The 72089-nt window shown below is 38.2% G+C and overlaps 1 protein-coding gene across 1 annotated transcript; it reads left to right on the top strand.

The window, feature by feature from the left end:
- Positions 1 to 16201: 16201 nt before the first annotated feature.
- LOC149302317 (testis development-related protein-like) lies at positions 16202 to 67011 on the top strand. Its single transcript, XM_089482417.1, has 6 exons — positions 16202 to 16249; positions 19498 to 19560; positions 20571 to 20669; positions 36758 to 36817; positions 64109 to 64212; positions 66666 to 67011. The coding sequence occupies exons 1-6, from the start codon at positions 16202 to 16204 to the stop codon at positions 67009 to 67011; spliced, it is 720 nt and encodes a 239-aa protein (XP_089338543.1).
- Positions 67012 to 72089: the final 5078 nt, after the last annotated feature.

Raw genomic sequence — 72089 nt, 5'->3', positions numbered from 1 at the left:
TGCTGCCAGCAGTATGGGGTCTGCACATCACTTACAGCCACCCTGTACCAGCATGTACTGGCTGACTTGGCATGATAGGAGTGTGATTGCTAACAGCAATCACAGCGAGCACAGTCCCATCATGCCTAGGTACCAGCATTTACTGGTTGCCTATCATGCCAAGTCATATTGCTAATTTTGTCCAATTGTGTGTTACCTACTTTTATTAAACATGTGAGTTTTTATTATTATTTTTAAAGGTGGGGGTCATTTTCGGTTTTGGCTAAGTGAACCCTGAATGTTTTGGTCCAGAATTTTCATTTTAGTTCATCCCTAGAATAAATCTAGGGAATCCTGAATTTGTAGTCGCAAAACTTTCAAGGCCCAGAAATCAGTGAGAGGAAGAGTAAAGGTTTTGTGTCATTTTACTTTATTTTAATCTGCATATTTTATTAAAGGCCATATTTTTTGTCACAGTGAAAAATGAGTGCGGCCCGCGCACGTATACAATTCTGATGAAGTGGCCCACTGCAGAAAAAACTTGGACACCCCTGGATTAGATGAACTAAATAGGTCTTAGCTGCTGTCAAATTCTTTTTTATGTTTCTCTACAAAAAAAGAAAAAAGAACAATTCCATGGGCACTTTGCCACCTGAAAGGCATTTCTTTCCATAATGGATCAAACATACTATTTATGGGGAATGAAACAAATGTTATAAAACCAAAAATCTTATAAAAACAGAGTATAATTAATATTCAAATGACAATTAACAATTTCAGTGCCTCTACGGCTTATAAAATAATTCAGCGAAGGCTCTGCGTGTACACTTTACAGTCCCTCCCAACTCTTGATCCCCCTTCCTCTTCTTAGTATCTCCTCTGCAGCTGCACCCTCTCACAAACACACATCCACCCCCTCTCTCGCCCCTTCCCTCTCTAGTGTGTTCTAAGAGATCCTAGAGGGATCAGAGGAGACCAGACAGCATCTGGAGCAGTGAGTGAGCAGGGAGACTGGGGACACAGGACTGGGGGAAGAATAAACATATCTAGTGAGAGAGCTGGTTGTACATAGAGACAAGACAGAGTTATAAGAATAGTATCACATGAAAACCACATGAATAAGTGTAATAAAATACATAACTATCAAAATATACACAAATGCTTTAAAGTCATTTGAACACACCTGAAACCAAATTTCAGTATGGGGAGCAAATAACAGAGAACTCAAGGCCTTCTTAAGAGACCGTTATAAATTACAGGCAAATAATTGAGTTATACATAGATAATTACCCTACCTGAGAAAAAATAGGACCGGTCTCTTAAGGGTAGAAGTGTCTATAGTGGATGTGTTAATGCAGAAGGTTGAAGTTGTGTACTGTCTGCACACTAAGTTGTATTGATAAAGCTTCAATAGAGGGGGAAACCGCAAGATGAGAAAAGAGAGTACTGAGGGGCACCATGACTGGGGACGTCAGGCAGTACACATGTTGTGTCAGTCAATCAAACGTTGAGCTTTAGCACAATTGGTGGTCGCCTGTTAGCAATACCTTTGTAGGGAGAGAAGTGTCATATAAACCCATCCCTCCTCCAGGGACATGTTAATTAGTCAAGCTTGGGACAACATTCCCTCTCTCCCATCCCCTTTTGTTCTATTTTTGTGAGGTTTCGGTTGTTTTGTCCTTGTGAATAAGGTGTTGAGGAGGGATACAGTTTTACGCCTCTGTCAGCCAGTTGTTGTAATTTATGGTTTAATAAGTGGTTAAGTAAACGTTGGTGATGTTTGTTTACAAACACTTCTGTTGGCCAACAAGGGGTTGGCTCAAAATATGGTCACGGGTACTATGTCAGGGTCCACTTTTCGCTGTCTGAACCATGGCTTAATCATACATGTGGTATATCCATCTGCTACCACAAGTGGCCACCCTCCTCCCTCTGGAGTGCTCAGAACCCAATTACCAGGTACAGCTGAGCCTTATTACCTGAGTGGAGCCCTGCCTTTAAAGACCTGCCATTCAGTCAGTGCCTTGGCATTAACACTGGAGGACTGCTTTGCTCTGGACATGTACCTGACCCTGTATTGTTCCTGCCTTCAGCCCTGCCAGCAGGCCTCCTACCCATCCGCCCTGCCACTGGGCCTCCTACCCGTCCGCCTCTGCCAGCGGGCTTACCTGCCGTCCGCCTCTGCCAGCGGGCTTACCTGCCTCAGCTCCCCTTTCTCTGCCTCGGCTCCCCTGTCTCTGCCTCGGCTCCCTTCTATTCTGTTTTCCAGTCCTGCTAATCCGTCTGTGTGCCTGTCTGTACCTACCTACCCATCAATATGCATAAAGGGGTACAGACAAACTCCCCAGTATCCCCTGCACATGGGTTCCTACCCGACCTGCTTGCCCTGGTCCTGACATACTATGACTTTTAAATAAAGAACTGATGTTAATGTTCCGGCGTGGAAGGCAAAGCTGACTGCTCTGTGGCCAAAAATATCCATTATAAGCTGACTTTTAATAAAGATTGTTTTAAAAAGAAATCTTTTGTTCCATGTGTAATTATTTTTTTTGGTGGGGGGGTGCCAGCATTGACGGTACCTCAGTCAAGTTTAAAACAGCATTAATTCTTCTAGGTACACATGCCCAATATCAGGGATTGTGTAGGCATATAGTTAAACAGGTGTTTGATCAGTCAGTTTAATACGTAGGTTGAAACACAATAATTAACTGAAACAGAAACAACTATTTAAGAGAAATGAAACTGGGTGAGGTGTAACTAACAAGGTGAGGTTACTGAAGACAGTATAATGTCAAGACTCATACCCCATGGCAAGACTGAGCACAGCTATCAGCAAGGTCTCTCCCAGGCAGAAATTTCAAGGCAGACAAAGGTTTCCAGATGTTCTGACCACCTTCTGTCCATGTTCTTTTTAAGAAGCACAAAGAGGCAGACAATGTTGAGGACAGTAGATGCAGTGGTCGGCCAAGGAAATGAAGTGCAACAGATGAAAGACACACCCTGCTTACTTCCTTTCACATTAGCTCAGCATTGGAAGAAAACAGAGGGCCCCTGGTACACCCATCTACTGTCCAGAGAACACAATAACTGGGGGACAGAACAATGGCTGCAGGTGCTTTGGACTGATGAGTTAAAATTTGAAATATATGGCTCTAGCATAGGGCAATACTTAATAGTACAAGCAGATACTTATCCATCATGCAATACTACCAGGGAGGCGTCTGATTGGTCCCTTATTTATTCTGCAGCATGGAAATGACTCCAAACATACAGTCAAAGTCATTAAGAACTACTTGCAGCTTAAAGAAGAACACAGAGTCCTGGAAATCATTGTATGGACACAGAGCCCTGAGCTCAACATCATTCAGTCTGTCTGGAATTAAAGACAAAGTAAGGCTGCCTAAATGCACATAAGAACGGAGGTCAGTTCTCCAAGATGTTTGGAACAACCTACCTGCTAGCAAGGCAAAGGGTGGTAACACCCAATATTGGTTTGATTTAGATTCTCTTATTTTCACTCACTTTGTATTTTGATAAATGCTAAAAATAAACTATTAGCATGTATTTTTAAAGCATTCTTACAGCATTTTTTCGCACATGACTACAACTTTTGCACAGTACTGTATTTTTTTGTGTGAATCCTATGAGAAACAGTTAAATGTATATGGTGTCTATACTCATAACTGGGACTCTAAATTTCACAATCTCCCGTCAATAAAGTATCTATAAATAGCATTTGTTTCCTATCCCCAGCTACACTGTAGCCAAATAATTCAGTGTAATAGAAATACAGAGTTGATAAAGGTCATATCACTGTTTGATGTTAAAATATAACAAAGTCTCTGGATGTGGTTTCCTTTATTTATTTTTTCTTTTTCAGTGGGATAGTTATTTTCTTCAACAAAGGTTTCCCTATCTTGCGAAGCTCTAACTCTGTTGTGTAAGATCATCAACAAAGTCTATAAGAGAGTTGCTAAAAACGGGTTGAGTGCATTGGTCCCCAATTTAAACGGTGTTTCATGATGTGTTTATGAAATTCTAATTTCATCTTGACAGACGTACGCTGTGCAGTGAGCTAATTTGTAGAAAATAATTAAAAATTTCAGTGAATCCACCTTACCGTAATTCTCTTTTCAATCAACCATCTCACATATCTAAATTTTGTATCTCCCTCTTCCTATTCATTTCCTCTTCTCTTGTCGTTTTAAGTACAATAAATGTAATTTCTTCTGGTGATTTTTTTAAAGGATTCTTTCATGCCCAGTTGTCTGTATAAATAGGAGTAATCAGGGCTAACTCCCAGAGAGTTTCATCTTGTAAAAATGTGAGATCTGGTCCTGTATAATATATATACATGGCCAACTCAGGCCTTCGGGAAAAGATCCACTCAGGGATTTCCCCTTGAAAATGGATAGTGATATAAGTTAGTGCAAACACCATTTTTAGTGAGTAGACCCTTTTATTTATTTACCAAAAAAACAGAATAACGAAGATCAACAAAGGTGTATTTCCTCATTTTAATTTATCAAAGTAATGAGTAATAAGGCAAATTAAGAGACATTTCTGAGAGGGCTCACTAAATTTAGCCTAAATGTTTGACTCAAGATAAGTTTAGTGGAAACCAGATGTAATTATTTAAAAGTAAAACCTTGGAATTTTCTCATCTCATGTACATTAAGGGGATCTTCAATTGCCCCACCATTGCTTAGATCTGAAATGGTAATTGGACCTATTAGTGTTTTTGGACTTTCATTACCAATTTAATGCAAACACTCTCAAAGCCTACTCATATTCGCTTAAAGAGTCTAATGCTTGACTGCTGAATGGAACTGTCAAGAAAGCTCTTGGTGGCAAAATATTGTAATGTGGAGGCTTCATTTATGAGACTTTGTGTGATTTAACACATTAATTTTATTTTGCTGAGACTATTTAACAAGATGAATTAGCCATTGCCCAGCCATCCATACGGATCACCTCTTGGAGAACTCTGTTGATTCCCAGTACCAACTGTATATTAGGCATAATAAAATGCCTAATAAAAAACTGGTTACATGCATATTGTATTTAATTGGATTGAATTACTAGTTCCAATAACTAAAAGAATATCAAATTCATCCCACCTCCTCACAATCTATATAAGATTTAAGAAAATTAAAAATGAATACTTTGAAGATATATAAATAGATAAATGTAATTTATAACAACAAAATCTAATTTAAAAACTTAAAAAAATACATATAGGTGTAAAACAATTCAAGCCAATGTAAGAACACAGCTATGAAAATGAATGTCTTTGTGCACCCCCCCCCAAAAAAATAATATTCTTGTATGTATGCTTGATAATTCTTGTTGTGCAAACCCAATCATCTAATGGAAACCTCATAGGCAGTCCAGTATTGGTTTATAAATAAATAACTTTAGCTGTGTCCCGCTGGTATTGAATGATGAATTCTCTAATAGCCTGATTGGTATAAGATTAAATTATTCAAAGACAGTAATTATATTCTCCAACACATCCTGGCTGCATTTACATTTGCCCATTACGCTAGAAAATTAATATCCAAGAGCTATTTTCCAATTTTGAACAGACTGTAGATCATTATTATGCTGGCTCATGATATAATACCAGTGATGGCTTCAGACGGCATGATTTTAATTAACAAAAAAAACTAATTAAAGAGAAATATTTAATAGCATTAGTTACAATCCTAGATAGTATTGCCTTTGTAATGGCACATGTGTTCTAAATGCAAAGTATGCAAAATAGGATTAACTATTATAATATGATAGTAAATGTAAGAAGCATATTTTTTATCTGCAATTCATCAACACTTCTTTCTAAGTTAGCATTAAACTAACTAAAGATAAAAAAATATAGATCTTTGTGTACTTTATAAATAACATGTTATTTTAAAAAAAAACAAATTGCATAAAATTATTGATAATGTTCTGTCGACTTATACTTGGGTAATATAATGTATTTATTATATGTGCTTCCATCAATAAAAGCCGAATTTTAGTTTTCAGCATAATTCTTTTTGTTAAGCTTAAACAATCATTTGAAGGAAGCTGAGATCGGTGGCAGCCTGTGGCACAGCTAGAATCATATTCTTTAATTATTTGTCATTTCCTTTCGGCTCAACCCACTGTTACAGGCTGCCTGAACAAATAAACAATAAATCGCAAGCTACCAACAGGGACAGATAAGGAAAGAATAATCATACAGACCATGGGAACAGGACATTACAAGACCTTTCTTCATGGTATACAATTAGGGTGGGTTTTTAAAAGGGATAGATTAGTTTTAGCTAATATATTAACACATTTACATAGGTTTATTTCATGTACAGAACTGTAGTGATGGACAATATATCTCCTTTCTGCATGTCAGGTTCAGCACTTTTTTCACACATATAACACTGGTTGCTTAATAGATTGTTGTCTGTTTACCGCAATGCACAAGAATTACTCTTTGGATAAAGTCCCATTGTATTTTATTAGCATTTTTTATTGATGCGCTGTCTTGAAATAATAGGATTGTTTTGAAGTAAATAAAATCACTGGTGCTGAAAGTACAATTGCTTACCATTGATGAAGAAGCGCTTCAAAGAAATAAAAGGTCATGGTCTACATAATCAGAATGATCTTTTCCAAACTCTGACTGTGCATCTAAAATGAACATTGAAGGAATGGTTATTAGTAATTACATAAAATACATTTTTTGGCAGAGGACAGTAATGTTAAATACAAATCCAGAATAAATGCATTGTCTGCTTCCTAGTATAAATAATTATTTCAATCAATTTTAAAGAAAAGTCTAGTCATTTTACATGACTGGCCATTTAAAAAAAAAAGTTTCCCCAGTCTTTCTTCTGATGGGAAGACAAAATGGGCCAAATGGTTCTTATCTGCTGTCAATTTCTATGTTTTATTTCTTTTTATTCTGCTCTAGACGCTGCATGAACTCTACCCTAATTCACGATTTTTTGAATGGTGCAAACAGCTCCATTTCCTAAAGCCTTTTTTTAAAAAATTTTTTTAATTATTTTTAGAAATATAAAAGGCTTATGGAGATTCTGATGAGGATACCAGCAAATACTAGGTTTGATTTTGAAACATTATTGTTCTTTGACCAGTACTTAAATGAATTTTCATTTATATTGGTTGAGCTATTTTGTAGCAACAAAAACAGCTGGTGTTAAATTGACTAGTGAGATTGCATCGATTCGATCCTGTAATTTATGATACACACAAAAAAAACCAGAAGTATAAATAAATACGAGCTTTTCAAATGTCACCATGGCTGATTTGGAGTGAATTCCTTTGACCCCTGAAAGGAATAAAATACACTGCTATTATACACACATACCCAAGCACTGCGATTTGTGCTTAGAACTGTAATAAGGAAATACTACATTGCACATGATTCCATATTTACAGGTGTCCTGAGGTCAATTCCAGATACAACATTATACTTCACAGAACGCTAGCATAAAAATAGAATTATATTCTATTGATTCCTTCATTATTCCTTCCCCTGTATTCGCTAAGAGTGCTCTTTTCCAAAATACTAAGAAATACGAATAGCAAGATGTTAACTTGACTTAATTCACACAATAAGTTGACAGTTGACTCTTAATTATGCATTTTTGAATATACACTCTGAAACCAAAACTAAGGCCGTAGTGCTTGATCTCTATATCTCTCCTGCTCCTTAAAGGAGGCAAAAACAGAGTGTGTATGGTTAAGGAGTCTACACTAGTCCCTCCGCACCCTTCGGCACAGATCTTTATGATGTTTGTCATCTGATCCCTCGCATTGGTAGACAATGGTGAGCTCTCCAAGCAGATGTATATTCCAGCTGCAAAGTGCAGGAAACCTATTGCCACTTTGCATCCAAACTGTGGACTGGAGTGAAATGTACTGTCTAATGCAGACCTGGGCAAAGCACGGCCCGCGGGCCACATCCGGCCCGCTGAATAGCTCGGACCGGCCCGCAAAGAGTGTCCTGGTGACTCACCAATGAGTCCGGTGTCCCCCCCCGCCCCGGTCACTTACCTTAAACTCCTGTGTTGGAAGCGTTTGTCTCGGGTGCCGGCGCTTAACGCCTCACGCTTCCAACACAGGAGTTTAAGGTAAGTGACCGGGGCGGGGGGGGGGTATCCTGAGAAGGGGGGGTTAGGGAGTTAGAGGGGAGATACTGAGAAGGGGGGGTTAGGGAGTTAGAGGGGAGATACTGAGAAGGGGGGTTAGGGAGGGAGGTCTTACTGTGTGTGTGTGTCTTACTGTGTTTGTGTGTGTGTGTCTTACTGTGTGTGTGTATCTTACTGTGTCTGTGTGTGTCTCACTGTGTCTGTGTGTGTCTTACTGTGTCTGTGTGTGTCTTACTGTGTCTGTGTGTGTCTCACTGTGTCTGTGTGTGTCTTACTGTGTCTGTGTGTGTCTTACTGTGTCTGTGTGTGTCTTACTGTGTCTGTGTGTGTCTCACTGTGTCTGTGTGTGTCTTACTGTGTCTGTGTGTGTCTTACTGTGTCTGTGTGTGTCTCACTGTGTCTGTGTGTGTCTTACTGTGTCTGTGTGTGTCTCACTGTGTCTGTGTGTATCTTACTGTGTCTGTGTGTGTCTCACTGTGTCTGTGTGTGTCTTACTGTGTCTGTGTGTGTCTTACTGTGTCTGTGTGTGTCTCACTGTGTCTGTGTGTGTCTTACTGTGTCTGTGTGTGTCTTACTGTGTCTGTGTGTGTCTTACTGTGTTCATAGCTTATTCAGTTATTGTAATAAATATTTTAGCCCATTTTTTAGCTCAAAATATTTTTTCCTTTTTTTTCTCCTCTAAAATCTAGGTGCGTCTTATCAGCAGGTGCGTCTTATAGAGCGAAAAATACGGTATGCACTCCGAAGCCTTGTTCATTTTGTTCACTTCTGTGCTGTGCTAATAGTTATTCAGGCCTTACTTATTCAAGCACCTCTACCAATGACGTAGGCTTGAATAACTTTATTAAACAGCACATAAGTTAACAAAATGGACAAGGCTTCGGAGTTTGTTGTTTGTAGAGGTCTGGCCCTCTAAAACCATTCCAATTTCTCATGTGGCCCCATGGGAAAATTAATTGCCCACCCCTGGTCTAATGCAATGTGAGAATGTCTGCCAACTGATTTTAAAACTCAGAATTTAAGTTCCCCTTCTAACGGGAAGACTAGATGGACCAAATAGTGCTTATCAGCTGTCAAATTATAAGTTTCACTCCTGGTATTAATGCTCTTGGACTCATGGACTCTACCCTAATTACCCATAGACCCTAATGGAAAGGTCCAGCTCTTTTTTAAATGGTTGAAACAGCTCTTTTACTCTTATGTGTTTTCATAAATATAAAATGCCTTTGTAGATTCTGATGAGGATACTAGCAAATACTTGGTTCGATTTTGAAACTAAACATTGATCATTGATATACCACATATATAATTGATGCAATCAGGAGTTTCATGTGAGCCACAGTAGCAATATGCATGTTGGATGAAATCAACCACCTTGGGACTACTGTACTTAATACATAGAGTGAAGAATATCATGTATAATACTTACAGTATTTCATTACTTAAAGCACACTCAGCACACAGTAACAAGATTTTTATATATATATATATATATATTCAATTGCTTTGGCTGTATTTACTATATTTTATATTTCAAAATTAATTTATAATCTGTGTTATTACTATTTCTATTTATAAATCTTAAATTATGATATGATTTAATATATATGGATATATATATATATATATATATATATATATATATATATATATATATATATACCGTATTCTAGATCGTGGATAATCTAGAATGTACTTTTCTCTTTAAGTCATTCTTAACATCAGTAACATATGTATTCTACACATGTCAGGATATGGCACTACAATCTAGTTCAGCAATATATAAAAACATGCTTAAATAGGTTCTCATTGATATCAGGACATTATATTAGTACTTGTGTCTTTTAATAATCATTGGCAACAACATTTAAAAAGATGCAACTTTCTAATTGGACACTAGATGGCGGCAGATACTAATATTTACTAATATACTATTTGCTAAACTATCTTTATGGAGTCTGTCCACATTTTTCAGCATCATGAGTTTGTATTATTATTCATTATGATTTTTATCTTTTATTTATAAAGTTTAAACCATTTTGCACAGTGCTTCTACATATCTCACTCACTCTTTCTCCCTACCTTCTCTGACAACCTCTTCTCTGGCTCTGCTTCTACTGCTCCTTTCTCTTCTAATCTATCTGCGGTATCCTCTCCTTATCCGAGTACTTTCACAACATGGCAGAGCCTCCGCACACCACAGGGATGACCTCTCTATTTTTATTGGGGGAGAGGTTGTCCCCATGGTGTCTGCGGAGGCTCCATGCGGTAAAATTCCTGTGAAAATCAGGCTTTTATGATTGATTCTGCTGTAACTAGCATGAAAGTTAGTGTAAAAATTGGAGGAAATAGGCTGTTTACACCCAGTAATGTTGTGCCACATGCAATATTTCTTGAAATGTGATTCACATGTACACGTCTGTGCAAGGTTTTTGCCACAAGAGAAGATAATAATGCCTAACTCTGCCCATTGCAAAAATGTTTCCAAATCAGTTTAGGTGTACATATCGAAACAAGGTAATCATAATTACTACTTACACACGGGATACATTAAGGGTAGGGAATGTCTGCAACAAAGTAGCCAGTGGCATAACAAAAAAAGTCCCGGTTGGGACTTTGACTTCTGTAACTTCTTTCGGTGACTTCCTCTTCCCCAATTGCAGAGAAAGGACTTCACCACAAACATTTTGACAGAAGTTCCCACCGGGTTATGTCCACAGAGATGTAGACAAAGATAGGAGATAGCAGATTAAAGATTGAAGATAGAATAAAAAGATGTGGAAGTGTTTGGCAGAGAAGGTAGGGAAACATTTGGAGAGCGTAAGAGAGAAGGTGAACGAGAGTGTGGGAGATTATATGACAGTGAATGTGGGCACTAGGCAAATAATTTTGTTCCCAAATAAAAATCCCTCCAAATTTTCGGCCAAACCAAACGTGCAAGGAATGAAATTTGTTGCCTTACAATGAATGGACCAAAAAAGAACTGCAAAATTTTTTTTGGTCCATTTGCACATATCTAGTACATAACTGGAAGCTTTCTGTCTCTGGCTACCCAGAGCTTCCCTTGCAGGATGCGGGTAGGAGGTCCCGCTGACAAGGGTGGGTGGTCCTGCTGACGCTGCAGGTGGTCACGTCGACGTCAGGACACACACTACTGTTAAGGGGAAATGAGCGCAAGAGAGCTGGCGTTTCCAGTGACCAAGAAAAGCAGTGATTCACCTGGAGTCTCCGGGTAAAATCTGGGGAGTTCCCTGGAATGATAGTAAATAATTAAATCTATGAGGTCTCCCCCTTCCCCGTAGAAGAAGCACTGTATCCTTTCTTAGCTAAAGAAGCTGTAGTGAGGTAGAAGGGGGTCTCCCCCTTCTCTGTGGTGGTAGGTATGTGACACTAAGATTAAATACGTGATATACAATATTTTCTCAAATATAAGACAAGGTTTTTTCAGACCAAACGTTTTGAAAAATACCCCTGGTCTTCAAGGTCATCTTACAATCAGACCTCAAATAGAGGTCTGACTTTAAGACTAAGACCCAGATCCCCCGCAGCACTGCAGGGGACCTAGATCAGTGGCGTCACTAGGGTTGGTGTCACCCGGTGCGATTACACATGGTGTCACCCCCTCAGGGGCCTGATATTGGGACAGAGCAATCTGTTCCAATACCTGGACTCCGGGTATTGGAACAGATTGCTCTGTCCCAATATAAGGCCCCAGGCACCACAACCACCTCTGGGAACCCACCATGTGCCCCCCTTTACCCCAACCCCCTACTTACCTAATACACGGTCAGCCGGCGTTCTTTCATTTCGGCATCTAACTACTTTATACCGGTGCCCCCTGGTGGATGGTGGTATAATGCAGAAGAACCAAAAAAGGGATGAAAAAAGAGAAAAGGGAACTATATTACATTATATTTATTTATACAGCGACGGCCGATTCCGCAGCGCTGTTACATTCATTAGAACCGTTTATAAACACATACAATAACAAACTGGTGCAAAAGAGAAGAGGACCCTGCTCTTGCGAGCTTACAATCTATATAATATATAGACTATATATATAGACTATATGCGTGGTGTGGTGTCACCCCCTGTAAGGTGTCACCCGGGTGCGGTGCACGCACCCCACACCCGGGGTTGTGACGCCACTGACCTGGATCCTCCTTTCTTGCATTGCGCAGACGTCCACCGGCTGCCCTCACTAGACATCAGGGAGTCTGGAGCACGGAGGACAAGTCTGGGATGCATTGGTAAGTCTGGGGGGCAGAATGTCATACCAGGGAGGGAGAGTGGCATATAGGGGGGGTTATAAGGCTTATCTGGGGGCAGAGAGGCATATAGGGCAATATAAGGCATACCTGGGGGGCAGAGTGGCAAGCCTGGGGCAGATGTGCATAACTGGGGGGCAGAGTGGCAAATAAAAGGAAATAAAAACAAAAAATAGTCTAAATGTGAAAAAATATTTACTAGTAAACTTTTTTCCTATAAGGTAGTCTTATATTCAGGCTCTTTCTTTTTTTTCTAAATTAATATTAAAATTTGGGGGGGGGTCGTCTTATAATCGAGGCAATCCGATAATAAAATAAACAAAATACAAACACAAAATCTTTATTGCCCCCACAATATACTATAAAATGAGACGAAATGTTAGTTAAAGAAAAATAACTTCTCTTTTCATGTTGTTGCATCGCACATTTCAACACTACCACAAAAAATAGTACAGAGATCAGAATGGCATTTTCTCGCCTTTATAGACATGTTGAAAGGAAGTGGTTTGACCATCGTTCACATCCTTTGGTGTGTTGAGCTTCACATGCTCGATATAACAGGCCTCTGCAGATCCTGAGCCGTGGAGACTCGTAATGCATGATACTGCAGTCTGATAACTGCAGGAGGAGCAGGGCTGTCACAGCACTCTCACCAGCCCCATATCCAACGATCTCCACACATGCCGTGCTTTTCTCGATATGAATTAATTATCATTATTACTGGCTTTATCGTGAACATGTCATCCCACTGAGACACAGGGTGGGAAAGCACTAAAGGGCTGGATTTACTTTTTCATATTACACATGCCAGAGACTGCATCACGGATTGTATCTGCTTGGAATAAGGTGCATGGTTGGCTGAAACAAGAAGCATTACCATTAAACTGAAGTAAGTTTTAATCCTTCTTTTTTGTTAACGTAAATCTTTATAGAGGTATCTTATTTCTTAGTGTAAATGTTAACGTTCTAGTATTCCATTACTTTAAAGCGAAATAGTACACATTATTTTATGTTTGCTTTCATAACATGTTTGGCACCTGATTAGATACATAACAATGTCTAAATGATTTGGAATGAGAAAAACATTATAATCCAGTCCTTAGAATCTATGCATGTAGGTTTGACCACATAATATGTTTTCTATAGTTAAAGTTACACCCAAGTCATCATAATCACTTTAATACTTATGATATGTGAGTGTCCCCTTTGAATTAATAGTCTTACCCAATACATCGTCATCGGTGCGTTGTCTTGCAGGAGATGTGTCTGGCAGAACACATCTCCTACTTTCCACTGCGCATGCGCTATATACTCACCATCAGTCAGTTCCAGCACTGGCTCATCTGGGAGTTCCAGAAGGCATATTAACCACTTAACGACCTATGACGGGCCAGGCACGTCCCGCAAAAATGGTTAATGATCACTTTCTATGCTTAAACGGTGTTGCTGTAATGTTTTCAAAAATATATGGTTTGATGGGGTAAATTGAATTAGCCGGCTTCAAAGATGGCCCAATTAGGGCATGGGGGCAGTAGGACCAGATGTTAAAGTTCCAAGTTGAAAAATGGGCACTTCCCAAATGTGGAGTTTGACCTCCCAAACAACCCGACAAACCCATGCATGGGGAGGGTATCACTGTACTCGGCAGATGTTGCTGAACACATATTAGGGATGTTGTTTGACAGTGACATGTACCAGGAGCTGTACATCCATACCTGAAGAACAGCCTGTGTGATAAAAAACATAAAATAAATTACTACCACAAAGTTTTACAAGGGGTGGCAGTACAATTAGTGCATTGAAAGGGTAAAAATACCAGCGTTTGAAATACCTTGGGGTGTTTAGTTTTCAAAAATATATGGTTTGATGGGGGTAAAAAAAACATTGGGTATTTCTACACGCAGGACAAATAGTAGAATCTATTTAGCAGTTTTTTTCATTAGCTTTTTTAGATGACAAAAAGATTTTTCCAAAAAAAAGTGTGTTTTTTCAATTTTTCATTATATTGTTTTTATAGGAAATTAGATAATATAATCAAAAATTGGTATCTGAAGAAAGCCCTTCTTGTCCTGAAAAAAAATACACCGCCAAAGTGTCAAAATAGCCTTGATCACGAAGGGTACAAAAAATAAAAAAACAGCCTGGTCCTTAAGGGGTTAAAGTACTGGAGTGTCTCTTTAATGGTAAATAAACTCTGTATAACTAGATCAGATAAGTAGTATTGCAGCAGTTCTGGAATCCAGTGGCTTGGCCGGTTCGTTTGGGATGGTAATTTTTCAGGAATGCAGCACTTGAATAATTGCCTGTAACTAATGACCATTTCTGGGTCAGGCTGGAATCCATGAAATAGCCAAAGGGCTTTTTTTGCAAGCAAAAGTTAAAAGACCTGAACCCATTTCTCAACATAAAAACTTTTAAAATTAATATATTTCTATAAATGAAAGAGGGATGTAAAAAAAAGACAGTATTTCTCCTTTAATTAATGGGTGCACCATGGGTTACTAAATGCTGGTTACAGATGAGAAGGTGAAAATTGAAGCAGTTTGTCTCTGCTACGAAAGCAATCAGGTAAACATTTTGCATTTCTACCATGCCTGGATCCATATACCCAGATTTAGGCGGTCACACTGGGCCGCTGGAAGGCAGCACCATGCTGCAGGGTGCATCCTGCCATCAGCCACATTTAGGCCAGCAAGCAGCCACTAGCCTTAAAGTGCCAGCGCTGACCTGTCATTGCTAGTCCTGCCCTGATGCCAAGTAAGGAACATGTGGACTGTAGGCAGTTGTACTAACTAAAATATGTAAAAATAACCCTGAGCTCATTATTATGGACTGTTTCTTACTTTCTGTATGAAGACCTTATGAAAAAGGTTGGTTTTTTAGAGCTATAGATGATTTCGGGCCTAAATTCACATCAAGCTCTACAAAGCCCACCTACTTCCTATTAATTAGCTCAAGACTTTACTGTGTCTTAACACATCATTAATTGTGATTTTTCTGCTTATGTGTCAGAAAAACCCTTACACTAGGAAGCTCATTGATGAAGATTAGCAACATTTTTTGTTCCCATACATGGAAGCTTAATATTTTAATTATATTAATATATTATTATTATAATATATTATTTTAATAAACATGAGCCGTAGTCAATGTTTTTATGTAAATACTATGTGTATCTCCCTGTCTAGTTTTATGACACTGGTTTTTCCCTTTGATTTATGGCACATCTGTGTGGGCCCAGCTTTATTGTATTTATACATGTTTTCCGCATTATTCATTTTAACACCTCCGAGCAGGTAAAATCTTGCCGCACAAAATAAGTAATATTACAGATTATTGGATTTGTATTTTCGGGCAACACAGGGGACCATAGTAGGTCCTGTACCTGGCAGTTACCCCATTCAGTAGTTCTATACATGACGTGGTCCTCATCATGTGCATTATTTGTACTGCTCCAGAATATGCAGTCACGATGTTGCTGCACCAGTCCAATTAAAATCTCTTGTAGAATTACAAATTATTTAAAAAATTAGAGGTGACTTCCTTTCTTTAGAAGAATGACACGCTGGAAGATTAACCAAGATTTGAAGTTCAAAATATCTACACACTCATCAATTAAAAAGAAAGATATTATTTTCCAAAAGGTAGGATACCTTATCTGTCATCCTTTATTTTGTCTGCAAACCACCTTAATAATAATTAAAAAGGTTGAATCTTATTTACAGTAAATTAGTTATTAGCACGTGTTTAGTATACATGTAAGTCCTCATTTAATACTAAGCAGTGCTCAGTCAGGTCAGGATGTACTGGATAGTGGATAACAGCCTTGGTGGTGGAGCAGTAACTGACGTAAATCTAGGGTATGCCAACAGGAGGAACGGTTAACGGAAGCCCTTCATTGACTGAACTACAGTTTTCATTACCTTCAACTAGCCATCTATCAGGCTGAGGAGAAATAATAGAATTCTAGTCCACCCTCTCGATGGAGTACCACAGAGCTGGTAGGAGCAAAAAGAATTAGTTGGCCTGCCTCAGGCACTGTATTAGACAGAAAAACTTAAAGCAAACAGCGCACCGGAGACAGAAAACCATTTTCAAATAGGCTCCACCGGCACAGCTGGGGACTTTCGAGTTTTGGTGGCCTAGAGGCCGCTCTCTAAATTTAGGAACAGCCGGGGTCAGGAAAGGAAAGCTAGCTGCAGGCAAGGGTAGGGTAAGAGGTGGCTAGTGGTCCGAACTGGTAGGAAGTAGACAGAGTCAGATGCACTCTCCTCACACTTAGAGATCAAAGGATTGTTCTGAAAGCCTAGTTATCAGTTATGATACACAGAGTCTCCAGGGTTTGGAGAGCCCCAGGAATTATTAGATATGATAACTGCTAGATCTGACCCAAGCTAAGCATTCACATCAAAGAGCTCAATTATCAAAAGCTTCTTCTACAACCTTTTGAAGTGAATATTTATTATTTACAATAATGTTTTTACCAAATGCCCTTGGAAAGACGGCATTAGATCAATGGCATTTTATTGCCTTGCTTAAGTCAGGTCTGTGACAAGTTTATTGTAGCTTATGGGTGGTAGCCCAAGCTCTCAGCTGTGCCAAGCCCTGTATGCCCTGTTTGGCCTTATCCAACCTGCTGTATGTTTATACTTAGTAGGGGAAGAGTGTCATCCTGTTTCGTTGGAGATGGCAAACAGAGCTCAGGACGGAAATTAAGAATTGATTTTTTTTTCATGGTACAATTTACGCATGACAAGATGCATTATCCCAATAAATGGAGCAGAAGAAAATAGTAGCATTAAAACCGACAATACATTTTAGACTACAAAAAAACACAGATAACTATAAACATTTGCATAATTTTTACTGGGCACATGTTCCGCAAACTATTTTAACCCTTTAGTCCAATGATTTTCTCTGTTGGTTCAAACGTTTCATGTGATCGTCAATTAAAAATACATAACTATAAGAAAGCTGTATTGGTCATGTGCATGCTGTCATGGAAAAGATATCCAGAAGTTACAAATAACAAGGACTTTAGGCCACATTTACATCCTGAGTAGTTGCTTTCTGAACTCCTCCCATCCCGTCTACATTGGTGAATATATGTAAAACAAGGGCGATATTGAGCATTGAGTTTTTTGTTTGTCAAAAGTGATCTGTGCTATTCCACATCCAATTGCACATAGTTACATGTCTAGAATAAAATACAGCAGTGTCTTTTTAATAAGCAAGTCGCTTCTGACTAAACCCTTTTGGTAAGTGTTAGTGAAAGGTCTGGCCAGTGTTACAAAGTGTGTGTCAGTCAAATGTTTGTTATTTCTTTTGTGTGTCGATATATGACTTGGAAAACATTGTCCATTGACTCCTGCTAGGAGTATGCTTCTCTCAATGTTGGATGGTGTAGTTGGACGGTTCATTTATAGTTGAACTGGGCAGGAGTGCAGAAGGTTTCAGCATGCCTCCGTTGGGGCAGTTTAGTCCCAAAGGGTGGAACTAGAAATGTCAGTCTATTGGGTACATTTTCTGACCCAGGAGACCACAAGAGAGTTGAATACACCAGCTCTCTAATATTGTTATTCAATATAAGGCCATCCCTAGTGAGCTTTTCTTAGGTTGAGTATGTCCTTCCTAATACAGAGTGATATCAAGGCGAATCGAAACATAGAAAGGATGGGCATTTTGATTATATTATACAGGAAGCATTACTCGACTCCTTCAGCTTCAGCAGCCTTTACAGTGTGTTAAATATCAATGACCTTGCTCGTATTAAATGTGTATATTATATTAAACGTGTATACTTATGTAATGTGAACCTTGTAAAAGTGTGTGAATACATCTTTATCAGTGCCTATGACATTGGTATGAGGGTGATAGACAATGTGGTAATGTGAGGAACTCATTCTCATCCCACTTGGACCTATACTGAAGATATAATCTGCCAATGTAAAGCTATTTGCCTTGTAGGGAAATGCGTTCCATTTGGGACATACAGTATCTCCTGTTTAGCAATGTGCATGAATGGATACTCACTTCCAACCAGATCAAGTGCTGACTCATGTGAGAATTCCAGGGAGTCTATCTAAAGAGACCCCCTCCTCCCCCTCCACAGATCTGAAACCGAAGCATTTTAACAAATAGGGGTTATACAAACTTTTATATGCTTTCATCTTTTGCGCAGCTGTTTAGGGAAGTAAACAGTGATTTTAATAATAATTTTGGATTATTACACACATGCAATCATTCAAATAGACTTGACTTTTATTGTGACTGGGGATGCCCTTTGCTGTAGCTTATATGTCTTTTTTGTACAATGTTTTCGTTCACTGAAATATCACGTCATGACACTATTGTCCCAAGTGGTAAACCATGTGGCAAATATTTAGTGTGCAAGCAGTCATTGTAAAGGAAGGTAACAGAAGGGCAACAAATATTGAAAAGTAAGCAACATAACAAGCATACCTAAGTGATAGCAATGTCTCATGACTAGTAAACCCTACACTAAAGGTGGTGTTTTGTAACATAAACCCCAAAAATTTATATTTTAGCATAGCACCCATCCATAACAATATTTGGGCAAAATTATATAACTAACAACACGTTTCATACTTCCAGGATGCTGCATTGGGAAATTATGGTATGAAAAAAATTATTGTTAATAATGGTATTAATAAATAATAATCCAAAGAGTACACATGATATTCTACTGATTTATAGGAAACAATAAGCCCTACTTCCTACGACTGTCACTGTGCACTACTGTTTTTTTTCTCCGAAAACAGTAATTTAAACAATTTAAAGCTATTCACTTGTATTTTAATTATTAAATATATTGGCAAATTATGCTAAACATTTCCCCTTTTATATAAATTAGAATAAAAATTGAAAATTAATGACTCTTAATCTTATGCCGATCTATTTTATTCTATGGAAATGTAGCTTTCTATAATAAGAGCTGTTTTATTAAATTTAGTGAAATCGTTTTTTGTCTGCACTGATTTTCTGTCATTTTGTAAATACATTAAGTTGCGCCTCATCTCAATTAACTATTATTTTGGAGCATAAATCCTTTTTTTCTCTATAATTTTCCTGTACAGACAGGGGACAATGACAGGAAACCAGGGACAGGAATCAGGGCCAGAGCTATGGGCACTTTGTGGGTATGTTCTAATCATCAATGATTCCTAAATATTACAGGCGTGTTTGTTTAACCCTTCCAGTCTTAAACACTGAAAACGTGTAAAAAAAAATATATATTAATGCACTTATCAATTTTATTTCCTGCATCATCTGCAAAAACTGTTTTAAGTTTTACTTTGGGACTTTTTAGGTAGATCATCCATGATCTGCCTGAATACTTCTGGGCTGTATGTTGGCAACTCAATGCAAAGCAATAAGTGATTTTAGAAAAATGATGTAATACTTATTGAAGCAGTGACATCAACAATAAAAACCCACCTCCCCTATAGGACCTACACCAAGCTCCTGCTACCAGATACTGACTCATTTTAGCTTTTCCTCCTGACATGAAGCCCTATTTAAGGATCCCCTCAGTCAGCCATGTTCCAAAGTCTTTCCATTCCCACCTAACAGTTAATTAGACTACTAATCAGCAGGAAGATCTTGCGATGCTACTTGCATCACCCCCCCACCCTTTACTGCTCCCGGGGCACCCGTGACGTCACACCCCCATCCCAGATCTCTGATGTTACTCCAGCCATTGACTGCACGTCTTCTAACAGGGGGGGGGGGGTAAGCAATCGGCAGTGTTCTTACACTGAACTGCAAGCGAATCCCACCAGTCTCAGGCAGACAAAGGCTTCCTTAAGATAGTGGAAGCTGTAGTCCTAACATGCCAATGTACACCACTGTGTACTGGTCTCTCTGCATTTATTTCTTGCTTCATTCCCCTCTCAGTACCTCCCTGTCTGTGTCCACCTCCCATTTTTCCCTCCTCCTATTTTCCCAGCTCTCTCTCCTCCTTCTACCCCAGCCTGATTAGTGGAATTAGAAGTGCAGCAAGAGCAGGAGGTTTCTTGTTTCCAGGATGGAGTTACTGAGCCGCCTGCTGTGTCCTCTATAAAGTTGAACTCCTGACTGTCATCTATACAGTATATGTACACACTCGTGTTACTGGACAGCCTACATTAATAACACTTTCCTTATCCAGGCCTTGGGATTTCTCACAATAATGTGGAAAAGCAACAAAAGCAAAGTGCTTATAGAAGATACACCTGATGAAGAACTTCAAGCTCGACCAGAACCCCAGGTGAGACACAGTACAGAGAAGCAAGCAATGTGCTCATCGGCTATTTAAAAGTCCATTGTCTTGTGTCTCAATCAGCCTGTTGTCTTGCTTTAAATTCTGAGATTATTGTGTGTCCCATCTGTTTAACCATTAGTACAAATTGCAGTGTAGCCACCAGTGTTAAAAGCTTTACAGTGTAATCATTTATAGTGCTCTTATGTCAGCATAATAATTCCCAAGGTCATGGAATGTATATAACCACTGATTGTAATATTTGTGACCTGGGGCTATGAAGCCACATTCATGTAATAAGCATTGGCCTTGGGGGCAGTGCAGTGTTCCACCACTGTGTTGTCTTCTTGTTGTATTGCTGTGTAAGCAGAGCTGGACAATTTAAAGACACAGTTACACCCCAGAGCACACAGAGGTTTGGTGCCTGAGGCACTAGAGGAGATAGATTTCCAACTCCCATTGTGCTTATCTAGGGCTGGCAGCTTTAAATGTTATCATTAGTGTATCAGCCTTTGCAGTACTCATGGGATCTCCTTCACATGGCTTTGCTTCTTGGTACTGCTCATTTAAACTCAATACATATACTGTAAGCTGTAAGAACAAACCATGCTTCCTTGGTTATAAAAGAAGATAGATTGAATTCATTTAAATACCCCACTTTGATACTTTATAGCATGTTAGTAAACACAACTTTTCAGATGTATCAGTTTATTGTTTCTTCACAGGGTTATTCACACAAATCTAGAAGAATCAGAATTTTTTTGTTTAATCAAATAATAACACAAAAAGAACCCCCAAGAAGCTATTTTCCATTTCTATGCCAACAACCAGTTTATCAGTACCTAAAAGTGAAAAAATTCATACATTTTGGTGAAACCTCATATAGTGGACACACAGCTCTACACTAGTAACTGGAAGCAGATATATAAATAATTTAAGATGGTAATTTTATTAATTTAATATAGATTTAAAGCTATTTGGTGAAGCAGTTTGTATCACTCATGATTGACAAACATTGCTTGATGTAGTGATAAACATTGCTTATTAACAGACTACATGTCAGTAGTGAGGTAATAAATGAATAAAAAGTTAGAAATAATAAAAAAATGTGTTTGTATTTATGATATATTTTCTATGGCGAATATCGTATAACAAAAAAAAAAAAGGAAATTATATAGGCAAAAATACATTTAATGCACTATGGGCCCAATTCATATTGCCTTCTACTCAATATTTCCCAGTCATGTGCAATACAGACCATAATCTATAAGTGCTTAGTATCCACTGTGGTGTATGTTGGGACTTGAAGCATCATACTCATGGTTCATGGGCCAAATGGTTCTTATCTGCTATCGAATTCTATGTATCTATGTCCTTTGGCAATTAGGGCATGCAGTCAGCTGAAGGTATCTCCTCAAGCCTAGGAGATGGAGATGGAGGTGAGGGGATTCTGCAGAATTGCTCAATGCATTTGCAAGGGGAAGAAATGATAATTTAAAAGGGTCATTCAGCTATCATATGTGTTAAAATGTCTGTAAGGTGCCTTTAAGTCAATATCCAACACTTTTTTTTAATGGAAAAATGAATGAATACTAAATAATCCCTATATTTATCTGAAACTAAACTTTGGGATTAGTTTATTTGAGACTAGTGGAAACTTTTAAGCGGGAGCTCAGTGACTTTAGCATTCATTGAATGGGGCCCTTACTTTTCTTAGTGATTTTACCCATGACATCAGAAAAGTACCAGGTGGCAGGCACTATAGTAACATTTGTCACAAAAATGCTGCTTAAAATTAAGACTGGGGAGTGACGATCACCTTTAGTTTGGATGGAGCTTGATGTACCCATTAGGGTGTAAAACATGTAATAGGGCATCTTCAAAGCAGCTGCATCCTGCTTCTTTATTTTCAGCCTATGTGTAATGAAGAGTCAAGTATATATAGTTTTTATTTTTGTTTTTCCATGGCACACTGTATACTCCACAATCTCCCCTTGTCCTGTTCATGTTGCCCGGATGCATAGGGTGCTGCTAAACCCAGAGCACATGACATACATGCTTTCGCAACTTATTAGGTTCAATTACTAAATGTGTGACTTTAGGTACAATGGAGGCATCTCATATTACTATGTTACTTTGGCTATAAAGATCTCTTTTTAGGCTCTAACTGGTTTTCTTTTAGTGACATGGAGAAACAACTAGCCATTTTATTTTAATAGTTGTTGAGCCAGGGTTTATCTTGACTGCCCCTGGAACTGCTAATTATTATTTTTTTAAGATAGAGGCAAAATTCCAGCTCTTCAAACCAATTTCCTAAGTGGCTCATTTGCAATGCCTTTAAGGAGAATCCAAGCCAGACCTTTACTCCAATTATGACATGCTGCAACGTGTGTGGGGTCAGTTAAATGGCCTCTTGATTCTAGGTTGTTAAGCACCCTAAGAAATTTTGTTTAACATGGCTCAAATTAATAGCCTGGTAAGGTATTTTATTAAAAAAAAAAAAAAAAAAAACAGAAGGTATGCATATTTTTTTTTTAATTAAGTGTGCACTAATAAGGCTTCCTGGAGAGTTGAACTTCCCAACTGTGTGTCTTAAAGGAAGAGAACTGCTGAATTGACCTGGCATAACTGGGGACATCTGGCAAAAAGGGCTGCGTTCCCAATTCCATACATGTAACCTGTTTTGTATCTGTGACAATGAGCACATCGTTGAGTTTGATCTATTCTTGCGTGTATTTATGGATCAAATACACACTGGCTCCAGTTTTGCACAAAAAAATAGGCCAATGATAGGACTGCATGACTTTTTTTTTTTCATGGTTGTTGTTAGCAGCAGATACTAGAATTAAGGGGGGGGCACTTTTGCACCAAGACAACTTGGGCACACTGGAGTGCCGTAGCTTCCATTACCATGCCACTCAACTGATCTCTCCCCATCCTGCACTGGCATCAATGAGGGTGCTTATGACACATGCGCACAGGGGTATGAACAGAGAGTGTGTGTGGGGGGGTGTCAGGCTTTGTCCAGTGGCAATGTGGGAGTTTTGCATTACCCACTGGTTGACCTGATATAATGTATAGCTTAATAAGTGACATGATGTTAAATACGTTGTGCATTTATGCATGGAGATCTTGGCCGTTTTTGTAGAAGAAACTCCCTGGGATTCTTTTTAACGGGTGGTGGTTTCAGGGAGTTGTTCATCTCTTCAAACTCTGGAAAAAAAGTCCTAATAAAACCTTTTTATCTGGCCAATGTTTGTAGAATAAGATGGATAGTCTCACACAAGTCCGATTATAATCATTGTTCTAGATAAGTAAACATTTTCTGAAATTGATTTATTGTGTGTGTCTTTTTTAATTCTCTAGCACTAATCCAATAAAGATAAAATACAATGCAGAAGTAAAACGACTTGCTATCTTAAGAGCTAAATAGAATTGCCAAGTAATTGTATATTGATAAACATGGAGGTGAATTGTTCTTGGACTCCTATCTAGGTGCTGTATTTTGAAGGATAATATAGTATGGAGGATATGTGTACTAATTAAAGTGATTAGAAGTTCCGATTGCATATCCAGCCAATACACATAAGGTAAATACTGCTGAATACTGTTCAGTGTGGTAGACTTATGCCTTAAGCTGTTAATATAGCTGATCAAATGCAATGCTTGGGGCAATTTCTGTAAGAAAAGCTGGCTTAGATTCTTTGATCAAGAATGTTGATTGCTGTGGTGATAAAATCCCCTTTTTAAACTTAAGAGTCACTTTTTATGGCGATGTGGGGACTTTATTATATTTCACATTATTTAGTTTTATTTATTTACATCCATTTGTTCCAAACAAGTCAGGACTACAACTGCTTTGTCTAAGTAGTGAGAAGATGTATTTATAACCAGAGGTCTCCTGTATTGTGAGAGGTATGACTGTCTTTGAATGTAAGCAGAAACTTCCAGCGGAAGCACGTTTCCATTAACTAATACCTTTGAAAATCAGAGACAGTCTGTACGAATGTTTCTAATGGCTAAAAATAACCTAGAAGGACTATGCAGTGTAGAAAAGAATGAGCCTTTTATTTGTTTGTAAAAAGTAGACTTAATATTTTTCTCACGGAATGAGGTTTATTATGCACGCTCTTCATTCTCTTAAATATGTGTATAATATTAGTGACTATAAATTAGAAAGGGTTTGGTTACCTAGTTATAGTAAGTCATTGGCAATAGCCATTCCTCAGCAGGGTACATAGTCCGATGTAGAGCTAATAAGCAAACCAATGTGGTCTTCACAACCTTTGTTTTATGTCAAAGTAATTTTTCACTTAAGGGAATCGACTTATCTCCTTGTTTTAAAAGAATGGTGAAGAACCACTCTAACAAACTCTCCCCTTTGCTGCTCCCGGCACAGAAGTCTGTATAGTTGGCTGATGTGCCAATGGCATTATGGGGTCGCAGTGGACTGTGGGGCCGGTAGAGATGAGTTGGGTAGCCTGTAGGTAGACATTCTAGCGCGTCTATACATTCTATACGTTTGCTTCACCCATTGCTCATTTAAACTGTAGGATCTTAAAAATTATGTGTATGTCATCATTTGTACAATATGATGCAGGGTCTGCTTCGAAGATATCAGGGGTTCCGACAAAGTTGGCCCACTTCTTCAAACTCAGTCTTCGCTCACTTGAACACTTCTTCAAACTCAGTCTTCTCTGAAACAAATATATTTTTTATGGTGAACTGGGGGATGATTGTTCCTCTTAACTGTATATGTTTCTTCAAGCTGTACCTCCTATATAAAAACAACATATGCATAAAAAATTCGCCAGCCAAAAGGTAACTTGTGAAATTATATACTATGCAATTAGTACTTTTTTTTTACATTTAGCTTGGCACAGGACGGGTCAAGTATAGTAATTACCAAAAGCCCCATGCTCAGTAAGATATGATAGTTTGGACCACCTAATTTCTTTGCAGGGATCAGTATTTGCTTCCAGTGGCCAGTTTTTCAGTGTAACAAGCAGTGTTATACTCAAAAGCTCTGCCTAACAGTGATTGCGTCGTGATTGGCCTTACTAACTGCTCTAGTGTGTGCATGCGCCTACTTTCTCCCTTAATCCTGAGGCCTGCTGGTACCTGCCTGTGGAACTGGCACGCTGGAGTGCTGAATTGGCTAACATGCCATCATATTGAAAGGTGTGGAGCCAAATGGAGAGTATTTCACATTACAACAGAGCATGCCTTAGTCTGGGAGGGAAGGGTGGGACAGCATAATTAAGTATGTGTGTGTGTGTGTATATATATATATATATATATATATATATATATCTCTTCAGCTCATATGAGTAGATCCATGTAAGGATATGTGAATATGCATTTAGCCCCACAGATAAGTGTTTTGAAAAATCTACAACATACAACAGTCATAATATATCTCTTTGGCATTCCTATGCATAGTAAGGGTAATTGCTCCAAACGTGGCTGCTGCTGGATTACATTCTTTTGTCAGTTGTTTTCCTGTGACATAATAGATTCCTAGATCCCTGCTAAGATTGAGTATTTGTTTTGTCTAAATGTTATTGTTTTTCTAAGTGGTTACTTTGTTTGAAACAAAAAAACACACACAAACAAAGGAAAAAGGATGCAGAAACTGGACGCATTTCTTTTAGTGCAGAACAAAGCAGTTTAGAGCGATACTTTGTTTGGGGGGGGGATTGTGGATTGTTTTGCGTTTTTGGTGGTGAACATATGCAGCGTGTAATAAGGTACCGTATTTGCTCGATTATAAGACGACCCTGATTATAAGACGACCCCCCAAATCTTAATATTAATTTAGGAAAAAAAGAAAAAGCCTGAATATAAGACGACCCTATAGGAAAAAAGTTTTACCAGTAAATGTTAATTCATTTAAACACTTTTTTTAATAAAAGCTATGCTTGAGAAAAATATTTTGGTTTTATTTCCTTCTATTTTCCAACCTGCCCCCCAGTTATGCACATCTGCCCCAGAAGTGCCTTATATCCCCTATATGCCACTGTGCCCCATGATATGCCTTTTAACCCTCTAAATGCCACAGTGCCCCATAATATGCCTTTTAACCCTATATGCCACTGTGCCCCATGATATGCCTTTTAACCCTATATGCCACTCTGGCACTTAGAGGGTTAAAAGGCATATTATGGGGAAGAGTGGCATATAGGGAGGTTTAAGGCATTTCAGGAGGCAGAGTGGCATTAAAGGGGTTAAAAGGCATTTCACAGAGCACTCTGCCTCCAGAAATGCCTTACACCCCCCATTTAACACTCCCCCTCCCTCCTCCAAACTTACCGGTGCTTCTGAGTTGGGGGGGGGCGCATAACACAGGAGGGTCCAGGTCCCCTGCATCTGAGCCCCAGGTGCTTAGTCCGGGCAGCATGTAGAGCTCCACGCGAATCGCGTAGAGCTCTACACGCTGCCCGGACTAAGCACCGGGGACTCAGAAGCACCGGTAAGTTGGAGGGGGAATAACACAGGAGGATGCAGGTCCCCTGCATCCTCCTGTGTTATGCCCCCCCCCTCCAACTTACCGGTGCTTCTGAGTCCCCAGTGCTTAGTCCGGGCAGCGTGTAGAGCTCTACGCGATTGTATCGTGTAGAGCTCTACGCGACTATATCGCGTAGAGCTCTACACGCAGCCCGGACTAAGCACCGGGGACTCAGATGCACCGGTAAGTTGGGTCGGGGGTTAACACAGGAGGATCCAGGTCCCCTGCATCTGGGTCCCCAGTGCTTAGTCCGGGAAGCGTGTAGAGCTCTACGCGATTGTATCGTGTAGAGCTCTACACGCAGCCCGGACTAAGCACCGGGGACTCAGAAGCACCGGTAAGTTGGGGGGGGGTTAACACAGGAGGATCCAGGTCCTCTGCATCGCTGCGGGGGATCTGGATCTTAGTCTCATAATCAGACCTATTAGAGGTCTGATTATAAAACGACCCTGATTATAAGACGAGGGGTATTTTTCAGAGCATTTGCTCTGGAAAAAACCTCGTCTTATAATCGAGCAAATACGGTATTTGCATTTTATTCCAAAACACAGTTTTGTTCAAAGATACTTTTAATAAATATACATTGTAAGAAATGCTAAATTTAGAACAGTGAGAAATAAGGGTCAGCTAGTTGTTATGGTATGGGTTCCAAATTTACCACTATGTCCCAGAATTGCTCCGGTTTTGCCATAATTAAATGGACCAGCCGCCGTTTGTACACTAATAAAATACAGTGCAGTTTTACGGAGCTGCTGTAGCCGTCCGTTGTTGGATGCGGAGAACCAAAAACCCTATTCTACATAACGTTTGCCTGTATTATATACCAGCATGGAAATATACAGTATATGTGAGTAGTTTTGCTGATAACGGGGATTGCTAATATAGAGCAATTATTATGTTTCTGTGTGTTGCTCTGTTTTTATCGCTCTGTACTGGAACTATTATACGTAACCCACAATTTGCAACAGTATCAAAGCTGGCCTGTTTCATGAAATCGTTCTGTACCTGTCAGCATATATATTATGTTCTAGGGTATTGCACCAGAACACAGTGTCTTAGTGCGGTCATTATAGGACTGGAAGCTCGTCGGTCTACAGCTCTTGAGATATCTTTAGGTTTTCAGTGGCATATTCCCTTTTGGGTGAGCAGGCTCCCTATAGCACCAGTAATTAATTGGCTGGTTGAAAAGGAGAACTGTGATCAACATGCCGTGAGTATGTGGTATAAAAGCTAAACTGCATATGATGGCTGGGATATCCCTTTTATGTCATCAGACATTATTACCTTTTCTCTGGTGACGATATAGCAAACTTAATGCTGTCCTGAGCTTTTGGCGGCAAAATACAGCATTCACCTATTAACACTTTTTGTAAGCATTTTTTTCACTTATTCGGCTTTAAAATGCAATCCAGTCATATGCATTAATGAGGACATCAAACGTTAACATGATGGTTAATTGTTCCAAGGTTTTTAGAAATTGCATGGATGTGGAGTGGTTTAACAGCCCTCTGTGCCATGAAACTCATCCAAGCAGTGAAATGGGAATAGTCTGCTATAGATTATAGAGTAACGTATGGTTATACCTCTATACAGATTATCAATAATGGTAACGCAATCCCAATACAGGCCTACAAAAAGAAAAGAAAGCTAGCTGGCTATGTGTGTAACAATTTGCATTATTACAAAGGGCTTTGTCAAATTCTAATAAACTCTGTGATATTTGACCGATCAACCTCTTGCTGTTAGCTTGCGGGTTTGGGTTCATTAGGATTAATCTATCAAAAGATTCCTGGCTGCAGTTCTAAAGCACAGTTGGAGTAAAGCAGCAGCTACTACTTTGACCTCTGATTTAAGATCAAATCTGTAATAGTGCTCTGGGGTGGACAGTCGCTGAGTTGCATACGATTTCCAATCTCATAGGTTCTTAAAGGCTTATAACTCCGCTGGTCTGCCAAACAATCTCTCCATTGTTACTGGTCTAACTTGGGAAAGAAAAAAAAAACAAAAAACCTAAGGTAGGAACCCAAACCACTACACAAATGTTAAATAACCAGATTTGTTACTTTAACAGTGGAAACAACAATAAAAATTCATTACATAAAGTGTGAATTTGGCAAACCTCGCTTTCTGTTTTTAATATATATAATAATAGATATCCATTCTTCCTGATCACTCTAGTGTCCCTGGGAGACTTTTAAAGAAACAATGCACGCTAAAGTACTTTATAAGCATTTTCTACACTAGCAGCTGCCGCTTGAGCTCTAGAACTCCATTGTCTCGCCTTCTCCACCGTCCTACATTTAGCAAAAATCAATGGAAGCGCCTGGTAGGCGCAATCTGATTGCTAACTTTTGAAATTCATTTTGGGACCCAACAATGCAACAAAACGTCTTGTCCTCTCTATTACTGGCAGTGAACAATGTGTGAAATATTCTTTTAAAAGAACTGTACCATCTAAACTTCTAAACTACTTCGCATTAGAAAATAAATAGACAAAATAAAATAGAGCATTATAGAGAGTATAACGATTTCTCCTTTAATCTGTTTATGCACAGCATTAGGGTAAAATAATGGTAATTAATATTTTTTTTTTCTACAGTTAGTTGGATAAACTATTATCTGTATGTCACACCAGACCTTCATACGCGAACTGGAGCCAAGGGCACTCTAGACTAGTCAGTGATCTCATGATGCCCTCTAGGCAGTATTAATGTCCATCTTTACTTTTATTTATTTTTATTTTTTTTCTACCAATCCCTCATGAGCTTACCTCACCCCTTAATGTTACTTTTTACTTGGTTCTGTAAATTATTGATCAGCGGGAACAGTTAAATAATTTACAGTGCACACTTCTAGAAGGACGTTTAGGATGAAGCTGAATAAGTTGAAAGATCACTTTAGGGCTGTAGTCTTCCCTTTAGGCAAACATTGGACGGTTTTCTCCAAGATTGTTGTGCATTCCTTATAAAACACATATGATGTATTCATGGCCTTAGTCTTGGACCTGTCCGTATTGACATATATGTATTTTATTTAGCTTACGGTGTTCTGTACATTTATTGCTATTGTCGCTGTTTGGCTTGGTTACATCATACTTTTCTAGATAGAAAAAAGCCACATCTGGTGACACCTGTGAAAAGTGGATTTTCCAGACATAAAACAGATGTCCTAAACGGCAAGCGGTTTTAATAGAGCATACAGGTTTTACGCTAATAAAAAATAAAAAAAAAGACAATCTGACATCATTTAGTTCAGGGCACAAAAACCAAATCACATTAAATGTTATTCTGTGCAACCTCCACCAACGCTACTGTGTACAGACAACACGTTCATGTTCTGGCTACATTCCTGTCATTCTGTTGAGAATAAATTTTAAAGATCCGTTAGGACTTCAAATAGTAATGTTATTGTGTGCAGTCATTTTCATTGGATTGCTGTAATTATTCCTTTTCGATAAATTACTCCTAAAATGATGGGTTGTTTTTGGGTTAAGGGCTGCTGCTGTAAGTTTTGATGCACAAAGCAGAGCAAGGCACATCTCTGCAATTATAAAACAATCCCTGACTTACTGCAATGGTATACCAAAATATATGGTGTGTCATAAGATACATTTAATGAGACTGACTCATCAACAATGACAAATAAACATTTAACGAGGGATACTTACAAAATCAACTATACACGTATAGGGCATGGCTGCTTTAAAATAAGGGGCCGCCCTGCGTGTGTTTATTTTTACATATTTTTTTTTTAGAATTTATTAGGAAAAAGTTGTGAGATATAGTTGCCCATTGCCAAGAGTTGAGCTCGGCAAAGTATAAATACATGGAGACTCTACAAAATAAAAAATGTGAAAAAAAACCTACAGGATGATCAGGCTTCCTGTAGCGCCACTGCTCGTTGGGGCCATTTAAAGGGATTTCACTGATCTCCTGATCCGGCCCATTAACTTTATAGACGACTGTGCCGAAGTGGCACAGCCTCCATGGTTTTATACCCCTGGCATTGCCGCATCCTTTAATGACGGAGCACCGGGATATGACATCAGCATGGTGCGTGATATACACTAAATGCTTAAGATGATTGAATAGAGATTGCAGATCCCGGTCTTAAGGAGGTTACAGCACTTCTTTGTGGAATAAATAGCAATAATTCAAACTGAATGCATGCATGTGTTGTGTGCTCCTCCTGAGAGGGTAAAACTTCACTTTGATCTGCCCCTGCATTGTATTCGGTGATTGAGAAAGTGTCAGGACTTGCATGGTGGTTGGGGTCCTGGCGTGTCATTTGTCTTCAAAGAGCGGCTGCATGCATTTTAAACTTCCTTTTAATCAGCGTGTTTATATGAATTTAGCTGCTGTTTTGACTAGTGCTTGTGGAAGAAAAAGGAAAGATTCGCACGTTCGTGTTTTCTTCCGCTGCAGGGTTTTTACTTTTTTTGCTCGCATGAAAGTGTGTTAATCTGATTTCAGGTGGTGAATTCGAGTTTATAGCCTAAGGGGAAGGAAAGTGCAAACTCTCTTGATGGTTTTTAGATCTGTGAAAACAGATCCCATTCTTTCTGAAATAAGGACTTAAGCATAGAGAAGATTTTAGCATTACTAATTTCAATTGTTTTATTTGAATGCATATCAACGCACCTTGACACATTTCTACATACTGTTTATTGTTTCCATACCACTGGGTCTCCCCTCTCCCTCGCTTGTTCGTGTGTTATTTTGTACTTTGAAATGCATAGCTGTAGGGTTATTAGCCATATGATTTGGAAATATATATGTATTTCCTTTCTAACTGATGCCTTAATTTGACATAAATCCTTATCCCCAACACCTTGGCTTTATCTTCTCACTGTTAAAAAGAACATTCGCCATCATATGTACTTTAATGTATCAGATACCCGAGAGGTTCCTTTTAAATTTTTATTGTGTCCCACTTCAGAAGCATGTGTGCCCCCCCCCCCGGACCTCGCTGGGGGCTGTGACCTGCAGCTTCTCATTTGATTTTTTTTCTTAAATAAATGCATATGAAAGTTCTTACAAAGTACTTTTATACACATTTTGTTGGTTGATAATAGACAATTGAACTTTCCCCAAATGGGAGGTATAATTCAGCAAATAATGTTAAAGGCCAGAGTGTCCTGTGTTCCAGGTTGAACATTCTATCTACAGATCATGATTGAATAGTTTTGGCATTTATTCATATACACTCATTGTGCCTGGCTTGCTAGTAACATTTTAGCATTCTTTATTGTTTCCAGTGCCAAAGTGATTTACAAGTAGCTCTGGAAGGGAACGTCCCTGCGGAAATGACGCTGATGTTATTTTAGTTAGTGTGTTTATTCAGGGCCACCAATTGAAGATGGCACCCAGCCTTGAGGAGCACACACAGCGGCCTGTTTAAGGCCATGCAGGTTGTCTGATGAAAGACTGGTCTTCGCTTTGTCAGTAGGAGACACCTTTGCTGGATCAAAGATGAAAAATAAAATGCCAAGCTCTATATGTTAAATAAGTCCATGTCATTGTGTAAGCAATAAATATTATTAAAACTCCAGCATATATGTATACTATTATTATTATTATTATTATTGGCTGCCACTGTAGGCAGTCATAATAATAAGGAAACTTTCTTTGCTGAAGCATCACACTGAGCTGATTTATGGCATTGCTAAAGTAACCCTGCTTGTCGGGGTCTGAGTGATTTAGAGTGAGCCATTCTGTTGTTTCCCACGTGGCAGCGTGATGAGTAGTCATGATGTTAGTGTTGTAGACTGAGCTCAAATAACTAGATTACCTATATAAATCGCTAATATGCAACTGCCTGAAAACGTTATATTTTGTTGAAACTACAACTGTCATAAAAATATACAACGTTAAATTAATTTTTAATGAGATACTAGTAAGAAAAAAAACAACTATCTGGGTATAACCTAAATATATCCAGATATTTGTGATTATTAAATTGCTGAAATGATCAGGACGGATCTTCACTTTGACGGGATGACCTTTTAAACAAAACATCTATACAACAACTACACTGATTGCCAAACAAGCACAAGCTATAGGTAGTGTTAATTAAAAGCAGTGGTGGTGAAAGTTGCCTTTAAGGATTACCTGACAGATATTTCTAAGTTCCTTGGCCGAGAAAGTTAATGTTTGGTCAAATAGCTAAAAATTAAATTTTTGGGTTCCATGATTATAACTAGAGATAATAACTGCATTTAGACCACATGCTGCATTCATTCACATATCCCAGTAATTTGGTTTTAGTTTTTATTTATTTTTTTAAATTTGATTGAAAATTTCAGGCATAGAATATGATACATGTACAGTCCATTATTTATATTGCCTGTGTAAATCTATCACATGTCACCAAAACATACGGAATGGCACCAAAGTAATCTGCAACTACTTCCTAGCACTAGTCTCAAAACCTTAAAACACCATCGTTTGTTTAAAACATGGTCCGGAAAAGAATGAATGGAGTAATATAACATTTCTATCAGTCTTTTTATCTCATTAAAAATTAATTTAATGTTGTATATTTTTATGACAGTTGTAGTTTCAACAAAATATAAAGTTTTCAGGCAGGTACATATTAGCCATTCATATGGGCAATCTAGTTATTGAAGTGCATTCCAGCATTTGTATAAATTGCTGTAAAGTTGCAAGCGGCGTGTGTTGCCCTTAAAGACACAAGTGGGGCCCGGTATCCTTTGAAAATACTTTTTTTTTTACAATTTCACAATTAAAGGAGAAACATTATTATGAATATATTGTGTGATATCAATCAGTTACAAGGCTGGACATATTAATGTAGTATTAAAGAACCAGAAATCGGTATAGGGCCATTACTACCTGGCTACAAAGATTTGTCATCTAGTTAGATATATTTTAGTGATTCTTATTGATTTCTAGTCTTTGAGCTCCGAAAGTTTCCATGTGTGTTGAACACCCCCCCCCCCCCAATGTCCTAATGCTGACCAACTGTTGTCATTTAAACTTAGTTCTCATTTGATTTGTCGTTCTTGAACCCCATAATTGAAGGTTAAGCTCAGCCTTCTCCTTACCACCTGTATGAAATCTTATGTGTATTAAATGTACACAGTAGACAAAAGTATTATTTTTATAAACAAACAAGAAAGGGTGAAATCTGCTTATTGATCATGATGGCAGCAGTTAAAAATGAGCCTGCAGATTAGATCAGCTTGTCAGCATACAGAAAAAAAATATCAAAAAACACAAAGCACAAACTGTGATAGTGTCTCCTTTAAAGAAATGAAGTTGACAATGTTGCATCTCTGGTATACATGCCTCTGGAAGACGTGTATATTATTAATTTAACATCTTGACACCCCAATTAACATTAGCAAAAAATAATAATAAAAAGTGGCTTTTAGATAAATGTGGCTTCTAGAACAAAAAAAATGTATGCGAAGGATCACTGTAATCAGGCAGTGCTGCAGAACATAAATTGGGTCATTGAAAACCTAAGAAAAATTGCAAAAATATATATATATTTTTTAATATTAGTACTATCCATTTTTATATTTATTTCTGTTATTTGAAATGAATACCCTACTTGTCATGAACAAAACAATGTCTAATTTGTACAAGCACATCAAGAATGCAAAATGGTATTCGTGGTTTATCAAACATGGTAAAAAAAAAAAAAACTCTGCTCCTTAGGCTATGAAAATCCCACGTCCTGAAAGGGTTTTGGTATAAATTACTAGTGATATAATCTAGATGCTGACTCACATTTAGAAAGGCTTCTCTTACTATTTGTAGTGTGGGAGAAAGTATTATGTTTTTCCATTACGTTACCCTTTTCATGTCATTAGCTGGTAAAGGGAATTTGTCACTAGGGTAACTAAGTTCTAATGGTCACTTGTTTACTTGCTGTTTTTGGAACTACGTAGCTGGCAGCCTGGGAGTTGGTAAATTGATAGCCGTGAAGAAGCTGGGGTCAGTGATCGTGCAGAAATGGCTGATTAGGAGAGATGTTTTGAGCCCGTAAAGCATCGTGTTGATAAATAAAAAGCAGAATTTTATTTTGTTTAGTTAAACCTGGGGTTTTAAGTGTTTATTTCAAATGTCTTGTGTGTTTGATTTGACAGAATATGTAGAGACAGAGGATTGTATCCCAGAATCAGTGAGTTGGCTTTTATGTGTCTGCCGTTAATTATTTTACCTTAAGTCTGGCTTAATTTATTTTATGTGTATCGGATTGAAGGGGCTGTCTGGTATGGTACTCCAATATACACCGTTCAGCCATAACATTATGACCACCTGCCTAATATTGTTTAGGTCAAAACAAAAACAGCTCTAACTCGTCAAGGCATGGACTCCACTAAACATCTGAAGGTGTGCTGTGTTATCTGGCACCAAGGCATTAGCAGCAGATCCTTTAAGTCCCTTAAGTTGCAAGGTGGGACTTGTTTGTCCAGCACATCCCACACATGCTCGATTGGATTGAGATCTGGGGAATTTGGAGGCCAAGTCAACACCTTGAACTCATTGCTGTGTTCCTCAAACCATTCCTGAACCATTTTTGCTTGGTGGCAGGGCGCATTAACCTGCTAAAAGAGGCCAATGCCATCAGGGAATGTCGTATCCATGAAAGGATGTACAAGGTCTGCAACAATGCTTAGGTAGGTGGTACGTGTCAAAGTAACATCCACATGAATGGCAGGACATTGCACAAAGCATCACACTGCCTCCGCCGGCTTGCCTTCTTCCCATAGTGCATCCTTGTGCCATGTGTTCTCCAGGTAAGCGACTCGCACACCCGGACATCCACGTGATGTCAAGGAAACCGTGATTCACCAGGCCAGGACACCTTCTTCCACTGTTCCATGGTCCAGTTCTTATGCTCACGTGCCCTTTGTTAGTGGACAAGCAGCCCCATACCTTTCTATCACAACCAGCATTAACTTTCCCCCACGTGTATCCATGATCCTTGACGGCCCATGACCCTGTCGCTGCTTCACTGCTTTTCCTTCCTTGGGCCGCTTTTAATAGGTACCAACCACTACAGACCGAGAACATCCCATTTTTTCCTGTTTCTAACTCATCAACTTTGAACAAAATGTTCACTTGCTGCCTAATATATCCCACCCACTGACAGGTGCCATGATAACAAGATTATCTGTATTACTCACTTCACATGTCAGTGATCATAATGTTATGGCTGATCGATGTACACTTGACATGAAACTAGGGCTAGGAGTGTTTCTTTAATGCAGCGCGGGTGGGTATCTCAGGAGGGATTGATTTCCTTGCCATCTCAAGATTGATTTAATTAGATCGTATATATTTAAGGTCATATATTATTTTATGATTGCTCCAGGTTCTGCTTCACATAAAACTACATCGTCATGATTTATGCATAATTTCACTCACTGGTTTATAAATTGGCAGTAGGAAAATTATTTTGATATGGATGAGGGGTTGGAGATGATGATGGGGTGCTGCTAAAATCTAACCTCCAAGTTTTTTGATAACAATTTAACAGCATGATGCAAAATAAATGTAAATGTTCAAGCAGTAAGATAACTTCTATAATGAATTAAAAAAAACCTTTCTTTCAGAGTATGGACCAGCTGCTTCAGACTGAAGTACAGTCACCAGTTTCACAGCTTGCCACAAAGGTATGGTGTATCTCAATTATTACATTTCATTATTGAAAGTACAATTCCCTTGTATGAATTTTTTGTGAACATTGTTCCTGTTAATTATCTAAAATCTGATCAAAACAACAAAAATTGATCATCTGATCATAGAACAAAAATTAAGTGTAGTTATCATACACCACACATGTGACTAACTCACCACTTGTTCCTCTGCCACTTTAAAGATTTTAGTAAACCATTTTCAGGGTTAGAATTATGACTCATCTGGCACAAGTCTTAGTGAATTCCTACCTCGTGATGTTGGCCACGGAGATTGTTGGGATATGACATCATATTCCGGGGTTAAACAGAAGAGATCTAGACTTTTTTTTTTTTGTCGTCCAGGGGCTAGGTCTCAGCGCTGTATATAAAAATTGTTACGAAGACTTAAAATAATGCTGTTAAATATTTTAATCCTTGAGCATCCATATTAAATAGATTTTTTGGGGTGACCTAAAGTTAGGGTGTTTGGTGGATTGAGTTAATATAACAGAGCTAGAACATATACACATTGCCATTATTCATATGCCTGAAAACATTACATTAAACGAAAACTGGAACTGATGATTGATTGATATGATTGATATTTTAAAATGTAATTGATACTAGAAGGAAAAATGTGTGTTAATGGTATTGTCAATAGTATATTGTGATTGTAAATGATAATTTTCGATCTCTTCTAAATGTACAGAGCACCAACAGTTTCCATGGTGCTATTACAATTAGGTCATTGTTGGGATGTATTTCCCTTCTGTAAATATATTTTTGATGACCATCACTTTTAATTGTTTAGTCATTTCCTTGATTCATCTCCACTGCTAATTTACATGGATTTTGGACATTACCAGTAATGTAATATATGTATAGGTTTTGTGGGGCTGTTACTGTGCTGAGTTTACTGTCTGACGGCCCATTAAAGAATAATGCATATTAAAGTACTGTGCTGTCCTGTTGCTGCAGCTTTCCTCCTCCTTGGTGGTCTCAGATTTCGTGGCAGGAAGGTGTTCCCATTCACTTCAGTAGGAGTGCTTGCCGCACACAGGGGTCTTAATAGATGCCACTGCATTTGCTGAGCTTGCGCTGGAGCTGGAAGTAGATACATCATGTGCATTGAGATGTGTTCAGCTTAATACATGTACAGCACATAAAATAGCTAGAAGGCAAGGGATCGGGCAAATACATATGGGAGGATTCTGTAGAACCCTTCCATGCATTTGTAAAAGGAATCACACAGCTAACCACACAGTGTGTAATGGCTGTAGTGTGCCTTGGAATAACCTTTTATTAGTCTTTGTTTTGTGAATAACTAAAAAAAATCCTCTCTACCACAATTCCTAACAGTGGCCGTCAATCCTATTACTATAGGTTTCTATTCTTCCATAATAGATAAAATGTTGAATGTACTGAGAGTGTCTGTATGACTGAGCTAAAGCTAGCTTTCTAGCCCTAAAATTGTAGAATGTGTCTGTTGAGAACCATTCAGTAAACTTGTGTTTGTTTTATAATTTTGAAAAACTTTTCTCTTTTGCATATATGCAAATGAGACGTTGTGTCTCGCATGCTCTCGCTCACCAATATAACTAATCAACATTCCATATAGATTTATGTACAAGTCGCTTGAAATATTTAACAAATGCCCCTGACAAATACCTTGAAATTTAGTAGATTGTCACAACAAGGAGGCAATGCAATGTTTGAGAAGGAAGATGCAATCTTTAACACTGTTGGGCTTACAGAATTGGGTTTGAATTAGGGCTGCAACAACTAATCGATAAAATCGATAATGAAAATCGTTGCCAACGAATTTCATTATCGATTAGTTGAATCGATTTTTATCGATTATAAAATGAGGTTTTTTTCAGAGCTCTGAAAAATACCCCTCATTATATAATCCGTTTCAGTGACTCACAGCAGCAGCTCCTACTTACCAGTCCCTCCCTGTAATCACTGTGACAACTGGCCCCGCCCCCTTCCTTCTCCCAGAAGGCCAGAACCACATGGCCATGACACTCATCTAACTGTAAGTATAAAATTAATATTTGGGCTGCTGAAAGTTAGGGGAGGTGGGGTTTAATTTAGGGGCAGTTATGGTTAATGGGGTGTTTAGGGTTAACTTAGGGGAAGTTATGGTTAATGGGGTGTTTAGGGTTAATTTAGGGGCAGCTATGGTTAATGGGGTGTTTAGGGTTAATTTACGGGCAGTTATGGTTAATGGGGTGTTTAGGGTTAATAGGAGCAGCTGTGGTTAATGGGGTGTTTGGGGTTAATTTGAGGCAGTTGTGGTTAATGGGGTGTTTAGGGTTAATTTAGGGGCTGTTGTGGTTGATGGGGGTCTTTAGGGTTAATTTAGGGGATGCTGTGGTTAATGGGGTGTTTAGGGTTAATTTAGGGTAGTTGTGTTTGATGGGGTATTTAGAGTTAATTTAGGGGTAGTTATGGTTAATGGGGTGTTTAGTGTTAATTTAATGATGAGGACTGAGGGTTAATTTAATAAAGTTAACTTAAGGCGCAGTTAGAGATAAAGGGGGGCAGACTAAGGGGAATCTAAATCCTGGGGGCAGTGAAGATTTACCCAGTACTTATTTATAAAAGTATGGTGTCAGTGTGATGCGAACAGGTCTGTGACTCTGAGGGGACTATGAGATATCTGGGGGGGTATAAGGCATATCTGGGGAGGATGGAGTGACATATCTGGGGGTATAAGGCATATACGGTATATAAGGCATATGTGGGGAGGGCAGCGTGGCATGTCTGGGAGGCAGTGTGGCATGTCTGGGGAGGATGGAGTGGTGTATCGGGGTATAAGGCGTATCAGGCACAGTGGCATATGTGGGGGTAGAGTGGAGTGGCATATGTGAGAGGCAGCGTGAAGTGGAATATGTGGGAGGCAGCGTGGAGTGGAATATGTGGGAGGCAGCGTGGAGTGGTATATGTGGGAGGCAGCGTGGAGTGGCACATGTGGGAGGCAGCGTGGAGTGGCACATGTGGGAGGCAGCGTGGAGTGGCACATGTGGGAGGCAGCGTGGAGTGGCATGTCTGGGAGGCAGCGTGGCAAGCCTGGGCTCAAATGTGCATGTGGGAGGCAGCGTGGCATGTGTGGGAGGCAGCGTGGAGTGGAATATGTGGGAGGCAGCGTGGCATATGTGGGAGGCAGGGTGGAGTGGTATATGTGGGAGGCAGGGTGGAGTGGAATATGTGGGAGGCAGGGTGGAGTGGTATATGTGGGAGGCAGCGTGGAGTGGTATATGTGGGAGGGAGCGTGGAGTGGTATATGTGGGAGGCAGCGTGGAGTGGTATATGTGGGAGGCAGCGTGGAGTGGCATATGTGGGAGGCATCGTGGAGTGGCATATGTGGGAGGCAGTGTGGAGTGGCATATGTGGGAGGCAGCGTGGAGTGGCATATGTGGGAGGCAGCGTGGAGTGGTATATGTGGGAGGCAGGGTGGAGTGGCATATGTGGGAGGCAGCGTGGAGTGGCATATGTGGGAGGCAGCGTGGAGTGGCATGTCTGGGAGGCAGCGTGGCAAGCCTGGGCTCAAATGTGCATAAATTGGGGGGGCTGGTTGGGAAATAAAGACAAGAAATGCATTTTATCAGTTGTTTTTTTTTATTCTGTGTTTGTATTTAACATCATTTGTTTATTAAATTATTTTAAATAAATGAAAAATGTACATTCATTTTTTTATCCGATTAATCGAAAAAATAATCGGCCAACTAATCGATTATGAAAATAATCGTTAGCTGCAGCCCTAGTTTGAATCTTCTGGGGCACTAATTTTTGACGCCGTCACTTAAATTCTGCCGTTATTAGCGTAGTCGGGGATTTGTGGTGATATTCAAAGATTATTTAGCAGCCTTAATGAGTTACTTACTTAGAAATTGTAATTTCGCTTTCCTGCTTGATCATCGTATTGGAACTACACTGATAGGCCATGTCGGCTTTGATGCTGTGATCTCCATGCTATCAGGCACGAGACAAGGGAGTAGCTGATAAAGGTCACGGTTGATTTCCTAATACTGTATAACCCAGGATTATTGTTCTGTAGATTTCCTCTTCCGGATTTACTTAATCTGCTTTCTTAGTGATGTTGTTAATTTATTTATCGTTTTATCATTTGCAGATTATATTTATAAACATCCCAGAGCTAAATCAACTTCTAGCAGAATTAAACATTGTGACTACCCACTGAGTTAGGTTAGATACAGCCTGTTGTTTAGATGGTTCAAACCAACTTCATCCCGAAGCTCATCCTGCGTATAAATAAATATATGATAAATTAACCCTTTTTTTAACATTTCTGCTGTTTATGTTTAGCCATACTCTTCTGCTTTTTCATTTTGTGTACCCACACAAATTATATATTTTTTCCAGACAAGAAGGTCTTCCTTTAGATACCATTATTTTGATCACACCATATAATGTGGTAATATTAACATATGGTGAAATTTTTTAAAAAAATACCCAGTTTTCTTTCTTTTTTCTGTAAATTTATAGGGCAATAAGTAGCATATTGCTATTTTAAAACGGTGTAAAAGGCCCTTCTTCAGTTCTATGCTTTTTTTTTTTTTTCTTACTTTTGTACTTTGGCAGCAAGAAAGTGTATTTTTTTTTGTTTTTTTTTATAGTTTTTATTTTTATATTTACAGGTCTCCATTGCCCTGCATTGCTGATCACGGTACCTGTGATCAGCAATAGAGGCAAGCTGTGACAAGCTTAGAGGTGTCAGGAGGGTCTGGACAGACTCTTGGAACCTTTCTATTTTATTGCTTCTGGCCAGCAGTGGTAATGACATGCTGCCTTCACCAACACCGCCTGCGAAGAAAGTGATCGTTGATTGCTTCCTAAGCTCTTTCCACCAGCAGGGTGGTGCCGTATTAGAAAGGCATACAGCCTTTCAATATGGTGAATGTGATTACTCCGGAGATTATTATTTTTTTGTGTTGCTGAATGCTTCGATATTGAGGCATTGCAGGAGCACCAGCTGAACAAAGAAAAGGATAGTTGATTGTGCCAGGGAGGCTAGAGGGCAGGGCCCTCTCCTGAGCCAACAAAGTAAGGCAAAGGGGAAGAGGTATTGGGTGGGAGAGGGGTACGGTTCAGATGATATTTTACACCCCCCCAAAACAAATCCTGTGGACGCCTAAGAGCATCATACCTCTCTTGGATATTTTGACACTCTCATTTTGGTGAAAGCTGTCTTATAAGGAGCAGTGAGTATCAGAAAAAATGCTTTATCACAGAGAAATAATTAGTAATGCAGGCTTTGCCACCAAAAATAGCCCGATCACATATTGAAAAACGAAGCAAGAAACACAAGCTGTGATGATGTAGGTAACGGTTGCTTCGTAGCAGGTGGTCTCCAGCTGCCTAGTCCTGCATGAAATTCACGGGAAGTGGTTTATAATGGCTGAACAATTGCTCTGGAAAAAAAAGCACCAGGATTATATGATCAAGTCTCTGGTGCTTATCTATTATTAAGGTGCTGCGAGGTAACGCCTGCTCATCAGACAGAAGGAAACCTTGCGCCCTAAGAGGATTGATTACCGTAGGGTAATTGCATGCTCTATTCCTTTATTACCATTTATTGCTGAGTGATCTTGTTTCATTGGGTTTTTTCCCCCAAGTGTCACACTGTGTAGTTATGTGGGGTTTTTTTTTTGTTTTTTTTTAATTCTGTGTAAGCATCTCCCTGTGTATTAATTATGGCTTTTTTTTCTTCTTCTTTTCTCTTTTAAGCTTCACAATGTGTGGTTGGTTGGTTGTTCTTTCCAGATATATATCTTTTTATACATACTTGGACCACTCAAAGCAATATTTTTCTCAGCACAAGTAAAATATAAATGCATGTTGTATTCTATTTTCTTTTGGCAGTAGCATTAAGATGAATAAATGAATCAATAATTTCCTGTTTTTGCTGTGATAAAAGTACAAAGCTGTTTTTAAAGAGATTACTTTAGCCTGGTTTGAACTGTTGGCAACTATTTTTTAATTCTATGGTTATATATATATATTTTCAACGTGTATGTGTGTGTATATATATATATATATATGTATATATATATATATATATATGTATATATATGTATATATGTGTGTATATGTATAAATATATGTGTGTATATGTATATATATGTGTGTGTATGTATATATATACATAATTACTTTAAAATGCAAACCTAGATTATTTACAAAACATTGCCCAAAGTATAACAAATTAATTTTTGTCTCTTGAGTGGTGTGGTTTTTTTTTTTGTTGTTTTTTTTTAAAGCAACATGTGTTGGGAAGTGACAGAATTGCTGAATTCGTTGTCATTGTTGACGTTCGTCAGTTGAGCATTTCGGCGACAGGTTCATTTCAAGTGATTTGTGAATGAAAGGTCCAAAAAGCAGATTATTTTTTTTTATTCCCTGCTGATTCATAACCAAGCAGTCAAGACTACTTTGTGAAATTCATTAAATCTTATGGTACATGGGGAGTCTCTCATGAATTATATAACAGTACTCATTGGGCTTTATTAACTAAATTATTACCTTTTCACTGTTTTAGCCATACACTATTGAAGGCCAACTCTTACGGGAAAATGCCCATGGCCTCTCCCTGCCATGTATTTCTCTTACTTGCAATTTTTTGATGGATTGGAGTCTTTATCCAGATGCTGGACATCTCTGGACATCAAAATTTAAGTAGTCTAAATGCTTAGACTGTCAGATCTAAAACTGTTATAGCTGTCATGTATGCTCCTTTTTTTGCACGATGCCATAGATAGAAGGAGAAAGTATGGAGATCGAGGATGTGTTGGGTGCTGTTTGGATCTAAGATTGCTATGTATCTGCTATGATGACTAATGCCTATATCTAATTCAAATAAGCACTTTGCTAATGTAAACAGTTTTTTCCTATCTCTATTCTAAGTATATTCTCAGAAACCAGAAGTGCTGTTCAAAATGTTGAAAGGTATGTGTATGTAGGTGTAGTGTGTTTGTTTTAAATTGGCATTGTATTGGCCAGCATCATCTTATTCTCACCCACCCAAAAAACATCCAGGATTAAAGTTCCACTTGTTAATTCAGCATAATTCTTAGCTATGTTTAGTTTTAGCAGTAGGGTCTGCATTTTAAACAGCATCATTATAAGCTGTTCCTAATGCTGCAGGAATGTTTTTTTTAAACATCCGAATGAGAACATTGTTCCACAGCCTTAAAATGAGAGTTTAGCAGAATACACCTGGTGTGTGTATCTGACATGGGGATTTTCAGTTGTATGGAGAAAAGGGATTAGGTTATAGAATAAACATTTCCAAATTTTTGACAAAAAGTCATATTAATCACAAATTCAAGTCTGTCTTTTTGTTTCCATAGCTTTTAAGATTATGTGAAAGCCCAAGATGAGCAAGCCTCCCATTTCCAACAATGGACAAATCCTGATGATTATTATCAAGGCTTCCATTTAAGCAAAATGGTTCCTTATTATATCACTTGCCATGAGGCTTCACTATACCTTTTAATTCTTCATGGGATGAGCAACAGAGTCATAAGACAAATTGTCAAATATGTCTCTAACGTTGTTGCACCCCCCTTTTATATTTATATAAAAAAAAAAAAAAACTCAAGGAAAGACTGAAGTCAGAATGCAATTGTCTAAAACATTACCCTTCACTGGAACAAAGAGGCCTAGCCCAACCCCTGAAAAACAGCCCAGACCATCATCCCTCCTCTACCAAAATTTACAGTAGGCACCATGCATTTGAGTAGGTAGCACTGTCCTGGCATCTGTCAACCCCAGATTCGTTCATCAGACTTCTAGGTAGCGAAGGGTGATTCTCCAGAGAACACGTTTCCACTGCTCCATAGTCCAGTGGAGTTGTGCTTTACAGTAATCCAGCTGACGATTGGCATTGTGCACATGGATCTTTGGCTTGCTTACAGAAGCTCAGCCATGAAGACCTATTTCATAAAGATCCAGATGCACAGTGCTTGTGCTGATACTGCGTCCAAAGGCAGTGTGCGTGGTCTAACGCTTCACGGCTGGGCTGTTGTTACAGCTAGACTCTTCCTTTTTACAATAACAGCACTTACAGTGGACTGGAGCAGATCTAGCAGGGCAGACATTTCACAAACTGACTTGTGGCAAAGGTAACATCCTATGACAGTACTATGTTTAAAGTCACCGAGCTCGTCACTACAACCCATTCTATTAATATTGCTTGTCAATGGAGATGACATCCCTATGTGCTTGACACCTGTCCGCAATCGTTGTGGCTGAAGCAACTAAATTTAATCATTATGAGGGGTGTCCACATACTTTTGGTCATATAGGGTATATACAAAAGCTACGTTGGAATGTAGAATTTAGCTCCTGAGCTAGTATTTATGTTAAAGTCTCAAACACTGCTGGGTCTGTATGTGGTTGTGCAAAGTATGTAAGGCATTGGAATAGAGCATTATTTCAGTAATGAGCTTGTGGTAATGTCACTCTACCAAGTTAGCAATTAAGGCTTCAATCTTGTTACTGTTTATTGTTGATAATCTAATTGGGAAGTAATGTGTGAATCTACCCGGCCAGATTTAAGATTAAATCTTAAATTGTGGATTAGGTTTATTGGTAACGCGTTACGTAAATCAATATATAACACTGACAATAATAAAATCGTGTTGGAAGTTAGCACTTGTGCTTATAAAAAGAGGCTTACTTATCATCCATTATTTTAATAACAGATTCCAAAGGGCTGTGCATAAACATGACAATTTATATTCTAAGAACAAAGACTATCTTACTTCTTTTTACACATTAGTATGTCTGTGTATGTATTAGAGAATGTATTTTCCAATTTTAGAAACACCTGGGGTTTATATACAAATATTAGAAAAACTTTTTAAAAAAGGTATCTCGTAGCTTTAATGCTTTCAGTGCTAAGCACATATGCGATACGTGGCTGGTTAAAGTGTACCCATACAGCAAGCCACAAAGCCCATACATAGTGGCACTGTGGGGGTCCTCCTATTCTGAGCACCTATTCTGCACCCACCCTTTCCAGAGGAAGTCTCATGTTTAACAGAAGCCCAACAAGTAGAGTTAAAGAGGAACGCATTGTGTTTACAGTTAAATGCAAAGGTTTCCTCTACAGAGAAGAGAATGCTACAGATTGGCCGGATACCATCAGGCAACTTCTCTAAGACTAAAAGTAATGTCAAATTAAAATACAATACTTCCCAGCAGGCATCGGTCCATGAAGCAGACGACTTAATGTAGCAAGAACTACACCCAGTAACACTATCCATATGCAAAAACTTTCCGTGATTCATTTTAGGAGATGAATGATGGCTAGACAACTAGGTCAGAGCCTCTCCAAAACTGCAGCTCTCTTGGGGTGTTCCCGGTCTGCAGTTGTCAGTACCTATCAAAAGTGCTCCAAGGAAGGAAAAGGGGTGAAGCGGCGACAGGGTCATGGGCGGTTGAGGCTCACTGATGCATATTTGGGGTGAAGGCTGGCCCGTGTGTTAAAATCCAACAGACGAGCTACTGTAGCTCAAATTGCAAAGTTAATGCTGATTCTGATAGAAAGGTGTCGGAACACTCAGTGCATCAATTTGTTCCGTATGGGGCTGCGTAGCTACAGACCAGTCAGGGTGCCCATGCTGACCCATGTCCACTACCGAAAGCGCCTACAGTGGGCACGTGAGCATAAGAACTGGACCACGGAGCAGTGGAAGAAGGTGACCTGGTCTGGTGAATCATGTTTTCTTTTACATCAAGTGGATGGCCAAGTGCGTCACTTAGAGAACACATGGCACTAGGAGGCATCCATGGAGACCCCACCTCATAATTTACAGGACTTAAAGGACCTGCTGCTAACGTCCTGGTGCCAGATACCACAGCACACCTTCAGATGTCTAGTGGAGTCCATGGCTCAAGGGGTCAGGGCAGGTTTGACGGCAAAAGGGAGGCCTATACAATATTAGACAGGTGGTCATAATGTTATGGCTAATCGGTGTGTGTGTGTGAGTATATATATATACTCATTCCTCACAATTAAAGACTTCTGGAACTTGGAGTGTTAAGGAATCATGATTTAAGGTGCTTTTTCTGTAAAGCCGATATCAAACACTTGAGCCTCTTGTGCAATTAGGTGCTAAGCAATTTGTTAATCTATTGGAAGGAAGAGCCAACTTTATCAGGATTACAGTCAAGTGTTTCAGAGATCAAACTAGGTCATACAGTTTTCGCAGATCAAAGATGTTGCCTTTTATACACCTCTATCATTAGTTAAAAGGGGTTGAAATATAAAGTAGAGTGTGAGAAATGAATATTGCATTCAGATCACTGCTGCTCTACAATGTTTTCTTATTTATTTACTAATGTGACAGTAATCATTTATGGTGTTTATTTTAGATAAGGGGAAATTTTAAACAGCTAGTAAACAAACAATCTTAAAAGTAAGATTTTCATAATTTCCTTTAAAACTTGTGTTTTACTTACCTGTCAATCCATCTGGTCCTTGGTGATAACTGCACAAGCCGATCTTTCGAGAGAAAACAGGTGGCAGGTTAGGCAGCATTTTGCTCTTAAAAACTTGATAATGATTGTGCAAACCTTACTTTTTATTTAAGAAAATGGTTTTTTTTTTCTACCACCTCTTAAAGAGCTGCTAATTGTAATTTATAATTGCCTTTTTCGGTAGTTTCTTTTCCATCTCAGTGCTGTATATAATGGACATATAATCGTCGTTAAGACCTTGTTGACTCTCCCCATGTAGCTATCTCGAACCATGTTGAAATGCCGTAAGCAATAGCTGAATATTGAGGATGTTGGATGAGGTTATGAAGCCCCGAAATATGAAAGTAAATTTGTTTACAAAAAATATTTAGAACTGTTGGTTTGGTTGATTAGTACTAATTCTGTTGCAAAAGTCTATTTAAAAAAAAATAAATGGGTGGTAAGCAACTAGGTTTCTAAGAAAAACGCATTAAAAATAGCGCCAATTATTTATTTTCTATTTCATCATTTTAGGATGATATTGCAGCGTCTTTACATTCTCAGGTTTGTCTTCGCAACTGTAACACACAACTTAACACAATATCAGTCTGTGGATTTAATTTCAGAGTCCTGTGTCTGAATGAAATGATCTAGCCAGATCAGTTTGCTTGGAGAAGATTAAAAGATAAGATAAGATAATTAAATAGTTTGAGCTATGATGACAATCGGAAGAACAGCAGAAAAAACACTAAGAGAAAACAAACTAAGAAGTGAAATTGTTGCTTGTCTTATTTATGTTCATGGAATTTCATGATGTAGCAGCACGGAGTCCATATATGACAACGTATATAAATAAGTATATTCCAATAAACAAGCGAAACAGAGAAATGTAACTCCTTAACTCCTACTGCCATGCTTGATATTCAATGACCTCTGACCCAGTTAGAAAGATTGTGATCTGAGTTCAATATATTTCTTATCTCCAGTATTTGGCATACATTATCACTTTATATTTTGTGGGAAATGTGAAATTGCATTGTCATTTTAATTTATATGATTTTTCACAGTAGATGACCTTGATAGAAATGGTTTCATTTTTTATGTGCTCAGCTGTAAAAGAATGTGATCTTTGAAATATCAACCCTAATAATAAAACAGAAGTACCAATGCAAAAATTTCAGCTGGAATCGGTAACACTACTTTATATCTCACTATTCAATATAATATTCTGTATAATACATTTGCCTAACAATATAAATAGCACGTTTACCTATTTAATGTTATTTATATATTTATTTATATATGTATTTATATATTTATGTATTCTCTATAAATCAATAATAATATTAAATATATTTAATATGCTTATTATTTCATTATTTTTGGTTTTGTTAATAACTGAAACTTCCTCACCTGACTGCCAAGGACATGTTTTTCCATGACAGGTGTGTACTTCTAACATAGACCATACGGTTAAATATTACACAGGTTATAAGGAAACGTTATTTTAGAACTCTGTTAGATTTCTCAAAAATATATCTTCTTTCAAATTCTATGACGCGTATATAAACCTCTTCATACATCATATATGACACCTAAACTTTAAACATCTGCTCATGTTTCCGCTTCTACTACTAATGTTATTCTATAAAAGCGGATTTTCCTTGCTCTCTAAGGGCTTGTCCAGAACTCTTTGGGCAGAAGTGCAGAGGTTGATTAAGTTGCTACTTTCTATTTAATGTTCATTGGATACACTAGAAATTCTTATGGAATATCATGTTAACACAATTAAAAAGACCGGGGCAGTCCTTCAAGACTTCATTTTGACCTCAAGTGTTCAATGAACTTTGGAAACATGGATGGCCAAAACTCCACTATTACCTTTTATACGCACCAAGCTTACATGCCTTTTCTTTCTTTCAAGACAAAGACACCTTCGTGGAAAACTTTTATGATTTCCTATGGGCAACCCTTTTATCAATACTTTACCAGAGTGCCAATGAGATTCAATCAAGAGAGTAATTGCGAATTCCGATTGGTTCTGTTTGTGGAATATAACACTGGATCCTTAAAAAAGTGAAGCATTGTTTTCTTTTTTTTTTTCTATATCCGGCTCTTAGATATTGGCAGAGGGGGCATGTAACATTATTGCTCTTATGATTGCCGCCATTCTTACTGTTAGTTATGTTTTTGTTTATACTATTTCTCTTTTATACAAGTGTTATTCTATGAAATGAGAGAAGCAAAGAAAATATCTTTCTTCAACTGGTCGAAAAGTTCAGATCTGACATCTGTTTGGTAATGAACCAGAATATTGATGTGCCAGTGTAGCCTGGCCTTTATATATTCTTTTATTCATTTATTTGTATTATGACACTTGTACATTTCTTCAAATAAAAAGTACGGGGGGGGGGGGACTACACAGGTTTAAAATAATGAAAAAGAAATAGAAAAATGTACGTTATTATGTATGGAGTGTGTTTCATCACATAACCTTTCTTGTAAGAAGTATATACTTATAGTGCCTACTTATTCAATGTATGGAAACTAGACCCAGTGGGCTTCCTGCTCAGCTCTCATTCACCTCAATGCAGTAATGCAGATAATCAATGTGGAGAGGATTACCAAAATTAGATGTCCCCTAAGCAGTTAGCAGGCGTGTCAGAGTTTGAGGTCACAGGAGAGATGTGGCTCTCTGCCCTAGTGCATTCCAAGCATACTTAATGTGATTAATGTAAAACACACAATCTGCCACTTACTGTGGATCTGTTAGTACAGACCTGAATATTGGTTGTGGTCGACTCAAACATTACTGGCCTTAGAGATACCATTGGAATGCTGTCTTTTCCGTCTTTCGTTAGCAAAAAAAGAGGTCAATCTCAGGGACATCTGATAAGGTCAAGAGATGCAACCTAGATTAAACTGTAGATGGCTTCAAGCCATTCGTAAGAACCAAAAAAAGCACCCAACAATTAAGAGACATATTTGGTATATAACTTCATACTGTTCTATGGTTTTATAATTTTAAAAGAACAAGACATCCACATGTAAAACCAAAACATGTACATATACTTTATAAATTCAAGTGCTCAGGTATAGCTGCTTAGCTTTTATCACATCTGAGTTGATATCATTGTCTAAAGCAACGTGCAAAATGAATGAGTGCAAAATAAGGTTTGGTACATTTCTTATTATGTTTTCAGGTTTAGGGATAACAGAAGAATTTAGTGGTTTATAGTATGATAAAGAAGAGGTGCAATAATATAATACATATAGCAGATATGCAGACATTGATTGGGGTAAAGTAGATATGAATATACTGGCAAAGGAAGTCTGTGCCCTGGAAAGTTTACAACCTATTTATTTTCTTTGAAGGAATGGTTTATGGTGCACATGCTTCATTTGCTTAACATTATTACAGCTGATTATGTACACTTATCCAAACATTGAAAAATTGTTATCATGAGTATAGTGGAGTAAGCACATTGCAAGCTAGCAACCAACTTAAGGGCCACCACTACCATAACATACCTATCTGGCAAAATTAATTATGTTCGAATACAAGCTTTATTACTTAACTGAATGACATTAGAGTGTGAGCTTTTTTGAGAGGGGCAGCATTTCACCTTTGAATGTCTTGGGCCGTCCTGTAGAGAGAGGGTATTTTCGAAGCGTATGGATTTGTACTTCCTGCATCCTCACAATATCTGCGAGAAAGTGATGAACCAGCTATCCACAAATGGAAAAAAAAATATATACACACACATACATTTCAATGTTTATGTAGATAAAGCACCCACTGTATATTGACGCATTTTGATTTATTGTAATCCCCCTGAAGTTTTAGCATTGCTGTGTGTGTACGCATTTATATTTGACTTAGTGTTATGTCATTATCCAATAGTTTTTACCCAGGATCATTTACATATTCTAACCATAAAAAAATATACCATAACTACTAACGCACAGTGCAAATGTTTTCATTTGGTGCCATTAAAGCATCTATCTTTATGATATTAAATTGCTTGACATACGTTAGCTGTAAGCAGACCCAGTCTGGCAGTTCCTGGAAATAGCTCTGTTTCACTTTACAGAAAAGAATTGTTCTGTAACGGGTCACAGTCTTAATCTGTTTTATAAACCACATTTGAAAGGTTTTGACAAACTGCGAGCAAGCCCCTGTATGATTTCTTGTGTGTCTCTATGGAAAGCAACTTTCACTCCACATTTCTATATTGAGTTTTGTTTTTTTTGTTTGGGGTTTTTTTTAGCCATGGCACTGCCCATTAGTGTTTGCAGTACAAAATACTTTAATACACTTTGTCTATGAATTTGTTCATAAATCATACATAGAGGTGTGTTTGATATAGTAATGAACACATATTACAAGGAGAGAACATCCCTGCCAACTGTGGTATGCCAGGTTTAGTTCATTATTTTGGGCCACCCTGGCAACATTTTTTTAATTATTCTTAGTTGCATTGTTCAAGTTTCTTCTCCTACGTTACAGTTTATGAACATGTTCTGCCACTCAGCACTTATATAGAAACTGTAGAGAAACCTTTAAAGGACGTTCATACGTTGGGTATGGAAAATTTCTACTTTCTCATGTTAATCAATAAGATCTATAACTTGACAGGAGACGTTGTGTAATGTTGGTGGCTGACTGTATTAGGGATATTAAAAGATTAAACTCTTTGGTTGTGCATCTACTCGGTAGACCAGGGGCGTCCAACATGCGGCAACCGATCTTACGCGAGCCGCACCTCAAGCCCTGCTACTTACTTGTGGGAGGGCCTTCTGGACTGCACAGAGGAAGCGGAGTTCACGTGACATCCTACTTCCTCTGTGCTTTAGCAGAGAAGGCAGAGGGAGGCCACGGCCCCTGCTGAAGTCTGTGAGCGGCATCGAGGAGCTGCAGTGCAGGTACGGGGGTGGGGAGGGTGTTTCAATGAGTGTGTGTGATTGAGGGAATGAATCTGTGAATGAATGATTATATGAATAAATGAGTGTGTGTGTGTGTGTGTGTGATAGCATGGATGTGTAAGTGCTGGAACCTAGGCATGATGGGACTGTGATTGCTGTTAGCAATCACACTCCTATCATGCCAAGTCAGCCAGTACATGCTGAAACCTGGCCAGCTGCCCCCCTTGTGTAGTGATGCTGCCAGCAGTATGGGGTCTGCACTTACAGCCACCCTGTACCAGCATGTACTGGCTGACTTGGCATCATAGGAGTGTGATTGCTAACAGCAATCACAGTCCCATAATGCCTAGGTTCCAGCATTTACTGGATGGATGTGTAAGTGCTGGAACCTAGGCATGATGGGACTGTGACTACTGTTAGCAATCACACTCCTATCATGCCAAGTCAGCCAGTACATGCTGAAACCTAGCTAGCTGCCCCCCTTGTGTAGTGATGCTGCCAGCAGTAAGGGGTCTGCACATCACTTACAGCCACCCTGTACCAGCATGTACTGGCTGACTTGGCATGATAGGAGTGTGATTGCTGTTAGCAATCACACTCCTATCATGCCAAGTCATATTGCTAATTTTGTCCAATTGTGTGTTACCTACTTTTATTAAACATGTGAGTTTTTATTATTATTTTTAAAGGTGGGGGTCATTTTCGGTTTTGGCTAAGTGAACCCTGAATGTTTTGGTCCACAATTTTCATTTTAGTTCATCCCTAGAATAAATCTAGGGAATCCTGAATTTGTAGTCGCAAAACTTTCAAGGCCCAGAAATCAGTGAGAGGAAGAGTAAAGGTTTTGTGTCATTTACTTTATTTTAATCTGCATATTTTATTAAAGGCCATATTTTTTGTCACAGTGAAAAATGAGTGCGGCCCGCGCACGTATACAATTCTGATGAAGTGGCCCACTGCAGAAAAAACTTGGACACCCCTGCGGTAGACCTAGCAATACTTACGCCTTCATTTATTTTTGCCTCATCATTCATAGACATGCTCTCTACTAACCTTCAACCAGTCTTGTAAGGGTCAACCAAGGCGAATAAATAGCCTGTGTGGAGAACCTGAAATGGCATTTGAGTCTGTCATCTCCAGCAATTCATTGTTAATTTCTATAATGTCAGTGTCTCTCAAATATTAAGTGAATCCTAGCATTCAGACCTTTAAGCTACTACTAAGAGCTTTTTATGTGTACTAATACAGAGTACCATCCTTTTACACAACCAAAATATGACCTGCTTAAAGAAGGATTGAGAGCTGGATTAAAACCCAAATGGCAAATGTTCTAGCTTTACATGATTTATTGTTCTAATATATAAAAGCAGGCTGCAACTCCATCAATAAGAAAGAATAGTGTCACAAAACAACTAATCCTCAAGAACTAATTCCATTTAAAACCTATGTATAGGTTTACAAAATTCCCTTTTATTAAATATTATAGTATTAAACGTTTAAACAGCAGAAAACTGCACGTATTACACGTGATAAGCATTGTATGTAACCTGGTGTCTAAGAGGTGAAACCATAAACAAAAATGTAGAAAATGCGGCAGTGTTTACATAAATTATCTTTCTTTACACTTTATGGATGCTTTGCATGGATATAGGATGCAGTATTACTGCAAAACACGTTCTGATGTTAATAAGTTTTTCCCCATTACGTGATTTTTTTTGGGGGGGGGGCAAAAATGATTTCTTTTATTAATAAAGCAGCAAGGGACTAGCAAACGCCTTTCTTAGCATGCACCACCTGTTGTTTTTGCATTAATGCTTTTTAGGAGTAGTGACATTTTGCTAAATGCGGGTTATTTTTAAATACATTAACCACAGTGTTGATATATGATTAACTTTGCAAACACAAACATTAATCAGTGTCATTTGTACAAATAACTGGCTGCATGCATCCCACTAGGCCAGGAAATGGAATTTCTGAAGGCAAACACGGTTGCTTAGATTCGGTAAACCCATTACGTTCCAGAGCAGCGTTAAGCATCTTACACAAAACACACGTCCTACTGCTTCTGTAAAAGAAATTGCATATTAAACGCCGCTTAATTCAGTCGTTATCTGAATGTGTTTGTGTGAATCACGGATCAGTTACAGTATTGGGTTGTGCCTCTTGGAACATTCTTTGCAACCGTCACTGCTGCCCAAGGATCACTTTCACACAAAAAAAGGGCGATATCGCAACAAGGTTCAGTAAATAAACCAGCTTTGTCTGGTACATCAACAATCTACAATTTGAGTATCAACATGGCAATTTCCTAAGTCACTCCAGCGAGTAATTGTGTGGGTAGCCTGATAAGACAAAAAAAAAAAGGAACCCAAGAGCAAGTTAAGTCATTAGTTCCAGTGGGTTCCCTTCATTAGGCCAACATAAAAAAAGAATGATGTAAACGAAATATAATGGTGATATAAAACAATAAATAATAATAATCATGTAAAGTTTTATATAAGCTTTCAGGAGCTCATAGGTTCCTTCCTTCAGATGGAATAAAAAGAAGTTAACCTTTCAAGTTCCCAAAGCTTAATCCCTGACCTGTTGTGGATGCTTTAAGGCAAGAAAGTCACCCAACCTGTTTGTTACAATATTGAAACATTATTCAATATTTTATTTTGCGTTTCATGTGTCTTGATAGTTACACTGCTGTTTAAAAACTAGTAACAACAAATAATACCCAGAAATAACACACAAATTGAATGTTTGAGTTTAGATGCATTGAAAATTTTAAAACAATTGTGCCATGGGTTATGCACAACTTACAAAGACATTTGGGAAAGCCCCCCGAATGTTGTTCCGAATCAAAAAGACCTCTGAATTTCGTCTTAAAAAAAAAAAAAAAAAGCTGGGAAATAAAATTTGTTGCCCCCCAAAAATGCATTTTGCGATAGAGATAGAAATATATTTAAAAGTAAAAAAAAAATATAAACAATAAACACATTTCTATGTTATTTATTATGTAGTATGTTGAGAAGAATTTACATTTTACACAGGCTACTAATCATCTTGTTGTGGGCCTTGCTGAAGTTCTTGCATGTACTTTTAATAGATTTTCTGAGAATATGTCTAACAGATACAGGAAGTCTTTTTCCTGTACAGAGAAGCAAGCTTGGGTTTTTTTCACACAATAGGGCAAATGTCTTGGTGATGATGTCACTTTCTATCTAGGGGAGCTGTAGTAGATAAACTACCTCCTCTCTTACCATCCCTGATTGGCGACCAAGGATCACCAAAAAAGTGAATTATAGTGCATGCAAATACAGCATCTTTAGCTCTTCAGGAGGAATGGTCACCATCACAGCCTTTGGCATATCTAAATTAATTACTTTTCCTTTAGCTTGTGGTATTTTTCTGACAACCAGCGTAATTAGTCTGGGGGTATTTAGTTTAAGGGTTTACCTCATGGAAGCTAAGTGTATAGAATTATAAAATGTAGAATTTCTGAGAAGTTATAGCACTTCAGTTGGTGGCAGAGAGAAGCAATGTTTCTCTCCTCTTGTCTAGAGGACTGCTTTAGGTTGTCCTCAACATCTCAATAAGCTTTTATTAAATGTAGGCAGCCTTGCATTCCCTATTGAGCCTACATTTTTCAGTCCTATGCTAACCTTTGCAATATTGTTTATAGATTAAATAGGCAATATATATTTATTAAAAATCCACTTAATTTTTATACCATAGGGAAGTTATTTTTAATTTCCCTTTTGTCTGAAAATGCAAGATTATCTCTTGGTTCAGACAGCATTTGTAATGGTGGACTGAGGGAAATGGAGTTGAAGGGACAGTCCAACGTCCCATATAGCTCCCCAATGAAAAATGCATATTTGTGAAATGCAAGTAATACAGTAAATCTGCAGAAAGGAAAAAAAAAAGTTGCACCTTCTTCTTTGCAGTCCGACTTTTAACGTTATTATTGACTGCTTGAAGCAGCTAATCACTGGTAAGAAAAAAGTTCTGTTGAAATCAATGGCAGCTCTTTCTGTGCATTTTCCTGGGTTGGGGGTCCCGTTCAACCCCTGTAACTCATGTGAAGCAACCAAGTTGTGCCGTGTGTGTGTGTGTGTAGAGGGCTTCAATTGAAATCAATGGGAGCACTTTTTATGCGTACCCTCGAGGGTCTGAACAGTGTTTGCCCACACTATTTTCCATATAATGTGTAATGAAAATAGCTGGGGGTGGATGAGGGGGCAAATGAATAGGATCCCCTCGCAGCGTCCCATATGATGGCTGATGTGTCCCTTTAGCGTCTGCTGAATAGTTTGACTCACATCTTCAGCATTCAAAGAGTTGAACACCACTGCAGAAAAAACTTTGAATATGTTACATGGGAAAGCATGTTTTGTTAATCAAAACATTGTTTCCATCTTTGTTTTACTGTAGTGGCTTTGATGTGACAGACAGATAATATTTAGATGGTGTGGATATTTTTTTTTTGCAGCCCGTCAGAAGATCTTATCCCCAGAATGTCGTATTCCAGCTTCTTTAAAGGACTTTAATCGGCATGCTCCACATGTGCATCCGTTACTAGGCTGCCTGTTTGGAAGAAATCACGTATATGGTTTTAGCTTTTTGCAGCTGTTCCAAACTTTAAATGGCTATTAATGACTATGCCTGTATAAACACTTTGGGTGTTGGTGTCTATATTAAGAGATTAGTACACTTTTTTCTGTCAAGTTGCCCATTTTCCCAAACTATTCTTGTCCTGCTTATTTACTTAAGTGATTGGATAAAACAATGTTTTCATCATATGTTTATAATGCATAGGAATAATGCTGGCACAGGAGAAAAAAGCTATTTCTAAGGCTCTGGCACACCGGTGAACCCTGGTAAGAACCATTATCTACAAACAGAGAGAACTTGGAATAGTGGTAAACCTTTCCAGGAGTGGCCGATCTACCAAAATTCCAAGAGCCAATGAACAATTCATCAAAGGAACCCAGACTAACATGTAAAAATCTGACAGCCTTACTTGCTCAATTAAGGTCAGTGTTCACGATTCCACAATAACAAAGAGACTGTGCAAAAATATCATCCATGTGAGAGCTGCAAGGCATAAAAAACACTACTGACCAAAAGGGAACTCATAGGCTCATCTCACATTTGTCAAAAAACATCTTGACCCCAAGACTTTTGGGATAATGTTCTGTGGATAGATGAGTCGAAAGTGCATTTCACATTAAGAACATCATACTAACAGTTAAACTCTGTGGTGGTTGTGTGATAGTCTGGGGCTGCATTGTACTTCAGAACCTGGGCCACTTGCTATAATTGATGGAGGACCTATGAGTTCTGCTCTCTACCAGAAAATCCTGAAGGAGAATGTCCAGCCATCAGTTTGTGACTCATTGCCAGTTATCGCAAACGTTTCATTACAGTTTTTGGGTTTAGGGGGCATGAATAAATGAAATAATAATTTAAAGGCTGCATTTTGTGTTTACGTGTGTTATCTTTGTCTTACATTAATCCGTTGAGTCCCCTTAGGACATACCTGTACTTCCATAAAACTTGCAGCAAGAAGCCCATTAGGACGTACAGGTACATCCTGACTTTGTTGCAGCGGCAGGGACATCTCCCTCCTGCTACATGGGACATCAGACTGGGCTCTCCCCAGTCAGCAGAAGCCCCTGGCGCGAGCGCTGGTACACTGTCATCCAAGGAATGCCGATCACGCGATCAGACATTCCCTGCCCTACCAGTGTCACTAATGACACCCAAGAGAAGTTCACCTGATAGCAGCAGAGCTGAATTTCTAGACACTGCTTGGGCCTCCTGTTGCTCCCCCTGCTGGCTCATTATGGAGCCCTGTTTGCTGTAATAAGCACAAACATATCAAGAGGAGGAGAGAAACAAAAATAGTTGAGGAACCCAGTGACATCACTGGCATAGAAAATGTTTGTGAGATCCCCAAAGGGATCTTGAGCCATGCTGCACCGTGAACAGTGCAAAAACAAAAATATATATATACTGTGTGTGTATATAAATATATAATGTGTGTATGTATGTGTTTATATATATATATATATATGTGTGTGTGTGTGTGTGTGTGTGTATATATATATATATATATGTACAGTATATATGTGTGTATATATATATATATATTTATGTGTATATATATTCTAAAACAAAGTACCACTTCCACTAAGTAATAATTAAAAAAAAAATCACTACCCCAGACCCTTTAAGTTGATAGTATTAAATGAATGCACTATGTAATATAGGGTAACATGTAAAGCATGGATGTTGCCCTCTGGAACATAAAAAAATATGTATGTGGGGTATGACTGTAATCAGGAGATGTCGTTGAAAAATGGAAAAGGAGAATTATGTTTTAACAAACATGGTAACAATTGCAAAATATTTTGGTGCTTTGCCCTTTTGATATACAACATCTGGCGGTACTAGTGCGCATTGGTAATGTATAAAAAAATTATATCACATAGACAATGTCAGGACGTTCAGTCATGGATCCTATGTCATTGCCCAATGACCCCCATGTGTCCTGACCCCACAGGTTGGAAACCATTGGTTTGTGTGATATTCATCACCTAGTTGCTGGATGGGCAACCTGTTGTCATCCAGCTGTTTGTTTGTTTTTTTCTTCCCTATAACATCCATCACCCTCAGCCACCATAAGCCATGATAAACATCCTGGCATATTGTTATACTTAAATCTGTTTCTAAATCTTTTTGCGCTTTCAAAAAGTGTTCTTTTGACTGTAAACTACCATTTTGTTAATTGTTACAGTAAACGTAATGTAGATGTTGAATGTGCATTTTTTTTATCTGGTTAAACTTTTCAGTGGTTACTGAAATCTTGAATACATAGCTGTGTGTAATAGAAGAATACAGCCTTACTGCTGTTCTCTCTGTAGATAAAATTACTTGCCTTGGTAACACTAAGCTGGCTCTGCGTTTTCCCATAGGAATGTCAACAGAAGCCTACAGTTCATTATACTAGGTTTTAACCATTTCACCAAGACGAGTATATTTACAACAAGCTTGCAGTAACTCCTCTCTGACAATTCAACTCAATAGTTCCAAAACCTAAAGAACCAACACGTCTAGTATTTATTGTATCAAAAGTACAAAAGTTGATATGGAGGTTGGACAGGGCAGGTTTCACTTTCTGATGGTCTCAAAAGGAACTTTCAACTGGACTTGTTTCAAAGGGTCTTCATAGTTTAAGAGTGCCATTCCACACGGACAAAAGGCTAATCGTGCCAGGGGTAAACCTAGAATTAGTGGCGCCTGGGGGGGGCAGTATTTCTTCAGCACCTTCCTTAACTAAAACATATACACATACACTATACACTTACACATACATACATACATACAGTTATCCCTCCTCTCCCTTGAACCACTAATTCTAGACTCACCCTTAACACCATACACTGATACATACACACACACACGCACCCTCTCTCTCCCCCCCCACCTACCTTACAGAGGGTCTCGTTTTCACAGAAGTTAATGCTTACTACTGTGGGGTAACGTAACACACATTAACTGGCCCCACTGGGTGCTGTGCGCACCCCTGAATAGCATATCAAGTATGGCAAAAAATCCTTGGCGGATCTGTAAATTTATATTTATTTATTATGTTTTATGTTTAATCACACAAACACACAACATTTTAAGGAGCTTTTTACCGTTAATATGACAACAGCCAACCATGCTAGATTTTCTGTCACTTGACAGTTAAGTGTAAAAAAGAAAAATCTAAAAACAAAGAAAAAATCTAAATAACTCAAAATTTCACTTGATTAAATAAGATATATATTTGGAAGGTGTTAGATATTCAACAATAGTATTGCTGAATCAGGATTATAGTCAATTTTTCCCAATAGTGAAATGTGAATGGAACAAAATGGTACAAAACAACCAATAGTGTAGATGAACTATTGTATTAAATCAAACTATTCTTGCAGGGTTTTTGTGTTTTAATTTTCTATTTACATACATTTTATGTAAATTATAGTGAAAATAATGTAAATGTTGCATGTGTATTTGATTGTGCATGTTGTTTTAACATGAATATACTTTTATTTGCTACTGAGCAGGCTTACTGCTGTTCTCTCTCTGTAGATAAAATGACTTGCTTTTTTAATTTCCATATAGTTTGTATTTTCTTTGTGCTCTGTACTTGGGTATCTCTCCCTAATTTGAACATTTAGTTACAAAAGTATTTTGGTCATCAGCGCAGGATGTACACCCGTAACAGACTGGAATTTAAATACATTTAGAGATCTGACGACGTACAGGGAACTTTATTTTAAAGGGGAGAAACGTCATAGCAAGAGGTCATTATCTAAAGATGTCAGAGGCTTAGATGTAATGCAAGGAAGTTTTTCTCTACTCATAGGGTGGCACATAAGTAGAACAGCATCTCAGTAGACGTGGTAAAGGCAGTGAAGAAATTTAAATATGCATGACACAGGCGTAAGGCTATCCTATGCGCTTGTGCTGCCATCGATTTCAATCAAAGTACCTTGCTGCCATGCATTGACTGCTTACATAGGGGCAGTTTGTAGACAAGGTGTTGGATCAGGTAATAGAATGTGGCCGATTGTGTCTAACATAGCAAACGTTGCATGCGCTATAACCGCCATAATGAATGGAAGGGATGTTGTCCCTTTAATAGTTAATCGTGAATCCAAAAGGTTTATTTACTCTATACAGTCCAGTGATTTCTTCCCCGAGGGTAAATGTTTCCAGGGACTTACGAGAAAGTATAAATGTTTTCCTTTTCAATTTTTTTCCCGAAATATCATTCAATGGTAGCATTCATTTCATCTGTGACTGCCTTTACTGTATAAAAATTCTTTTTGACAGACTTAGAATGGGTCAATTTTATTAGGAAAAACTGGAGCATTGATGTTGCAAAGTTCTTACTGTGGAGCAAACACGCCGCTTTCTGTTGGTTTCCTTTGCAACACACGGAGCCAGCGCTTTGCTTAAATTGCTCTATATTCTGAGTATGATCTTGCATGGCTCCCAGAGGGAAGCATTTTCCCGATGAAGTACCAGAGCAAAGGGCATAATACAAAGTTATCCAACTTATAAAGGGTGGGTAGTAGGTACTTGAAATAAATTACCAGTGGACGTAGCAGCACCTTACGCCAATAAGGAATTTGTATGCAAAAAACTATGTTGGAAACTAAAAAAAAGGAAATTATACCTCTAAGGCGTGTAACCGGGAAACGTTAGAACATTTTTTCTTATGTTATATATATATTCTTCTATATATTTCTTATATGAAGAATGTATGTGGTTTGGATTGGGTGTAAGGAGTGACTTTAGAGGTGTTTATGTGCTGCTGTTCTTGCATGTTCATTACGATATTTAAGTACTAAGGTGCTCAATAAATGTTTATACATGTCTTATCCCTGGACTGGATAATTACTTTCTAAAAGAGCGGAGTCACGGGACAGCCTCTCCCGTGTGCCTCGGAAGCTTTGACCTTTTACGAAGTGCACCAAGAGTCAAGACTGAACGTGAGGAAGACAGATAGGGTAGGGAGACATTAAGAGAGAGTGTGAGTAAGCGAGTGTGATAGAGCATGAGGAGGAAGAAAATACTGTTTTAGCTTTCTAGTAATGTTTTTTTTGTTTTTACATTAACATAAAACTTTAGGTGTGCAGCCTATATTCATGGCAATACGGTATTTTAAATCACATGTTAATACATGCTCAACTAAGACATCTTTTCTTCTTAATGCACACCTAAAACGTGGGGCAGAGAAGCTGACCTGAAATATTAATTTGTATCGGTCTGCCCGATAGCATAAAATGTCATGTTCGGTGGGGAAGAGAGTGCATTGCCCGGGAAGCCTCTGGTTTATGTGCCCAGCTCTCAGATGGGCACCGATCAACCCTGTATACTCATACCTGGGAACTTTTGAAATGCACTGATCCCAAGACTCTTCAGTATTTTAGCCCTTAATAGTTGATAACAAAGATTTTTTTTTAATAGTGGCATGAAAATGGTTTCCACCAGCCTTGTAAAGGAGGTAAAGATACAAGCAGCATTATATACTAACCGTACCTACTGATTCACCACCTCGACACTAAGCGTGTACATGGGATTATTTATTTTCTTCCACAAAAGACATTTGGTATTTCAGGACTGTCCTTACGGGTGGGGAGAGCATTATAAGATTATACAAGATTACCCTCTGTAATGGCAAAAGCAGAGGTAGGCAAACTGCTTCCAACAGGACACCAGTGTGCATAACGGGGCCAAAGGCTGTCTTTATAGGGCTTTTTTTCGTACAGCACCTTTTTAATAAGTCTGACACCAATCTCTGGGTTCAAGTGAGCAAAAAACTAGCTATCATCCCAAAGGCTAGCTCCTGACCATTCTTAACTTAATGTATTGGGCCTGTTCCAGAAACATGTTTATGCAAAAAAGCCCTTTTTTGTTTCTATACTACCTTTTTTAGCAGTTAATCTTTGTTTTCATATTGACCATCATCATTTTTGGAAGAGACCACAAAGCGTGAAAACCATTCTCAATAGATATTTGATGTGCACGTTTTCCTCCCCCCTTCTGTGCCCTGGCCGTAATTGACTTTAATGCAGAATGAATTCCTGGAAAGAGCTCTGGCAGCTGAAGCTCCTACTTTGTGTGCTCTCCATTGTAGATGATGTTTTTCACAGTATGGAATAATCAGATGGTTGGCACGAGATGTGGAGACAAGTGCTTGCTGTCTCTAGAATGACATTTTTGTTACACAGTCAAGAGTATTGCCATTTTTCCGCTGTTTGCAGAAAGGAAGGAAGTACTCTGCTCACAACTTTAAGAAAGGAAATTCTGCAGTTACGATAGCCAAACAATAACTAACACTTTTTTTGTTCCCTGAAGAACATTTTTTATTTTTAAACTGCTAATGGGCCTTATTAATTATCCCAAGGACGTGTGAGGGTTCTGTTTGTAAGCGGTGCCAAAGTCTGTTAAACAGATTCATATAGTATGCAGTAAAAAGTTCTCAGACAGCCTGGGGCCTTTGGAAAGCTCTTATTGGCATCATTTCCCTGCTACCATTCAAGACGACAGTCCTCTCATAGGCAATAAAATAATCATGGATAAGTCACCGAGAAAAGATGCTGTGTAGGACGACTTTACCATTGTCATACCTACACGGACACAGCCTGCTGCAATATTTAAAGGGACAGTTTAATGTTGTAGGGATTTATTACAAAGGATAATGCATATTTAAGTACTTTCTGGGTATTTTAAGAAGCATTATTGAAAAAGTTTAGAAAATATATAATGTATTTTACAGCTTCACCTCTGCACTACCCCGCTTCGTCCGTGGGGTGAAATTTTCACCACTGATAGGCTGCAAGGTGATATGTTTAGCCGATCGTATCTCTTTCGTGGCAAATACCTTGGGGTGTGCAAAGGGACAAATTTATAGGGGGGAATTCTGCAAAATTCCACACCCATTCACGAGGGGACTCCATGTAAATTTAAAGGAACCTCTCGGCTGTCTTATGCTTTAAAGTTCATAGGATGGCTGGAGTGTAAGTCCTCAATGCCAGTAAATAAAAAAGGTTGTCCGTTAGTTCTGTAAGTCTGAGCTTTCAGGACTCTCCCAACATACCGCAATGGTTTTTTTTCTAGTGATATCCTGTACTTGGATCTCCGGTGAATAATATAAACAAAACTCCATATACTCGTGAGTGGGAGGAAAATGTTTTGGTCTCTCATATGTCAAACATTCTTCTAGACTGATGTTTCACCATAGATCATTCAAATTGTTTTAATCTTTGTTTTTAGCAGTGTTTAATTACGTTTCTATCGGTAAAATATTTTTTTTTGTAGGTTCAGGGTGCCAGTTTTCGAGGCTGGAAGGACGTGACCTCCATATTTAACAAAGATGATGAACAGCAGCTATTGAAAGGATCAAAATCTCCAAAATTGAATAAGTAAGATAAAGGACCTTGGTGGTCTCTGATTCTGATTGTCCCTCAAATTTTCATGAGCAGATTCATATATATCTTAAATCTGAAGCTTTTCGGTCAGGAAAGCTATGTAGCTTTGAAAAATGCTTAAAGGCTCACTAACTTTTATTGTCTCTCTAAACATTTCACCAGGTGAAGCTGGAAAGCTCTGTTATAGCAAAAAAACCAAGTCCACTGAAGATATACTGTAACTGTATCATGTCCATTGGTGGCCCGCATCTAATGTCTCTGACTATATAAGCCAGCACCCTGCTTGCTTTTTCAGCCGCTTGTTGTATTGCCTGCCAACCTCTCCTCTGTTGTCACTGTTGACTGTATTTTTCCTTTTGAATTTTTACATCCCTTATTATTAACAATGAACTGCAACTGACATAATCTTGACCGTTTTTCTAATGTATTAAAACATTTGGCTTATTGTACTTTGAATGTCTACCATGTTGCAGCCCTTTGTATTTTCATTGACCAATACCTAGTTTAACTTTAAGACTTTTTGTAATACTACTAATAAAAATATAGGATTAACTAGTGTCTTCTGTAAGGGACAGTGTCAGATGCCTTACTAAAAGTTTGTATGTACTGCTCCTCTCTGGTCTATTATTTTAGTTGCCCGGTCAAAAAAAATAAATTTAGATTACTTTGACAAGATCACCATGCATTTATTTTGCAGGCTATTTGCATGCAGATATTAAACAATCTTTTTTTGTTTTTAACAATGTTTCCATTATTTTCCCTACTATTTCTATACTATACTTACTATCTATCTATCTATCTATCTATCTATCTATCTATCCATCCATCCTTTTTTCTCCTTTCACTTATATATCTAAAAAATGTTTTACCCTTCTCCTATTTTTTTTCTTCATGAACTGGACAGTTTTCTCCTCTGCATGTGTTTCGACACATCTAATACATTTTGCTTCCTTAGACAACTTCCGCTGCAGCAGGAAGGAGGCGTGGCTAGCGGGGAACTCTGATCTCTGACAGTCGGGGAAGGTCTGCGCAATGGACGCAGACAACCCCCGCTGCTAGCCACGCCTCCTTCCGGCTGCAGCGTAAGTGCAGCGTCAGAAGCACCGGTAAGTTGGGGGGGGAGTGTTAAATGGGGGGCATAAGGCATTTCTGGAGGCAGAGTGCTCTGTGAAATGCCTTTTAACCCCCTTAATGCCACTCTGCCTCCAGAAATGCCTTTTTAACCCTCTATACGCCACTCTGCCTCCTGAATGCCTTAAACCTCCCTATATGCCACTCTTCCCCATAATATGCCTTTTAACCCTCTAAATGCCAGAGTGGCATATGGGGGTATAAGGCATTTCTGGAGGCAGAGTGGCACATACGGGGTCAAAAGGCATATCATGGGGCACAGTGGCATATAGGGTTAAAAGGCATATCATGGGGCACAGTGGCATTTAGAGGGTTAAAAGGCATATCATGGGGCACAGTGGCATATAGGGGGTATAAGGCATTTCTGGGGCAGATGGTGTATAACTGGGGGGGCAGGTTGGAAAATAGAAGGAAATGAAACCAAAATATTTTCTCAATCATAGCTTTTATTAAAAAAAAAATAGTTTAGATGAATTAACATTTACTGGTAAAACTTTTTTCCTATAGGGTCGTCTTATAGTCAGGCTTTTTCTTTTTTCCTAAATTAATATTCAGATTTGGGGGGTCGTCTTATAATCAGGGTCGTCTTATAATCGAGCAAATACGGTAGTCGTACGCACAAATCATGATTGTATCATAAATTTAAGAACTTAGTATGTTTTAGTGAAAGATAGAAGAAAAAGAAGAATACAGCGCTGTTATTACTAGTGTATATAAATATAGGTGTGACAAATGTGTATTAATTAAATATAAAGTGTTTTTAGTGAAAGATAGCTAGACTATAATTAACAAATTATTATTTGGTCACTACATTATATTCCATACGCTTATACTGTATACGCAACTCATACTAATGGGTTTGTTAATTGATGTGCATTTATTCCGTAAATTTGCTCTGTGAATAAAGACGTGCAAGTCTGGTACATTTCTGTTTGACTTTCTTTTTGCACATGAAGACAATCGTGTTTGTGTAATTAAGTGCACCTGCTAACGTCATGCGTGATGTGGCGGGTGCGTGAAGTGTTCGTTGTCTATGGTTATCAATTTCTCAGAATTTCAGTTAGTATCTTATGAATTCAGCTAAAAGTCTACATTTTCCCTAACAGCTGAATAATGTTTGCAACTCAACTATAATTAACAAATTATTAAATTTTGTAACCTCTTATTGAGTAGACATTTGCGATTTGTTGCGGAAAAACAAAAATTACACGTTTGTATTGTATGGCAGTTAAAAACAAAGGTTAGGGGTTGTCACATAAATTTAAAGAGCATAAAGAGCATTGTAACAATCTCTGCGTATCCTAATTTATTTGCAGAACGTCTGTGAAACCAAAAGAGGAAGTGAAAACTGAAAAAAAACCTGGGTTTTGGGACAGTTTGGCGATAAAACAGAACACTCAGCCCAAGAAAGCGGATGAGATCGAGGGTTGGGACCCCCCGCAGATTACCGTAGAAGAGCCGGCGTTTATTCCAGAAGAGGCGTTAGAAGACAGCCATTCCTGGCCAGGCTGGGAAGAGGAAACCAAAGGATCCAGCAAATATACAAATCTGACGAGTTCAGGAAACAGCTCCCGGTGGAGCATTAAATCTGCCGGGAAATTAGTTAGTATTAGAAGGCGAAGCAAAGGTAACCATACCGAAAGCTGGGAAGAGTTAGAATGACGACTGCTGTCATGTAGCAATATGCAATCACTCTCCCTAAAATGAGTAGGTTGAACCATTTTCATCTGGTCATTTTATACCAAAATCTCCAAAGTATTGTAGACCTATGTAGTTTTATATTTATCGGAATCCTTCGGAAATAAGATTTGCACTTCTACTTTTTTTTTAATAGTAGAAAAGTATTAAAGTTCACTTTTTTTCCTAGTAAAAAAAAAACCTTCCTATGAATTATTAGGGTGCCTTGATTGTGCCTCTGTTACTTTTTCAAATAAAAACAACTTGGTTTTACCAAAAAATCTAAGTAATTCCTTAGTGAATGTATACACTGGTTGTAAATTAGACTGCCTTATACTGTTACCAGTAAAGGTTTTGCCTTGCACATAAAACTGTCAAGTGCCTGTATTTCACCTTGATAATGTATTAGTGATGCACAGCTTAATTTATTGTTAAGTTAATTTTCTTTTCAGTTGATATTATTATAATGAAGAAAGAAGTAAAAATATTTACATTTTTAAAAGAAAAATGGGCAGTTAGAATGAAATAAGACGTGTATAGAATTTTATTTCAAGAATAGAATTTGAGAAATGTGGATTATATTATGTTTGAGTACATAGTGTACTTACATTACTACTTATTGTATTATTCTATTATGTCTGTTAGCATAATATTTCCAGTTTGCTGACCAAAGTAGGGTGATGCATTGTGATGTTAAACTAAAACAACATTTTGTTCTTTTAATTGTTTCTGTAAGTATTTTATTCTCTAAGAGATTACATTTCTTTAAAGCAGGAGCTTGATGGCCTTTGGCACTCCATCTGCTAATTGCAAATCCCATTACCTTCAGCATTAAGCATACCTGGTGGTGATGTTAATCGTATCATAACAGGTTCCAAAGGCCAGCTTCCTCTACTTTACTTAAGGTTTGTGTAAATACTTAAAAAAGGTTCTCAAAAACATCTTTTTTTGATTAAAATGAGGAAAATTGACATGTTGCAGACCTGCACGGTAAAGGGCTGAAACTTTACCATGGTGACAGGATTTAGACTCCATGCAATGTAACATTAACTCTGCGTCGACAACATGTTTTATTTATGTCACTGCTAGTTCCCAAAAAAAAACAAAAAACTATCCTTTGTAATTTTTTTCCATCTTGAATAAAGAATTCAGTTGAACCAAAAACATTGCCGGTGTTTATTTTTCTTTTAATTCCCAAGAGTATTGTTAGTGTACACAGATTGCATTTCTGTTCAGTGAAGACTTGGAGAATGGCAATGCCATTGTTCGTGCAAATCGGTGCCACCTCCAGACAACATCAAATCTATACTTAAAGCTTTTTGTTTTAGTAAATCTGCCCTAATATGTATATAGCTGGCGACTGCGGATTTTCACAACCAGAGCTTGATTGAGACAGAACATACATTTGGTTTTCAATTTCTTTATTTCATTTACAATAAAAGTGTAAAAAGTGTAATTACAAAAGTGTAATTACAAAAAAAAATAAAAATATATATATATACAAGACGTGCTGTGATGCGAAACACAAAGCACAACAGCTTACCAAGTATTTACAGGCATAACATGTGTACAGTCAATAAAAATAGTACACCTTCGACATCAAAACACTACGAAAGTACTGTACTGTGTCGCAGAGCTGATTGCCTGGCCTCCAGGTTAGTAGGCTTAATCTTTGGGGAGATTCTGCCCATTTGCATTACTTCCAAATCTATTTAGGGCTACAAATTGGTGGTCTAACTTAATAGTGCCTATGCACTTTAGCCGAGGGGCATAACTTAGCCTCTGCAGCCAAGTCCCAGTTCTTTGATTGCTGGTGCTTATAACATTTGCTTTCAGTTTTAACCCTTAATAAACATAGAATAATCACTGGTGATTACAGAGCTGTTGTTGTTTTACTGTTACTTGTGTATGCAGCCTATTTAAAGTGTTATAAGCACCTGGTTAGTATAACAACAACTTACTATAGCACACGCTTTATCCGTATCGTTGACACATCGTTGATGATTATTCACTAAAGTGAAAGTTAAAACATTCCATCTCAAAGACTTAACTATTTAGTGCAAAGCTGAGTATAGTGACCCTACAAGAATGTTTACGTAAACACACAAGATGTTTGAACTCACCACAACTTCCTTTACTGCATAAACCCCAATGTACATCCGGAATAGGATGCGATGGTATTGAGTGTTGAATAAATTCATACATAATGGTTAACCATCTTTCTCTTTATACAAATATAATATATATATATATATATATATATATATATTACACAGCTCAATATAGAAAACAATTTAGCAATATATGAACAGAAATTTTCTTCTGCGTCTTTGTATAGCAGTCAACAGAGAGTAGGCGCTGACCATTTAATCTTAAAGGTGCGGTTCCACTTGGACAAAAATAAATAGTAAATAAACTTTTTTTTTATTTCATTATTCTGCAGGTTTAACCACACTCAAACTTTTAAGAAGCTATTCTAAAGTGTCCCTAGAAAAAACTATATTAAAGTATATATAGAACCATACTATACTTACTTAGACTTACTATAGTTTGTTACAAATGAGCAGAATGAACAGAACAGCATTTTTATGTATTTCTTATTTTATTATGATATGACACTAAAGAGATGGTCACATTTTTAAGCTCCCATTCCCTGTGCAATGGCCCTTTCATAATCCGGACACTATGGCTTTAGTGGGTGCCATCTGTGCAAATCCAATTGTACGACTTTCATTTTAAACTACACCTGTTGCCGGTACATGATGGGACACCACTTTATAGAATATATAACAGAAATCTATGTTTGTATTATATTTTAATTCATGTGCATGGTGTCACCATATAGATAAATCCGGTGCTGCACAAAAAAAACCAATGCGAATTCCCCTTTAAAAAAACAAAACACCTTTCCGAGATATGATTGAATTGATGATTGCTAAAAATAAAAGGTCCCCAAAAGATTTCATTGTTTCTAATTCTGGGTATATAGAAGGTAATAATTTGTGATAGTTTGTGAGTAATTTCCTTTTTATTTTCCATATTACCGGTATATTAAGTCTTAAGAACATGTCTCTCCCTGATGTCTCCGCACAAGGCACAAATGGCTGGTCACAGGGTAAGATGTCGCGTGGTGTCCTGTAATTCTATCCTTCCTAGCCTGTCTTAAAGCAACAAGGATGACTTTAGGGTGACTGCAAAAATTATATATAAAGGGTTTTTTTCTTTAAGTGAGAATATTGCGAGGTGTTTCAGCACTTTTTAACAACTTTTTTCCATGTTTTCATTATTTTTACTAATAAAAATTAAGATGTGACTAGAGATCCCTGTGGAGTCCAACTTGCTAATTCACTAAAGCCAACTGGCATTTGGACTCTCATACACTCAGCCGAAGGAGGGTCAAGTTGATATGAGTTGAAAATACAAAGTCACTCACAGATTCCTTAACCTATAATATTCAAATGCGAGTTGAAACTAAGAGAACATTGCTTGACACCAGTGCAGAATCTCACCTCCTCATCTTGGCCCAGCGAAAGGGGTAGGAAAAAAAGATGCTAAAAAGGATAAGGGCCATCTGCTCCAGATGGCAGCGGGTTGAAAAATGGCCGCTGGTTGCACAGATGTGAATGCCAGTGCCCTGGAGCTCAAAGTCACAGACACTTACAAACAACTCATATTTTAGTGAATATGTCAAGTTGAATCTCACTGACCATTTGACTTATTATTTCAAAGGATATATTTCTGTATCCTTAGGGATCTTCCTCTTAAGCGGATGTCAAGGTATCATCACTGAGGTAGGTATAATTATTTTTCTATTCCATTTTTAGTTCTAATGTTTTTTATTACTATGTGTTTAAATTATTTTTTTTGTGGAAAGGAGTAGAAACGTCTCCACTGAAGATGATTACACAGAGATAAGGAAGCAACCCTGGGTTTGTGATCAAAGTATGTGTGGTCAGCCTATGTACTGACCCTACAGGGACTCTACTACACAGATTACATGTTTCCAGATGTGTTCATTCTGAGTTTGGGCCATGAATTATTATGGCGTGTACACAGTGCTCGCAGCCTATGACAGGCAATTGACAGTCTGATCTCCTTTCTATTGATGGGGAAATTTCCCTATGAATGTAAAAACCACAGGATGTAATATTTCATCATAGTGGTTGTCTGGGCCAAATTCCAGTCATGCAGATGTTAATATCACCACTGAATATTGGTTTTGTTCCTTAATAGCAATAATTAATTGCAACGTTTAAATCGTTTTTCACTATATAAACCTATGTAATCTTAACCAATATATATGTACTAAAACACATTTTCTGGATATGCTATGGGAGTAGCCATCATCCATCAGCATTTGTATGGCTGTCCATACCCATTATAGTTCGTGTTATCTCTCATCTAATGCAAAGTTGATTGTTTCAAGAAGGTTTTATGAGGGTGTGGAAAAGGAAGAGTACTTCAGGTCAAAAAATTGATCAGATACTGTAGGTTCTGCCTAAGGCTGCCTCTAACCTCAGCTTCCATGTGGTCGGATTTACAAAACATTTACACTAATTGACAAACAAAAACCCCAAGTTATAGGTAGTTTTAGGAAGTTAATTAGGCTAAAAGCTGGCTGTGATGTGGCATGTTTATAGTGTCTGTAGGGTACTTAGTATTGTGTGCCGAGCAGGATTTTGCTAATTACATAGGCGTTCTTTGCGCTTTCCTTTTTCCCAGCGTGATTTACATGCAGGATGTATCTTGCTTGTTACAGTTGAGTGTTGCTTTTCCTAGCCAGACTTCAGACACTAAGGGTCGTACCAGTCTGATCTGGCATCACACGTTCCATACCTAAAACCAGAGCATTTCTGCTATTTTTGCGACGAAATGTGGCTTGCAGCATAAATATGCTCTCTGCATCACACGTGGCGTAATCGGTTCTGTGTTCCGATCTCCACAAGGCTTCCAAGCTGTGAGAACTAGCTAGAAATAAATGATAAAGCTACTATTTATTTTTTTGCAACAAATATTATACATATATATATATATATATATATATATATTCCTTACAATATGGA

This window comes from Sceloporus occidentalis, unplaced genomic scaffold (assembly GCF_023333645.1).
Source record: "Sceloporus occidentalis isolate IW3139 unplaced genomic scaffold, rSceOcc1.0.p SCAF_19, whole genome shotgun sequence".
NCBI classification, from domain to species: Eukaryota; Metazoa; Chordata; class Lepidosauria; order Squamata; family Phrynosomatidae; genus Sceloporus; species Sceloporus occidentalis.
This window is presented reverse-complemented; position numbering and strand designations above follow the sequence as displayed.

Bases quoted from the DNA above. Each gene is read 5' to 3' on its own strand.
- LOC149302317 (XM_089482417.1), top strand. From the start codon at position 16,202: ATGTACTGGATAGTGGATAACAGCCTTGGTGGTGGAGCAGTAACTGAC. The intron at 36,818-64,108 runs GTATGGTGTATC...TTTTTTTTGTAG, and splicing joins TTTCACAGCTTGCCACAAAG to GTTCAGGGTGCCAGTTTTCG. The intron at 64,213-66,665 runs GTAAGATAAAGG...ATTTATTTGCAG, and splicing joins AAATCTCCAAAATTGAATAA to AACGTCTGTGAAACCAAAAG.